Source organism: Hemitrygon akajei, chromosome 2 (assembly GCF_048418815.1).
Source record: "Hemitrygon akajei chromosome 2, sHemAka1.3, whole genome shotgun sequence".
In the NCBI taxonomy this organism is placed as follows: domain Eukaryota; kingdom Metazoa; phylum Chordata; class Chondrichthyes; order Myliobatiformes; family Dasyatidae; genus Hemitrygon; species Hemitrygon akajei.
In genome coordinates this window covers 197,419,612-197,478,058 of record NC_133125.1, presented here as the reverse complement: position 1 = coordinate 197,478,058, position 58,447 = coordinate 197,419,612, and the positions used below count along the sequence as shown (strand labels likewise).

Sequence of the window (58,447 nt, the reverse complement as noted above, 5' to 3'; positions counted from 1 at the left end):
ACCAGAATAGGGAACAGAAAAAGCAAGGAAACGGATGAGAAACTAATGGAGGTTAGAGAAATGTATGTTTTGCTGTCAGACAGAACACGAGGTGTCGCTGCAGCTCCCCGAGTTTTCATGGAAACGAGACACAGCTAGGGGTTCACCGACACCACTCCAGTGTAGAGGAAACCACATCCTTGCAACCAGCAGCAAATCTGCACCATGAGGAAATAAAACGTGGCCAAGTCTCAACATTCAGGAATTTATTAAATGTTTAAAAGAAACCTTGCACAGTTGGAACAAGACAATTTGCCGGCAGTACCAGAGCTACATGGAGTGGAGTTTGCAGTGCGTCCCCTCCCTCGCAGGCGGTTCAGGCAGGAGTAGCAGGCTCCCAGCCCACTGGGAGAGCTGGTAAACGTGGGGAGTGTTGTGTTACCTGCTAGAGAATCATTCATGGGGAGGGGGCAGAGGAACAAGACAGGAGCTGTAAGTGAAAGGGAGGTGATCGAGTACGAGGCTCCGGAGGCCAGTCCGGGATCCACACACTCCGGAGCGCCGTGGGTAAAAGTGGAGTCTGTGGTTAGTGGTTGGCTCTGTTGTCTGGCCTCTCCTTTCTGCGGCGCAGCGAAGATTAATCTCCCTCTTCAAGCTAACAAGTGCAATGTCTTCCCAGTTTTTAGATGTCATGCTGTATTTCTTCAGGCTGATTTTGATGTTAAAATAAATAAGGTGAGTCTCTGACACCCACAAGTTAAAGGCACGTTGGCTGGAGAAGGCTGCCAGTCTGGGCCAGGCAGTGGCCGTCTCACCTGCGCTCGCTGCCCAGGGCGGATTTCTTCCTGGCTGACCACAGGTGGCCGTGAATGGTCAGCGCATCGACGTTGGGCGAGATGATCCTGGAAGGGATGGGGCGGAACTGCTTCCGATCCGAGTTGTACTTGTAGAGCCTGTCGATCATGTCAGCGTGGATGTGCCGGGGTCCGATGCCCCACAGCCGCTGGATGTGCAGGGAGTCGCTGCTCAGCGAGTAGAGGGCGCGGAACTGACAGTGCTGGTCCCGGAACAGAATCAAGCATTGGGCGTGCTCGCAGCTCGCCAGCTCCTGTGGGAGGGGAGGCAGTGAGGCGGTGATCAGAGACTGCAGTGCCCAGGACCCGAAATCCGTCAGGCAGAGACAGTGACAACTCCCCAAAACCCACCCCGGCCCCCCGACACTGCGGGGGGTGGAGTCTGCAATGCCCACCACCCGAAATCTGTGTCTCACTCTCAACATGCACAGAGTCAACACGGGGAGAGGCTGCAGACAGTGACAACTCCCCAAAACCCACCCCGGACCCCCGACACTGCGGGGGGGGCCCACAATCAGAGGTATGTGACCCACCAAACCCACCCCGGACCCCCGACACTGCGGGGGGTGGAGTCTGCAATGCCCACCACCCGAAATCTGTGTCTCACTCTCAACATGCACAGAGTCAACACGGGGAGAGGCTGCAGACAGTGACAACTCCCCAAAACCCACCCCGGACCCCCGACACTGCGGGGGGGGCACACAATCAGAGGTATGTGACCCACCAAACCCACCCCGGACCCCCGACACTGCGGGGGGGCACACAATCAGAGGTATGTGACCCACCAAACCCACCCCGGACCCCCGACACTGCGGGGGGGCCCACAATCAGAGGTATGTGACCCACCAAACCCACCCCGGACCCCCGACACTGCGGGGGGGCCCACAATCAGAGGTATGTGACCCACCAAACCCACCCCGGACCCCCGACACTGCGGGGGGGGGCTACAATCAGAGGTATGTGACCCACCAAACCCTCCCCGGACCCCCGACACTGCGGGGGGGCCTACAATCAGAGGTATGTGACCCACCAAACCCACCCCGGACCCCCGACACTGCGGGGGGGGCCCACAATCAGAGGTATGTGACCCACCAAACCCACCCCGGACCCCCGACACTGCGGGGGGGGCCTACAATCAGAGGTCTGTGACCCACCAAACCCACCCCGGACCCCCGACACTGCGGGGGGGCCCACAATCAGAGGTATGTGACCCACCAAACCCACCCCGGACCCCCGACACTGCGGGGGGGCCCACAATCAGAGGTATGTGACCCACCAAACCCACCCCGGACCCCCGACACTGCGGGGGGGCCCACAATCAGAGGTATGTGACCCACCAAACCCACCCCGGACCCCCGACACTGCGGGGGGGGGCCTACAATCAGAGGTATGTGACCCACCAAACCCACCCCGGACCCCCGATACTGCGGGGGGGCCTACAATCAGAGGTATGTGACCCACCAAACCCACCCCGGACCCCCGACACTGCGGGGGGGGGCTACAATCAGAGGTATGTGACCCACCAAACCCACCCCGGACCCCCGACACTGCGGGGGGGGGGCACACAATCAGAGGTATGTGACCCACCAAACCCACCCCGGACCCCCGACACTGCGGGGGGGGGGCTACAATCAGAGGTATGTGACCCACCCCGGACCCCCGACACTGCGGGGGGGCCCACAATCAGAGGTATGTGACCCACCAAACCCACCCCGGACCCCCGACACTGCAGGGGGGGCCCACAACCAGAGGTATGTGACCCACCAAACCCACCCCGGACCCCCGACACTGCAGGGGGGGCCCACAACCAGAGGTATGTGACCCACCAAACCCACCCCGGACCCCCGACACTGCAGGGGGGGCCCACAACCAGAGGTATGTGACCCACCAAACCCACCCCAGACCCCCGACACTGCGGGGGGGCCCACAATCAGAGGTATGTGACCCACCAAACCCACCCCAGACCCCCGACACTGCGGGGGGGCCCACAATCAGAGGTATGTGACCCACCAAACCCACCCCGGACCCCCGATACTGCGGGGGGGCCTACAATCAGAGGTATGTGACCCACCAAACCCACCCCGGACCCCCGACACTGCGGTGGGGCCCACAATCAGAGGTATGTGACCCACCAAACCCACCCCGGACCCCCGACACTGCGGGGGGGCCCACAATCAGAGGTATGTGACCCACCAAACCCACCCCAGACCCCCGACACTGCGGGGGGGCCCACAATCAGAGGTATGTGACCCACCAAACCCACCCCGGACCCCCGATACTGCGGGGGGGCCCACAATCAGAGGTATGTGACCCACCAAACCCACCCCGGACCCCCGACACTGCGGTGGGGCCCACAATCAGAGGTATGTGACCCACCAAACCCACCCCGGACCCCCGACACTGCGGTGGGGCCCACAATCAGAGGTATGTGACCCACCAAACCCACCCCGGACCCCCGATACTGCGGGGGGGCCTACAATCAGAGGTATGTGACCCACCAAACCCACCCCGGACCCCCGACACTGCGGGGGGGCCCACAATCAGAGGTATGTGACCCACCAAACCCACCCCGGACCCCCGACACTGCGGGGGGGGCCTACAATCAGAGGTCTGTGACCCACCAAACCCACCCCGGACCCCCGACACTGCGGTGGGGCCCACAATCAGAGGTATGTGACCCACCAAACCCACCCCGGACCCCCGACACTGCGGTGGGGCCTACAATCAGAGGTATGTGACCCACCAAACCCACCCCGGACCCCCGATACTGCGGGGGGGCCTACAATCAGAGGTATGTGACCCACCAAACCCACCCCGGACCCCCGACACTGCGGGGGGGGGGCTACAATCAGAGGTATGTGACCCACCAAACCCACCCCGGACCCCCGACACTGCGGGGGGGGGGCTACAATCAGAGGTATGTGACCCACCAAACCCACCCCGGACCCCCGACACTGCGGGGGGGCCCACAATCAGAGGTATGTGACCCACCAAACCCACCCCGGACCCCCGACACTGCGGTGGGGCCCACAATCAGAGGTATGTGACCCACCAAACCCACCCCGGACCCCCGACACTGCGGGGGGGGGGCTACAATCAGAGGTATGTGACCCACCAAACCCACCCCGGACCCCCGATACTGCGGGGGGGCCCACAATCAGAGGTATGTGACCCACCAAACCCACCCCAGACCCCCGACACTGCGGGGGGGCCTACAATCAGAGGTATGTGACCCACCAAACCCACCCCGGACCCCCGACACTGCGGGGGGGCCCACAATCAGAGGTATGTGACCCACCAAAACCACCCGGACCCCCGACACTCAGAAAGACCTGTTGGTGAGGAATGAGATTCAGTCCTTTGCAAGGGGGGACATAGGATCAGGAGAAGTAGAGTCTGTGTGGATAGAACTGAGGAACAGTAAGGGCAAAAGGACCCAAATGGGTGTTGTCTACAGGCCACCAAACAGTAGCATGGATATTGGGTGCAAGTTGAATAGGGAGTTAACATTGGCATGTGGCAAAGGTAATGTCGCAGTAGTTATGGGGGATTTCAACATGCAGGTTAACTGGGAGAATCAGGTTGGTGCTGGACCCCAGGATAGGGAGTTTGTAGAGTGCCTACGGGATGCATTCTTGGAACAGCTTGTACGAGAGCCGACCAGGGACAAGGCTATTCTGGATTTAGTGTTATGTAATGAACAGGATTTGATAAGCGATCTTGCAGTAAAGGAGCCATTAGGAGGTAGTGATCATAATATGATAAGTTTTTATCTGCAATTTGAGAAGGATAAGGGCAGCTCAGAGGTGTCAGTGTTGCAGTTGAACAGGGGAAACTATGGAGCCATGAGGGAGGAGCTGGCCAAAGTTGACTGGACGGATATCCTAGCAGAAAAGACAGTGGAACAGCAATGGCAGATATTCTTGGGAATAATGCACAAGGTGCAAAATCAGTTCATCCCCCGGAGCAGGAAGGATTCAAGGGGGGGAAAGGGGCCACAGTGGTTGACAAAGGAAGTCAGAGATTGCATAGCATTAAAAAAAAGTAAGTATGACAGAGCTAAGGTGAGTGGGACGACAGATGATTGGGAAGTTTTTAAGGAACAACAGAACTTAACTAAAAAGACATTACGGGGAGAAAAAATGAGGTACGAACGCAAGCTAGCCAGGAATATAAAGGAAGATAGCAAAAGCTTTTTTAGGTATGTGAAGAGAAAGAAGATAGTTAAGAACAATGTTGGGCCCTTGAAGAATGAATTGGGTGAAATTGTTATGGGAAACAGAGAAATGGCAGAAGAATTTAATGAGTACTTTAGATCTGTTTTCACTAAGGAAGATACAAGCAATCTCCCAGATGTATGGATGGGCCAAGGACATAGGGTAACAGAGGAAATGAAACAGATTGACATTAGGAAGGAAACGGTGATGAGAAGACTGATGGGACTGAAGGCTGACAAATCCCCAGGTCCAGATGGTCTGTATCCTGGGGTACTAAAGGAGGTGGCCCTGGAAATTGCAGATGCATTGGTAACCATTTTCCAATGTTCCTTAGATTCAGGATCAGTTCCTGAGGATTGGAGAATGGCTAATGTTATCCCACTTTTTAAGAAAGGAGGGAGGGAGAAAACAGAGAACTATCGACTTGTCAGCCTGACATCGGTGGTGGGAAAGATGCTAGAGTCCATTATTAAGGATGAAATAGTGGCATATCTAGATAGCAGTGATAGGATTGGGCCGAACCAGCATGGATTTACCAAGGGTAAATCATGCTTGACTAATCTGTTGGAGTTTTTCGAGGATGTAACCAGGAAGTTAGACAAGGGAGATCCAGTGGATGTAGTGTACCTCGATTTTCAGAAGGCATTTGATAAGTTCCCACATAGGAGATTGGTGGGTAAAATCAAAGCTCAGGGCATCGGTGGGAAGACATTGACATGGATAGAAAACTGGTTTGCAGATAGAAAGCAAAGGGTAGCGGTGAATGGGTGTTTCTCGGAATGGCAGGTGGTGACTAGTGGGGGTGCCACAGGGCTCGGTATTGGGACCACAGCTGTTTACAATTTACGTCAACGATTTGGATGAAGGCATTGAGAATAACATCAGCAAATTTGCTGATGATACTAAGCTGGGTGGCAGTGTGACATGTGATGAGGATGTTAGGAGAATTCAGGGTGACTTGGATAGGCTGGGTGAGTGGGCAGATACTTGGCAGATGGCGTTTAATGTGAATAAGTGTGAGGTTATCCACTTTGGGAGTAAGAACAGGAAGGCAGATTATTATCTGAACGGTGTGGAGTTAGGTAAGGGAGAAATACAAAGAGATCTAGGAGTCCTTGTTCATCAGTCACTGAAGGTGAATGAGCAAGTGCAGCAGGCAGTGAAGTAGGTTAATGGAATGTTGGCCTTTATTACAAAGGGAATTGAGTACAAGAGCAAGGAAATCCTCTTGCATTTGTACAGGGCCCTGCTGAGACCACACCTGGAGTATTGTGTACAGTTTTGGTCTCCAGGGTTAAGGAAGGACATCCTGGCTGTAGAGGAAGTGCAGCGTAGATTCACGAGGTTAATTCCTGGGATGTCTGGACTGTCTTACGCAGAGAGGTTAGAGAGACTGGGCTTGTACACGCTGGAATTAAGGAGATTGAGAGGGGATCTGATCGAAACATTTAAGATTATTAAGGTATTGGACAAGATAGAGGCAGGAAATATGTTCCAGATGCTGGGAGAGTCCAGTACCAGAGGGCATGGTTTGAGAATAAGGGGTAGGTCATTTAGGACAGTTAAGGAAAAACTTCTTCCAGAGAGTTGTGGGGGTCTGGAATGCACTGCCTTGGAAGGTGGAGGCCAGTTCTCTGGATGCTTTCAAGAAGGAGCTAGATAGGTATCTTATGGATAGGGGAATCAAGGGATATGGGGACAAGGCAGGAACCGGGTATTGATAGTAGTTGATCAGCCATGATCTCAAAATGGCGGTGCAGGCTCGAAGGGCTGAATGGTCTACTTCTGCACCTATTGTCTATTGTCTATTGGCCCGAACGGGGTTTGTTTCAGAAGCCCCTCAGCTGGATGGTGCGGGTCCAAGGAGGGAGTTTGGGAGAGAGGGGATTCGGGATTGGTTTGAGGGAGTGGGTGCTGGGTTGGAGCAAAAGGGGAGGGGTATCTATCTCTGCTTGCCCCTCACCTGGATTACGAGGGTCCGCTGCACCTCGTTGACCCTTCCAGCCAGGCAACAGTGGGTCAACGCATTGTGTAGGATCAGTCGGTTCGACTTGGAGCTTGGCTCCTTGTACAGTCGCAGACCTGGGGGGAGTGAGAACAGAGATCAAATCCACCATCCACCGGCACTCACAGACCCCCCCCCCCCCCCAGGACACAGTGTCCTGACATGCCTCACCCCGAGACAAAGACCAACCCCTCAACCTGAACATACCCTCTTCTCAACGCCACCAAGGCACTCTCAACAATTCAGGAACAGCTTCTTCCCCTCTGCCGCCAGGTAGCTGAATGGACACTGAACCCGTAAACACTCTTTTTATATTAGCAATTGTTTTTACACATACTTATTGTAATATCGGCTGTGCTGCTCCACAACCACAGACTTCACTGGCGACTCTGATTCCGAGTGTGGAACATGGTGCCAGCTCTTCAGCACGCGATATTGCTGAACTTTTAACCATCGAACCCTTTCTCCCTCCATTTCTCCATCATCCACACGCCAAGAGTCTCTGAGACACCCTTGGCCATGAGTCAACCCGTAGCTGGGGAAGTGATCGTCTAATATTAGTATCTCTGCACTTGTAATGCTACTGTGACACTGTAACTCTCTTTGGGATCAATAAGTATCTATCTTAAACGACTTGGCCTCCACAACCATCTGCGGCAATAAATTCCATAGATAAATTCCACCCTCTGGCTAAAGAAATTCCTCATCATCTGCAAACTCTCCCCGAAAACCAGGATTATCCGTTACCCCTGTTGAACAGCAGGGCACCACACAACCAGTCTCACGCCAATCGTCGGGACTCTGTCTGCAGTCATGGCCCCCAAAATCAGGCCCTCCACACCCGTGGGTGAGGGTGCCCACACTCACCTCCACGGTGCTCAGGGCAGTGGGGTTCACTTGGGGGCAGGAATCCGGTGAACGAGGTGTGGGGGCCTCTTACCTGTCGGCTCAGCAGGGAGCAGCACCGAGCCACCGCTGCGATCACCATCCCCGTCCGCTCTGGGCCGAGTCAGCAGACGCTCCCGTCTAGACAGCAGGGGGAAGACGTCTATCAGAGAGGGACACCAGACCGTGGTCCACCACACTGGCCATCACCGCCCCACCTCCCTCTCCCACCCTATCACCCTCCCCTCTCTTCCACGCCCACCTTTCCCCACCCAACATGAACCCTCCCCTTCCTCTCTTCACCCCCTTTAATTCCATCCCAACCTTCTCCACTCCTCACCATCCTGTCCCCCACCCTCTGCCCTCCAATATCCCATCTCCTCCACTTTTTGTCCCCAACACCTACCCTCCCCTCTGCCTCCATGTCCTCTAATTCCACCCTCCCCCCACCTTGCCACCAGCTGGAGAGGGGACAGAAGACCCACCGGCTCTCCCCGCATCTCTGCCTCGGCGTTGCCTCCTGCTGGCCAGTCGAGAGACTACGGTCACCGCTGGGGTCAAGGGACGAGGGTCGCAGCCGGTCCGGAGGATCCACCTGGAGAGGGAGCCAGTGGAGGGTAAGTCACACCCTCCAACCTAGAGACGCCACCCCTCCCATATCGATGACTCCCTACCCAGCCACGAGGATAACACACGGGGACAGCCCGAGAAAGGCAGAAGTATTGAAGGGTTTGTTTTTCTGGCAGGCATGGGTTAGACCGGCAGTTCCTGGCCCCTTATCTCAACGGAAAGGTGTGCTGGCATTGGGGAGGCTGCACGAGAATGATTCCAGTAATGAGAGGGTTAATGTACAAGGAGTGTTTGAGGACTCTGGGCCTGTACTCACTGGGGCTCAGAAGAGTGAGGGGGATCGCGTTGAACATGGATAGAGTGGATGTGGAGAGGATATTTCCTATAGTGTGGGAGTCTAGGACCAGAGGGCACAGATAGAGTGGATGTGGAGAGGATGTTTCCTGTAGTGGGGGAGTCTAGGACCAGAGGACACAGATAGAGTGGATGTGGAGAGGATGTTTCCTGTAGTGGGGGAGTCTAGGAGCAGAGGACACAGATAGAGTGGATATGGAGAGGATGTTTCCTATAGTAGGGGAGTCTAGGACCAGAGGACACAGATAGAGTGGATGTGGAGAGGATGTTTCCTGTAGTGGGGGAGTCTAGGACCAGAGGACACAGATAGAGGGGATGTGGAGAGGATGTTTCCTGTAGTGGGGGAGTCTAGGACCAGAGGACACAGATAGAGGGGATGTGGAGAGGATGTTTCCAGTAGTGGGGGAGTCTAGGACCAGAGGACACAGATAGAGGGGATGTGGAGAGGATGTTTCCAGTAGTGGGGGAGTCTAGGACCAGAGGACACAGATAGAGTGGATGTGGAGAGGATGTTTCCTATAGTGGGGGAGTCTAGGACCAGAGGATACAGATAGAGTGGATGTGGAGAGGATGTTTCCTGTAGTGGGGGAGTCTAGTACCAGAGGACACAAATAGGGTGGATGTGGAGAGGATGTTTCCTATAGTGGGGGGGAGTCACCAGAGGGCACAGATAGAGTGGATGTGGAGAGGATGTTTCCTTTAGTGGGGGAGTCTAGGACCAGAGGACACAGATAGAGGGGATGTGGAGAGGATGTTTCCTGTAGTGGGGGAGTCTAGGACCAGAGGACACAGATAGAGGGGATGTGGAGAGGATGTTTCCAGTAGTGGGGGAGTCTAGGACCAGAGGACACAGATAGAGGGGATGTGGAGAGGATGTTTCCAGTAGTGGGGGAGTCTAGGACCAGAGGACACAGATAGAGTGGATGTGGAGAGGATGTTTCCTATAGTGGGGGAGTCTAGGACCAGAGGATACAGATAGAGTGGATGTGGAGAGGATGTTTCCTGTAGTGGGGGAGTCTAGTACCAGAGGACACAAATAGAGTGGATGTGGAGAGGATGTTTCCTATAGTGGGGGGAGTCACCAGAGGGCACAGATAGAGTGGATGTGGAGAGGATGTTTCCTATAGTGGGGGAGTCTAGGACCAGAGGACACAGATAGAGTGGATGTGGAGAGGATGTTTCCTATAGTGGGTGAGTCTAGGACCAGAGGACACAGATAGAGTGGATGTGGAGAGGATGTTTCCTGTAGTGGGGGAGTCTAGTACCAGAGGACACAAATAGAGTGGATGTGGAGAGGATGTTTCCTATAGTGGGGGGAGTCACCAGAGGGCACAGATAGAGTGGATGTGGAGAGGATGTTTCCTATAGTGGGGGAGTCTAGGACCAGAGGACACAGATAGAGTGGATGTGGAGAGGATGTTTCCTATAGTGGGGGAGTCTAGGACCAGAGGACACAGATAGAGTGGATGTGGAGAGGATGTTTCCTATAGTGGGGGAGTCTAGGACCAGAGGACACAGATAGAGTGGATGTGGAGAGGATATTTCCTACAGTGGGTGAGTCTGGGACCAGAGGACACAGATAGAGTGGATAGGGAGAGGATGTTTCCTATAATGTGGGAGTTCAGGACCGGAGGACACAGCCTCAGAATAGAGGGGCGTCCACTTAGAACAGAGATGAGGAGGAATTTCGTTAGCCAGAGGGTGGTGAATCTGTGGAATTCATTGCCTCAGACGGCTGTGGAGGCCGAGTTATTGTTGTTCTTGTCCGCGCCGTGTGACACATCGGGCTACAGCTTTGCCAATTCTTTAGCATTCGTCAGTCTTTCTGAGGCTGAGTGGTCAGTGCAACCCAGCATGGGTGGGAAGTGTGTAAGGAGCCAGCGGGATTCGAACCCAGAACCACCCGGTACCGTCATACCGGCGGCTGGTAAGGTCACGTCACTGGGTCTATTTAACGCAGAGGTTGATAGGTTCTTGATTAGTCAGGGCATCAAAGGTTACAGGGAGAAGACCGGAGAATGGGGTTGAGAGGGATAATGAATCAGACATAATGGTGGGACGGGGCAGATTTAATGGCTGAATGGCCTAATTAAGCTCTTATGTCTTATTATTTTGTGCAGGGGACGTCCCATCTACTGAATATTTTCAGCAGGCAACTAAGTAAGTTGCAAATGCAAAGAGGGAGATAGGAACAGCAGATGATGTGGGAAATTCAGAGCAACACACAGAAAATGCAGGTCGGGCAGCGTCTATAAACCATCAACGTTTCATATAACATAGTCCATCACACCACAATCGCTAACGGATACCACAAACATCGGAGTTCGTAGTTCAATTCTGGTGTCCTTGGTCTGGTCAATTCACTGTCATTTAACTCTATACATGTATATAACGTATAGAAACACATCATGTACACAGAAACGAGACGATGTTTCTCCAAACCAGGGTACACATAACAGACGATAACTTGTGAAGGTACGGATAAAATCTACACACAAACTAAAGGGCATTAATATTAATTACTATCAGGTACGGAACAGATTACCCAGTGACACGATGCACAGAAACCTAACGGCCTGAGAGAAGAAACCGTTTCCCATCCTGACCGTTCTTGTTTTTCTGCGTCGGAGTCTCCTGCCTGATGGTAGAAAGTCAAAGAGGATGCTGGATGGATGAGCGGGTTCATTAATCTGTGTACGCAGTGCTCCTGATAAATGTCCCCAAGGGAGACCCCCTACGATCCTCTCACAGTCCTTCCCGTGCAATTCCTCAATCTTCTCAGGAGCTGGAGGCACCTCTGTGTCTTCTCGTTCAGGGAGGTGATGCTGAGGGACCAGGTGAGGTCACCGGTCATGTGAACTCCCAGGAACTTGGTGCACTTAACTCTCTCCACGGAGGAGCCAAGTACTCGCAGAGGGGGACGGTGCATCTGCACCTTTCGGATTTCCCGTGTCTTCTCCACGTTCAGGCTTCTCACACCGATCTCCAGCCACTCCGCTTCCTCTCCATACTCCGCCTTGTCGTCGTGCTTGATAAGGCCAGCCACTGCTGTGTCAGCCGTAAACCTGATGACACGGTTTGAGCTGGATCCTGTGACGTGGTCCTGGGGAATGGGACCAGAGACATTGACTGACTGTGAGACCCAGCGAGGACACTCCCCCCACCAGGTTCTGGGGTATGATCCTGTTGAATGCCAAACTGAAAGCGATAAACAGCAGCCTGGCATAAGAGACCCCGTATTCCATGTGGGACAGGGCAGAGGCTCTGCATCATCCCAGGATCGATTTGAGTGATAAGTCCGGTGTAACCGGGAGAAAGTCTTAACGTGCTCCATGACAGGCTGTCAAAGCATCTCATAATGGCTGACCAGCGGACGAGAGTCACCTCTGGCAGTGGAATGATGGTCGCCGCCTGAAAACCGAGGGGGCACGGACAGTTCCGGAGAGATGTTGAATCAGCTGGGCTGTGCAGACTTTCAGAACCTGGCATGGTATATCATTGAGCCCCTGAGAATGCTCCCATTTCGCCTTCCTGGGGAGTGGGGAAACACAGCTCTTGCTTTCCTGACAACTATCTCATCTCCCGATCTGAAAGCAGCATCACAATCCCGCAGCCTGGCACAAACATGGCTTCTGATTTGTCCTCAGTTCCCATCACCATCCCGCAGCCTGGCACGAACATGGCTTCTGATTTGCCCTCAGTTCCCATCACAATCCCGCAGCCTGGCACGAACATGGCTTCTGATTTGCCCTCAGTTCCCTTCTCTGTGCACCCGGTCACCGAATCCACGTATCCCTCGATGTTGACGCGGTTCCCGTGGGGAGCAGCCTGCTGGACAGTTCGTACGATGAAAGCCGTCCTGTTCATCCTCAGACCAGGTTTTCACCTCCTTTACCACTGGTTTGCATGCTGGAATTAACAGTACAGATGAGTGGTCTGAGGTCGAGGGACTGCTTATTGTGTCAGTGTAAACCAGGTCTCCTCTAGAAGCTGGCGGAATCAAGTCTTTAGGTAGTGTGGTTAAATCACCTGCAGTAAAGAAGATAGCATCGGGCTGTTTTGTTTCAAAGTCACAGATGGCGCTGTGGAGTATTAGCAGAGGGGTAGGGGGCACGTACAGCCACCAGTAAACTCCCTCGGTAGATAAAACGGTCCGCACTTTGCCAAACATAAACTCAGTGAACGACGGGACACTGCTAAAGCTCTCAATGATGTAGATAGATACGGCCATTGCCTGAGATGGCCGACTCCTGTCAGCCCGAAATGTGCTGGGTGGCCGTGTCCTGAAGCCTCGATGCCGAGAGTGAGTGCACAGACGGTTTCTCTCACCGGCTCAGGCGCAGAGTACAGCTCATCTTCATGCCAGCGGACATTTGTCAGCAAGAGCGAGGGGACAGCCGAGCTAAGTCGTCCCACATTCCCTGCATTTTCCCCTTTCTCGTCTCCTGCTCACGGAGGACTGAAGCGGGCAGTGGCGTACGCGACAAGCCCTGGCTGCAGGGTTACTTCACTGACATGGCGGAATCACCACGCACACTGTATGTAACAGCCGGCAGCGTTTTCCGGTGACGGACGGACGGACGGACTATTACACGCAGAGAGAGAGTGCCACCATTGTGGTAGGAAGTTACACGTTCTCCCAGGTGCTCTGGTTTCCCCCCAAGACGGACCGGTTAGTAGAGAGGCGTGTTGCTGGCCAGGGCAGCTCTTCGGGCCAGAAGGGCGAGTTCCACACTATCTGTACATAAATGCGGAATACCCTGGGGGTAGGGTGAGGTGGGGACTTTGAAAGGAGGGTCAGCTGGTTACCTGGAACAGGCTGCCAGAGGTGGTGGTAGACACTGGTACGATAACAACCTCGAACAGGTACACAGATGGGGACAGTTTGGAGGGAGATGGGCGCTGAATCGCTGGGAGGAAAGGCAAATGCAATATTAGCATTCACTTCGAGAGGACTGGCATAAGCAGGATGTAATACAGAATGGAAGACCTCACTGGCAGGACTGTGTGCAGCTTTGTGTCGTAAAAAGAGAGATGGCACTCGAGAGGGTCAGAGGAGATTCACAAGAATGATTCAGGAATGAAACGGTTAATGCTCTGTACTCACTGGAATGAAGGCGGTGATCTCACTGGAACCTGTTGAATATTGAAAGATCTGGATAGAGTGGATGTGGAGAGGATATTTCCTATAGTGGGGAGTCTCGGACCAGAGGACACAGATAGAGTGGATGTGGAGAGGATGTTTCCTATAGTGGGGGAGTCTAGGACCAGAGGACACAGATAGAGTGGATGTGGAGAGGATGTTTCCTATAGTGGGGGAGTCTAGGACCAGAGGACACAGATAGAGTGGATGTGGAGAGGATGTTTCCTATAGTGGGGGAGTCTAGGACCAGAGGACACAGATAGAGTGGATGTGGAGAGGATCTTTCCTATAGTGGGGGAGTCTAGGACCAGCGGACACAGATAGAGTGTATGTGGAGAGGATCTTTCCTATAGTGGGGGAGTCTCGGACCAGAGGACACAGATAGAGTGGATGTGGAGAGGATATTTCCTATAGTGGGGAGTCTCGGACCAGAGGACACAGATAAGAGTGGATGTGGAGAGGATATTTCCTATAGTGGGGGAGTCTCGGACCAGAGGACACAGATAGAGTGGATGTGGAGAGGATGTTTCCTTTAGTGGGGGAGTCTAGGACCAGAGGACACATGTGGAGAGGATGTTTCCAGTAGTGCGGGGAGTCTAGGACCAGAGGACACAGATAGAGTGGATGTGGAGAGGATGTTTCCAGTAGTGGGGGAGTCTAGGACCAGAGGACACAGATAGAGTGGATGTGGAGAGGATGTTTCCTATAGTGGGGGAGTCTCGGACCAGAGGACACAGATAGAGTGGATGTGGAGAGGATGTTTCCAGTAGTGGGGAAGTCTAGGACCAGAGGACACAGATAGAGTGGATGTGGAGAGGATGTTTCCAGTAGTGGGGGAGTCTAGGACCAGAGGACACAGATAGAGTGGATGTGGAGAGGGTGTTTCCTTTAGTGGGTGAGTCTAGGACCAGAGGACACGTGTGGAGAGGATGTTTCCAGTAGTGGGGGAGTCTAGGACCAGAGGACACAGATAGAGTGGATGTGGAGAGGATCTTTCCTATAGTGGGGGAGTCTGGGACCAGCGGACACAGATAGAGTGGATGTGGAGAGGATGTTTCCTATAGTGGGGGAGTCTCGGACCAGAGGACACAGATAGAGTGGATGTGGAGAGGATATTTCCTATAGTGGGGGAGTCTCGGACCAGAGGACACAGATAGAGTGGATGTGGAGAGGATATTTCCTATAGTGGGGAGTCTCGGACCAGAGGACTCAGATAGAGTGGATGTGGAGAGGATCTTTCCTATAGTGGGGAGTCTCGGACCAGAGGACACAGATAGAGTGGATGTGGAGAGGATATTTCCTATAGTGGGGGAGTCTCGGACCAGAGGACACAGATAGAGTGGATGTGGAGAGGATGTTTCCTTTAGTGGGGGAGTCTAGGATCAGAGGACACATGTGGAGAGGATGTTTCCAGTAGTGGGGGGAGTCTAGGACCAGAGGACACAGATAGAGTGGATGTGGAGAGGATGTTTCCAGTAGTGAAAGAGTCTAGGACCAGAGGACACAGATAGAGTGGATGTGGAGAGGATGTTTCCTATAGTGGGGGAGTCTCGGACCAGAGGACACAGATAGAGTGGATGTGGAGAGGATGTTTCCAGTAGTGGGGGAGTCTAGGACCAGAGGACACAGATAGAGTGGATGTGGAGAGGATGTTTCCAGTAGTGGGGGAGTCTAGGACCAGAGGACACAGATAGAGTGGATGTGGAGAGGGTGTTTCCTTTAGTGGGTGAGTCTAGGACCAGAGGACACGTGTGGAGAGGATGTTTCCAGTAGTGGGGGAGTCTCGGACCAGAGGACACAGATAGAGTGGATGTGGAGAGGATGTTTCCAGTAGTGGGGGAGTCTAGGACCAGAGGACACAGATAGAGTGGATGTGGAGAGGATGTTTCCTATAGTGGGGGAATCTAGGACCAGAGGACACAGATAGAGTGGACGTGGAGAGGATGTTTCCTATAGTGGGGGAGTCTCGGACCAGAGGACACAGATAGAGTGGATGTGGAGAGGATGTTTCCTTTAGTGGGGGAGTCTAGGACCAGAGGACACAGATAGAGTGGATGTGGAGAGGATGTTTCCAGTAGTGGGGGAGTCTAGGACCAGAGGACACGTGTGGAGAGGATGTTTCCAGTAGTGGGGGAGTCTAGGACAGAGGACACAGATAGAGTGGATGTGGAGAGGATGTTTCCAGTAGTGGGGGAGTCTAGGACCAGAGGACACAGATAGAGTGGATGTGGAGAGGATGTTTCCTATAGTGGGGGAGTCTCGGACCAGAGGACACAAATAGAGTGGATGTGGAGAGGATGTTTCCTTTAGTGGGGGAGTCTAGGACCAGAGGACACATGTGGAGAGGATGTTTCCAGTAGTGGGGGAGTCTAGGACCAGAAGACACAGATAGAGTGGATGTGGAGAGGATGTTTCCAGTAGTGAAAGAGTCTAGGACCAGAGGACACAGATAGAGTGGATGTGGAGAGGATGTTTCCTATAGTGGGGGAGTCTAGGACCAGAGGACACAGATAGAGTGGATGTGGAGAGGATGTTTCCAGTAGTGGGAGAGTCTAGGACCAGAGGACACAGATAGAGTGGATGTGGAGAGGATGTTTCCTATAGTAGGGGAGTCTCGGACCAGAGGACACAGATAGAGTGGATGTGGAGAGGGTGTTTCCTTTAGTGGGTGAGTCTAGGACCAGAGGACACGTGTGGAGAGGATGTTTCCAGTAGTGGGGGAGTCTAGGACCAGAGGACACAGATAGAGTGGATGTGGAGAGGATGTTTCCAGTAGTGGGGGAGTCTAGGACCAGAGGACACAGATAGAGTGGATGTGGAGAGGATGTTTCCTATAGTGGGGGAGTCTAGGACCAGAGGACACAGATAGAGTGGATGTGGAGAGGATGTTTCCTTTAGTGGGGGAGTCTAGGACCAGAGGGCACAGATAGAGTGGACGTGGAGAGGATGTTTCCTATAGTGGGGGAGTCTAGGACCAGAGGGCACAGATAGAGTGGATGTTGAGAGGATGTTTCCTATAGTGGGGGAGTCTAGGACCAGAGGACACAGATAGAGTGGATGTGGAGAGCATGTTTCCTATAGTGGGGGAGTCTAGAACCAGGGGCCACAGCTTGAGAATAGAGGAACGTCCCTTTAGAACAGAGATGAGGAGGAATTTCTTTAGCCAGAGGGTGGTGAATCTGTGGAATTCATTGCCACAGATGGCTGTCGAGGCCGAGGCATTGGGGATAATTAAAGTGGAGGTTGGTAGGTTCTTGATTAGTCAGGTTGTCACAGGTTACGAGGAGCAGGCAGGAGACAGGGGTTGAGAGGGACAATAAACCAGCCATGATGGCGTGAGAGAGCAGACTCGATGGGCAGAATGGCCTCATTCAGCTCCTTTGTTTTATGGACTAGCACGGGTAAATGAGAGGACTTTAGGTGGGCACCAGGGTTAGCAATGTTAAGGTGGTTTGAAGGGCCTCTTTGTGCTCCACTCCAAGGGCACAGAGCCAGAACAGGTGTCCCCGACTTTAACTGGTGTCCACAGACCCCTCAGCTGATCTAGAACAAACCGCTCTCCGAGATAAACCTCTCAGGGATAGGCCAACCCACTCCCCACCAGGAGGGTCTCTACCTGGAACAGACAAATCCACCCTCAGCCCACTCCCCACCCACCAGGAATACCTCACCTGTCTACCTCTGGAATACCACCAGCCCACCCCCAACCAATTCAAAGACAGCAGCCCTATTCCCCACCCTCCCGCCACCCCTCACCTTTGGCCTCCCGCTCTCCTGTCCACTGCTCCGCAGAAGTTTCCATGCTGCAGTGCTGAGATTCCTCTGCGCCCTGGAGTGGCTTGCTGTTGCTGCTTCCTGTGGGGCCCAGTCCCCGCTCACCCTCCCTGCCTCTGGGGCTGGTTCCACCCCCAGGATCCTCCCCGTCCCTGCCCACTCACTGCGGCCGTCCTGCAGCCCCAGTTCCTGGAGCTGGGCCTGGGCGGCTGCCAGGGAATTATCCCATGATTCGGGCCTGGCCTGGGCCTCGGCCTCAGTACCGCGTCCCGCCAGCTTCAGCAGGCGGCAGTAGGCCCTGCGGCCCAGGCTTTGCCAGCGACGGCCCAGCCGGGCCTCACGGGCCTCCAGTCGGGCCCGGATCTCCTCCTGCTTCAGCTCCAGCCCCCGCCGCACCTGGGCCCATTCTGGGCACGGCCGGGAGCCTGCTGACCGCCGCGGAACCGCCTGCGGCCCCCACCTCGGCCTCCGTTCCCTCAGCTGCTTCTGCTCTGCAAAGCTGGTCAACTTGGGACTGTCAGCCTGGGGAGAGGCCTCTGCTTCCCCCTCCCCTCGAGGCACCACCTCCTCAGCTTTGGCCTCTGCCTCCTCCAGGGGCCAGGGCTGCTTCTCCTCACCCTGGGACTCTCCCTCCCTCAGGGACTGGCTCTCTTTCTCTTCCCCACGTGACTTTATAACGTACGTCAGTCGCCGGCAGACCGGCCTCCCCTGACCAGAATCACTGCCGCTGCAGGGATCTTCCTGTGCATCTGTGGGGTCTCCCTCGGGCTCCCAACCAGCTTGTGACTCCGTGAGATCTCCTTCAGCCTCCCGGCCAGCCTCTGCTCCATTAGTGGGATGTTGACATGCCTCTTGGTCGGGCGCTGCTCCCGGCCCCTCCTCACCAGACTCACCCCCAAGGATGGGATCCCCCTGTGCTCCCTGACCAGGCCCTACCCAGTCAGAGGGATCCCCACCCCAGTTGATGACGGGCAGGCCCCTGCTCTCTGAGCAGGCCAAAGCCTGCGACCTCTCAAGAATGGTGAAGCTGTTGCGCAGGCCCCTTCCCCTCCTACGGGGGCCCATGATCTGCGGAGCCGGAATACCGGGACCCCCATCAAAGAGGCCGAAGCCAGGGGGAGGCGGGTGGGCAACCTCCACCAGGATCAGCTGTGTGGGGCCTAGCCCAGGTCCAGACCCAGCCAGGATTCCTAATGTGGAACTGGAGCCAGTCGCAACGCCAGGCCCATTAACAGGCCTGACCCCATCCTCAGCTGGGGGGCCGACCCCAGACTCAGGCTTAGGCTCGACGCCCTCCTCCACTGTGCGTCTGATCACAGGACTAGCTGGGGTCCCTGGTGTGGGGCCAGAAGCAACCCTAGCCCCTTGCCCCAGAAGAGACCCAGGAGTGGGCCTGATCCCAGGAGCAGCAGCAGCTTCGACTCCATCTCTCAGCAACGGACAGGACGTGTGAAGCCGTTCCGGACAGTCCGTCCCCCCACTGTACGGTCCGTCTGCCTCGGCCGGGCTGCAGGCGAGAGAGAGAGAGACAGAGAGACTCACTCAGCCTGGTCACCTATCACCCAGCCTCAGATTTCCAGCATGGCCGCACCCCCCCCCCCCCCAACACCATTCCAGCAGGCCCCACACCCCTTTCCAGTAACAGGCCCTAGGGCAGAAAGGAGAGAGCGAGTGGTGGTGAGTGATAGGAATCAGACCCTCAGGGGAGGAGTGAGGAATGTGGGCATCGGAGGGGTTACGGGGAGGGGCGTAAGGGCCAGAGGGGGTCACAGACAGAGCCCCTCCCTCGCACACCAACCTGTCTAACAGTCAGAAGCACAAAAACAAGACCCTTGTCCCATCTATTCCAAGCCGAACCATTTAATCTGCCAGCCCCTATTGATCTGCACTGATACCACAACGCTCCATGCCCCTCCCGTCCTTGTACTTACCCAAATTTCTCTTCAGTGTTGAAATCAAGCTCGCATGCACCATGTTCCATGACCCTCTGAGTGAAGCTTCCCCTCGTGGTCCCTTTCACCCGCACCCCATGACCCTCAGACAGCCCAGCCTGCTGGCAGTTAACCTGTTTTTGAGAAGCAGAGAGGCTGCAGAAAGTCTTAGACAGACTTGTAGAACGGGCAAAGAAACGGCAGATGGAATACAGTGTTGGGAAATTTATGGTCGTGCACTTGGGTAGAAGAAATAAAATGGCTGATTATTAAGTGAAGGAACCCTTAGGAGGCAGTGATCACAACATGATTGAGTTCACTGTGAAATTTGAGAAAGAGAAGCCGAAATCCGATGTGTTGGTATTTCAGTGGAGTAAAGGAAATTACAGTGGCATGAGAGAGGAACTGGCCAAGGTTGACTGGAAAGGGACACTAGCGGGAAGGACGGCAGAGCTGCAGTGTCTGGAGTTTATGTGAGAAGTGAGGAAAGTGCAAGACAGATATATTCCAAAAAAGAAGAAATTTTCGAATGGAGAAAGGATGCAACCGTGGCTGACAAGAGAAGTCAAAGCCAAAGTAAAAGCAAAGCAGGGGGCATACAAGGAAGCAAAAATTAGTGGGAAGACAGAGGATTGGGAAGTTTTTAAAAGCTTACAAAAGGAAACTAAGAAGGTCATTAAGAGGGAAAAGATGAACTATGAAAGGAAGCTAGCAAATAATATCAAAGAGGATACTAAAAGCTTTTTCAAGTATATAAAAAGTAAAAGACAGGTGAGAGTGGATATAGGACCGAGAGAAAATGATGCTGGAGAAATTGTGATGGGAGATGAGGAGATGGCAGAGGAACTGAATGAGTATTTTGCATCAGTCTTCGCTGAGGATGACTTCAGTAATATACCGGACACTCAAGGGTGTCAGGGAAGAGAAGTGTGCGCAGTCACAATTACGACAGAGAAAGTACTCAGAAAGCTGAATAGTCTAAGGGTAGATAAATCTCCTGGACCAGATGAAATGCACCCTCGTGTTCTGAAGGAAATAGCAGTGGAGATTGCGGAGGCATTAGCAATGATCTTTCAAAAGTTGATAGATTCTGGCCTGGTTCCGGAGGACTGGAAGATTGCAAATGTCACTCCGCTATTTAAGAAAGGGGCAAGGAAGCAAAAAGGAAACTATAGACCTGTTAGCTTGACATCGGTGGTTGGGAAGTTGTTGGAGTCGATTGTCAAGGATGAGGTTATGGAGTACCTGAAGGCATGACAGGGTAGGCAGAACTCAGCATGGTTTCCTTAAAGGAAAATCCTGCCTGACAAACCTAGTGCAATTTTTTGAGGAAATTACAAGTAGGCTAGACAAGGGAGATGCAGTGGATGTTGTGTATTTGGATTTTCAGAAGGCCTTTGACAAGGTGCCGCACATGAGGCTGCTAAACAAGATAAGAGCCCATGCAATTACCGTAAAGTTGCATACGTGGATAGAGCGTTGGTTGATTGGCAGGAAACAGAGAGTGGGAATAAAGGGATCCCATTCTGGTTGGCTGCCGGTTACCAGTGGTGTTCCACAGGGGTCCGTGTTGGGGCCGCTTCTTTTTACGTTGTATATCAGCGATTTGGATTATGGAATAGATGGCTTTGTGGCTAAGTTTGCTGATGATACAAAGATAGGTGGAGGGGCCGGTAGTGCTGAGGAAACAGAGAGTCTGCAGAGAGACTTGGATAGATTGGGGGAATGGGCAAAGAAGTGGCAAATGAAATACAATGTTGGAAAGTGTACGGTCATGCACTTTGGTAGAAGAAATAAACGGGCAGACTATTATTTAAATGGGGAGAGAATTCAAAGTTCTGAGATGCAACGGGACTTGGGAGTCCTCGTGCAGAATACCCTTAAGGTTAAACTCCAGGTTATAGACAATAGACAGTAGGTGCAGGAGTAGGCCATTCGGCCCTTCTAGCCAGCACCGCCATTCACTGTGATCATGGCTGATCATCCACAATCAGTACCCCGTTCCTGCCCTCTCCCCATATCCCTTGACCCCGCTATCTATAAGAGCTCTATCTAACTCTCTCTTGAATGCATCCAGAGACTTGGCCTCCACTGCCTTCTGGGGCAGAACATTCCACATATCCACCACTCTCTGAGTGAAAAAGTTTTTCCGCATCTCTGATCTAAATGGCCTACCCCTTATTCTCAAACTGTGGCCTCTAGTTCTGGACTCACCCAGCAGTGGGAACATGCTTCCTGCCTCCAGCGTGTCCAATCCCTTAATAATCTTATATGTCTCAATCAGATCCCCTCTTATCCTTCGAAATTCTAGTGTACACAAGCCCAGTCGCTCCAATCTTTCAACATATGACAGTTCCGCTATTCCAGGAATTAACCTTGTGAACCTACGCTGCACTCCCTCAATAACAAGAATGTCCTTCCTCAAATTTGGAGACCAAAACTGCACACAATACTCCAGGTGGGGTCTCACCAGGGCCCTGTACAGCTGCAGAAGGACCTCTTTACTCCTAAACTCAATTCCTCGTTATAAAGGCCAGCATGCCATTAGCTTTCTTCACTGCCTGCTGTACCTGCATGCTTGCTTTCATTGACTGATGTACAAGAACACCTAGATCTCATTGTACTTCCCCTTTTCCTAACTTGACTCCATTTAGATAGTAATCTGCCTTCCTGTTCTTGCCACCAAAGTGGATAACCTTACATTTATCCACATTAAACTGCATCTACCATACATTTGCCCACTCACCCAACCTGTCCAAGTCACCCTGCATTCTCATAACATCCTCCTGACATTTCACATTGCCAGTGTCATTGGCAAATTTGCTAGTGTTGCTTTTAATCCCTTCATCTAAATCATTAATGTATATTGTAAACAGCTGCGGTCCCAGCACCGAATCTTGCGGTACCCCACTGGTCACAGCCTGCCATTCCGAAAGGGACCCGTTAATCACTACTCTTTGTTTCCTGTCAGCCAGCCAATTTTCAATCCATGTCAGTACTCTGCCCCCAATACCATGAGCCCTAATTTTGCCCACTAATCTCCTATGTGGGACTTTATCAAAAGCTTTCTGGAAGTCCAGGTACACTACATCCACTGGCTCTCCCTTATCCATTTTCATAGTTACATCCTCAAAAAACTCCAGAAAATTAGTCAAGCACGATTTTCCCTTCATAAATCCATGCTGACTCGAACTGATCCTTCTACTGCTATCCAAATCTGTCATAATTTCCTCTTTTATAATTGACTCCAGCATCTTTCCCACCACTGACGTCAGGCTAACCGGTCTATAATTCCCCGTTTTCTCTCTCCCTCCTTTCTTGAAAAGTGGGACAACATTAGCCACCCTCCAGTCAGCAGGAACTGTTCCTGAATCTATAGAACATTGGAAAATGATTACCAATGCGTCCACGATTTCTAGAGCCACCTCTTTAAGTACCCTGGGATGCAGACCATCAAGTCCCGGGAACTTATCAGCCTTCAGACTCAACAGTCTATCCAACACCGTTTCTTGCCTAATATAAATTTCCTTCAGTTCATCCTTTACCCTAGTTCCTTTGACCACTATTACATCTGGGAGATTGTTTGTGTCTTCCCTAGTGAAGACAGATCCAAAGTACTTGTTCAACTCATCTGCCATTTCCTTGTTCCCCATAATAAATTCACCCATTTCTGTCTTCAATGGTCCAGTTTTGGTCTTAACTATTTTTTTGCTATTTGCATACCTAAAGAAGCTTTTACTATCCTCCTTTATATTCTTGGCTAGTTTACCAAGATTGAGTCTGGGTTGAGTCGGTGGTGAAGAAGGCGAATGCAATGTTGGCATTCATTTCCAGAGGAATAGAGTATAGGAGCAGGGATGTGATGTTGAGGCTCTATAAGGCACTGGTAAGACCTCACTTGGAGTACTGTGTGCAGTTCTGGACTCCTTATTTATGAAAGGATGTGCTGACATTGGAGAGGGTTCAGAGAAGATTCACTCGAATGATTCTGGGAATGAGAGGGTTAACATATGTGCAACGTGTGACAGCTTTTGGACTGTACTTCTTGGTGTTTAGAAGAATGAGGGGGGATCTCATAGAAACATTTCGAATGTTGAAAGGCATGGGCAGAGTGGATGTGGCAAAGTTGTTTCCCATGGTGGGGGAGTCTAGTGCGAGAGGACATGACTTGAGGATTGCAGGGCACCCATTCAGAACAGAGATGCTGTTACGAAGGTGAAGCAACTCTGAGGGGCCAAAGGGTACAAAGTTGCCCCCTCCTTTTTGAGAATTGCAAGATCGCTATTATTTTGGGTCTGAGACCCAGGAAATGAGAGGGATACACATCATGAGGGAGAGAGACGCAGAATACACAAGGTTTGGAATGTCTCCTGACATAAGCGGAACAGAACCACTGACTACTGCCATTGTCTCTTGGAGACGGAATTGTGTATTGAGTACTGTACTATTCACTGAAACCCTCAGGGGACAACCAGAGTGGGCTGGTTGAGGAATTGCATCATCCCAACCTGATTGACATCTGAGACCCCGTGAGTAAGGATAAAAGAGGGTCTGGGGAACAACTCCTTCAGACACACCAGGAGAAACGCTAGAAATCCCGTGACAGCGTTTGATAGCGACAGCTGGTGGGGGCTCGTGTGCGTCCTCCCTTGCCTGGGTGGCGGGCTCACCACGGAAGAACAGTTTAGCTAAAGGAGAGGCCACACTTGAACGGCCACGACAACGAGACACCTGACGGATCGAAATCATGAAGGAAAGCTGGCAAGTTTTTCTCTTTCTCTCTCTCTCTCTCTCCAACAATTGCAACACAGCGACAACCAAGAGACGGCAGCCTATGGAACTGCAGTGAACTGTACATTTCCATCGAACAATTCATTATCCCCTAGACAACGATAGAGCTTATTTCTTATTGATTATTATTATACCCGCACTTTTAGGTTTAGTATTGATGACGTATATTATCTGTATATTTGCATTGATATTATTTTTGTGTATTTTTACTAATAAATACTGTTAAAAATAGTATCATCAGACTTCAACGGATGTCTCTATCTTTGCTGGTAAGTCACCCAGTTACGGGGTTCGTAACAACGTGGGGCCTCGTCTCGGGATTTGATACCAAATTGGAGGGCCAGTAAATCAGGCTTTTAAGTCCAAACTTGGATCTGGTTGCACGGGTAACCAGACGGGAAACCAGCAAAGATGGACATGGGTGAATTTATAGAAAACCCGACTCTGGAGGCGCTAGAGGCGGCCACAAAGACGGACTTGATAAATATTGCGAAAGGACTAAACCTCGCAGAGGTGAGGTTGTCAATGAAAAAGCGGGAGGTGCGGAGGGCCATAACTCAGTTTTATATTGTGAAGAATGTGTTTTCTGCTGAGGTATTGGAAAATATCCCTGAAAAGGTACCAACTAGTGGGACGGCTCAGTTAGAGTTGGAAAAATTAAGGTTGGAACATGAAATTAAGTTAAAACAGCTGGAAGCAGCTGAAAAGCAGAAGGAAAGAGCTGAAAAGGAGAAGGAAAGAGCCAAAAAGCAGAGAGAGTATGAGGAGAAGGAGAAGCAGAGGCAACATGAGCTGGACCTGGAGAAGTTAAGGCAAGAGCGAAGAGTTCAAGGGTCAGACCGAGAGGAGAGGTTTAATGTTAGTAGGGAGTTTAGGTTAGTACCTCCGTTCGAGGACACGGATGTTGATAGTTATTTCTTGCATTTTGAAAAGGTGGCAGTGAATCAGAAGTGGCCCAGAAATCAGTGGGTGGCGCTGTTACAAAGTGTGTTAAAAGGGAAGGCACAACAGGTATATGCGGCGTTGTCTGTGGAGGAGGAGGAGTTAGAGAATTATGAGAAAGTAAAGGAGGCCATTCTTCGGGCCTACGAATTGGTACCTGAGGCCTATAGACAAAAGTTCAGAGATTTAAAGAAAGTGTGGAATCAGACATATACCGAGTTTGCCTATGAGAAGGGTGTGCTCTTGGATCGCTGGTGTGCGGCAGAAAGGGTGGAAGAGAATTTTCGGCGTTTAAGGGAGTTAATTCTGACTGAGGAATTTAAAGGTTGTGTTTCGGATGATATCCGGATGTATTTGAACGAGAAGCCGAATAAGTCCATATCAGAATTTGCCAGGTTCGCAGATGAATATGCCCTAACCCACAAGACAAAGTTTTCCTCGAATAAGAGTTACCAGAAAGACCGTAGGAACGGTAGAGAAAGCCCGCCGGCTGAGGTAGAAATTCAGCCGGGAGCTAGTGGTAAAAGTAAGGACAAAGAAAGGCAGGCTGGCAGGAGGGTTCCTGGCTTGACCTGTTCTAGTTGTGGAAAGGTGGGTCATATTGCATCTAAGTGCTTTGCTCCGAGGAAGGAGACAGGAAAAGAGAAAGCAGCAGTCCCTACAGGGTGTATTGTGTAGATCAGCAAATCGACGAGAGAGCCCCAAGTAGATAGAATACAAGAGGGGCGTGAGAAATTTATTTCAGAAGGGACCGTGTCTGTGAAAGAGGGAGAAACACCAGTTCCAGTGCGGATCTGGAGAGACACTGGAGCTGAGCAGTCATTGATTCTCAGTAAGGTACTAGATTTTGGTCCTGAGACGGGAGAGGTAGCTTTGAGAGGCATAGGAAAAGGGACAGAAGTGGTGCCTTTGCATTGGATCATTATGAATTGTGATCTGGTATCTGGAACCGTTGAAATAGGGGTGCGATCAGAATTTCCAAGAGCTGACGTAGACGTCCTTCTTGGTAACGATTTAGCCGGTGGTGAGGTTTGGTCGGCCATGGAGCTGACAAACCAGCCTGTAAGTGTTGAGGACCTGCCCCCTAGATTCCAAGATCTATCCCGCATGCGCGATCACTCGCAGCATGTCGAGAAAGGCAGCTGAGACAGAGAGCAGTTTAAATCCGGCCAGTATCGATTTGGCTGAGACGTTTTTACCGACCCTGTACCAAGAGGGGTTAGAGGGTGGTAAAACGGAGAATAAGGAGGTGAAAGAGAGTAAGGGAGAGGAGGTAGACCTACCCTTAGCCAGGAGGAAATTTATAGAGGCACAGAGTAAAAATGAGAAACAGATAAGGCTGTTAGAAGGTCCAGGGTTGGACATGGATGATCTGTCTGGCTTGACAGAACTGTTTGAAGAAGTTGAAAATTTTAAAGGTGTTCCCGATAATGAAGTGAGGGCAGTCCTAGATGAAAAGGATGCCATTACCTTGAAGGAGTCTGCTGGGCTGGCAGATGAGGTTGTTTTAACCCGCAGGGTTGAGTTTACTCCGGAAGGAAGTTGCCCAGAGAGTAACTGGGAGGATCAGGGGAATTTAGAATTTGAAAAGGGGATGGGTATTGAAAGCCTGGAAGAGGCAGATGTCCCGTTTGAGTGTGTTCAAGATGTGGATGCACGTGGTACTGAACCTAGTAATGAAACTCAGGAAAAGTCTGAGGTATTTGATTCAGTTAAAAAGGAATGCAGTCCTTTTGGGTCAGATGGAATTGGTTCAGTGAAGAAAGGGTTAACCTGGTACTAGTGGGAAGTGAGAATTCCCAGTTGTTTGTGTTCGAAGGTGTGTTAAAAGTTAGTGAGGAGATGAAAGCTGGTGAGGTGAATATTATTATTGAAGGAGAAGGGAAAAGTGTAGTTCCTAAATTGAATGAAGAAAATTTAAAGCCTGGATTGGTGTCAGAAGCAGCAACCAGGCTGAAGGAACAATGGCTTGGTAACACGGTGCCTGTGAATCAATTACAGTTTGATTGGGAATGTAAAGGTACCCCACTCGCTAATGTTATTCAAGGGTGTGCTGTGAAGAGGCAGAATTTGAAATGTTGTTTGGACAAAGAGGGATTGCTTGCAGATATTAAACTGAAAACTAATAGAATGAAGGGTCCTGAAGATGAAACTAACGACTTGCTTAAAAATAAAGAATTGTGTGGAAGTTCAGCCAATGGGCTAAGTTTGGAAAACATTGTTGATAAAATAACTCCTATGAAAGGAGCATGCAACAGCCTATTCCACACTGGTACGCAAGCTAACCACCTGGGAGTTAACTGGAAAAGGGGCGAGGGTTGACGAGATGCCACTTTAAATAACAGGATCCAGTTTTAAGGGATTTCGACAAAGCATGTAAATAATAAAGACAACCCCGTGGAAGATTGACTGTTAAGTTTGAAAGTAAAATAAAGATTAGTATTTGCATGAACTTTTGTAATATACACATAAGCTAAGATCACAACTCTTTAGTTTTGTTTGCTGAAGAAAAGGAATAAAAATAGGTGGTTATTAAATTGGAGTCTGATGCTACAAGAACTTATTAAGGTACAAGATGTTAAGATATTAAAGGAAGTGACAATGTAATCGCTAACTGTTTAGATGCTGAATTGAATGTATAACTGTATTACTCTGTAGTGAAAAAAAAACTCTTTTGTATTGTGTTAGATTCTGAAATCCTGTAAGACTCTGTATTAATTAATTTTTACCTGTGGCAAAAATCCTTAGAAGGAAGGGGGTGTTACGAAGGTGAAGCAACTCTGAGGGGCCGAAGGGTACAAAGTTGCCCCCTCCTTTTTGAGAATCGCAAGATCGCTATTATTTCGGGTCTGAGACCCAGGAAATGAGAGGGATACACATCATGAGGGAGAGAGACGCAGAATACACAGGTTTGGAATGTCTCCTGACATCAGCGGAACGGAACCACTGATAACGGCCATTGTCTCTTGGAGACGGAATTGTGTATTGAGCACTGTACTATTCATTGAAGCCCTCAGGGGACGACCAGAGTGGGCTGGTTGAGGGATTGCATCATCCCAACCTGATTGACATCTGAGACCCCGTGAGTGAGGATAAAAGAGGGTCTGGGGAACAACCCCTTCAGACGCACCAGGAGAAACGCTAGAAATCCCGTGACAGCGTTTGATAGCAAAAGCCGGTGAGAGCTCGTGTGCGTCCTCCCTTGCCTGGGTGGCGGGCTCATCACGGAAGAACAGTTTAGCTAAAGGAGAGGCCACACTTGAACGGCCACGACAACGAGACACCTGACGGATCAAAATCATGAAGGAAAGCCGGCAAGTTTTTCTCTTTCTCTCTCTCTCTCTCTCCCCCCAACAATTGCAACTCAGCGACAACCAAGAGACGGCAGCCTGTGGAACTGCAGTGAACTGTACATTTCCATCGGACAATTCATTATCCCCTAGACAATGATAAAGCTTATTTCTTATTGATTATTATTATACCCGCACTTTTAGGTTTAGTATTGATGACGTATATTATCTGCATATTTGCATTGATATTATTTTTGTGTATTTTTACTAATAAATACTGTTAAAAATAGTATCATCAGACTTCAACGGACTTCTCTATCTTTGCTGGTAAGTCACCCAGTTACGGGGTTCGTAACAATGCGGAAAAAAATTTTTAGTCAGAAGGTGGTGAATCTGTGGAATTTGTTGCCACAGGCGGCAGTGGAGGCCAAGTCATTGGGTGTATTTAAGGCAGAGATTGATGGGTATCTGAGTAGTCAGGGCATCAAAGGTTACGGTGAGAAGGCGGGGGAATGGGACTAAAGGGGAGATTGGATCAGCTCACGATGAAATGGCAGAGCAGACTCGATGGGCCGAATGGCCGACTTCTGCTCCTTTGTCTTATGGTCTTACAGTCTTATTATTTTCTAAATGGAGAGAAAATACAAAAAACTGAGGTGCAAAGGGAATTGGAAGCCCTTGTGCAGGATTCTCTGAAGGTTAATTTGCAGGTTGAGTCGGTGGTGAGGAAGGCAAATGCAATGTTAGCATTCATTTCAATAGGACTGGAATATAAAAACTTATAAAGAACTGGTGAGGCCTCACTTGGAGTATTCTGAGCAGTTGTACGCCCCTCATCTTAGAAAGGATGTGCTGAAACTGGAGAGGGGTCAAAGGAGGCTCACAGAGGTATTCCCAGGACTTAACGGTTTGTCGTATGAAGAGCGTTTGATGACTCTAGGCCTTTACTCACTGGAATTCAGAAGAATGAGAGGTGACCTCATTAAATACTGAAAGGCCTTGATCGAGTGGATGTGGAGAGGATGTTTCCTATAGTGGGGGAGTCTAGGACCAGAGGGCACAGATAGAGTGGATGTGGAGAGGATGTTTCCTGTAGTGGGGGAATCTAGGACCAGAGGACACAGATAGAGTGGATGTGGAGAGGATGTTTCCAGTAGTGGGGGAGTCTAGGACCAGAGGGCACAGATAGAGTGGATGTGGAGAGGATGTTTCCTGTAGTGGGGGAGTCTAGGACCAGAGGACACAGATAGAGTGGATGTGGAGAGGATGTTTCCTATAGTGGGGGAGTCTAGGACCAGAGGGCACAGATAGAGTGGATGTGGAGAGGATGTTTCCTGTAGTGGGGGAGTCTAGGACCAGAGGACACAGATAGAGTGGATGTGGAGAGGATGTTTCCTATAGTGGGGGAGTCTAGGACCAGAGGGGACAGATAGAGTGGATGTGGAGAGGATGTTTCCTGTAGTGGGGGAGTCTAAACCAGAGGACACAGATAGAGTGGATGTGGAGAGGATGTTTCCTGTAGTGGGGGAGTCTAGGACCAGAGGACACAGATAGAGTGGATGTGGAGAGGATGTTTCCTGTAGTGGGGGAGTCTAGGACCAGAGGACACAGATAGAGTGGATGTGGAGAGGATGTTTCCTGTAGTGGGGGAGTCTAGGACCAGAGGACACAGATAGAGTGGATGTGGAGAGGATGTTTCCTATCGTTGGGGAGTCTGGGACCAGAGGACACAGATAGAGTGGATGTGGAGAGGATGTTTCCTATCGTTGGGGAGTCTGGGACCAGAGGACACAGATAGAGTGGATGTGGAGAGGATGTTTCCTATAGTGGGGGAATCTAGGACCAGAGGACACGGATAGAGTGGATGTGGAGAGGATGTTTCCTATAGTGGGGGAGTCTAGGACCAGAGGACACAGATAGAGTGGATGTGGAGAGGATGTTTCCTATCGTTGGGGAGTCTAGGACCAGAGGACGCAGATAGTGTGGATGTGGAGAGGATGTTTCCAGTAGTGGGGGAGTCTAGGACCAGAGGACACAGACAGAGTGGATGTGGAGAGGATGTTTCCTATAGTGGGGGAGTCTAGGACCAGAGGGCACAGATAGAGTGGATGTGGAGAGGATGTTTCCTGTAGTGGGGGAGTCTAGGACCAGAGAACACAGATAGAGTGGATGTGGAGAGGATGTTTCCTATAGTGGGGGAGTCTGGGACCAGAGGACACAGATAGAGTGGATGTGGAGAGGATGTTTCCTATCGTTGGGGAGTCTGAGACCAGAGGACACAGACAGATTCGATGTGGAGAGGATGTTTCCTATAGTGGGGGAGTCTAGGACCAGAGGACACAGATACAGTGGATGTGGAGAGGATGTTTCCTATAGTGGGGGAGTCTGCGACCAGAGGACACAGATAGAGTGGATGTGGAGAGGATGTTTCCTATAGTGGGGGAATCTAGGACCAGAGGACACAGATAGAGTGGATGTGGAGAGGATGTTTCCTATAGTGGGGAAGTCTAGGACCAGAGGACACAGATACAGTGGATGTGGAGAGGATGTTTCCTATAGTGGGGAAGTCTAGGACCAGAGGACACAGATAGAGTGGATGTGGAAAGGATGTTTCCTATAGTGGGGGAGTCTAGGACCAGAGGACACAGATAGAGTGGATGTGGAGAGGATGTTTCCTATAGTGGGAGAGTCTAGGACCAGAGGACACGGATAGAGTGGATGTGGAGAGGATGTTTCCTATAGTGGGGGAGTCTAGGACCAGAGGACACAGCCTCAGAATAGAGGGGCATCCATTTAGAACCGAGATCAGGAGGAATTTCTTTAACCAGAATGGTGAAACTGGAATTCTTTGCCACAGGCAGCTGTGGAGGCCATTTTTAAATGTATATTTAAGGCAGAGGTTGACAGATTCCTGATTGGTCAGGGAATGAAGGGATATGGGGAGGGGAGAAGGCAGGAGACTGGGGCTGAGAGGAAAATTGGATCAGCCATGATGAAATGGTGGAGCAGACTCGATGGGCCAAATGGCCAAATTCTGCTCCTATACCTTATGATTATTATAGTCTTATGATTCTCCTTCACCTTGTCTGCTAGAGTAATTTCACGCCTTTTAGCCCTCCTGATTTCTTTCCTAACTGTCCTCCTCCTTTCTCGTACTCACTTGTCCCTAACTGCCTGTACCTGCTACGCACCTCCTCTTTTTTTCCTGACCAGGGTCTCAATGTCTCTTGAAAGCCCGAGGTTCCCTACACTCATTATATTCTGACAGGCACATACAAACTTTGTTCTTTGAAATGTTGTTTCTGAAGGCCCTTTGCCAGAAAACAGCCCGTCCCAGGCCACACCTGCCAGATCCTTTCTGATCCCATCAAAACTGGCCTCTCGCCAGTTTAGAATCTCTACTGATGCACCAGACCTAACATTTTGCATATTTACGGTACTTTGAAAGTAATGGCATTGTGATTGCCAGATACCAAGTCTTTCCTGTGCAGCCTCATTCCCAAATAGCAGAACACGGGAGGAGAATTAGGCCATTCGGCCCATTGAGTCTGCTCCGCCATTTGACCATCTCTGATTTATTATCCCTCTCAACCATTCTCTCTTCTCTCCATAACCTCTGACTGATCAGCCACCGCTTTAACTGTACCTAATAACTTGGCCTCACAACCATCTGTGACAACAGATTCACCACATTCTACCCAAAGAACTTCCTCTGGTCTTAAAGGATGTCCCTCTATTCTGAGGCTGTTCCCCACTCTCCACATCCACTCTATTACGGCCTTTCAATATTTGATAGGTCTCAATGAGATAACTCCCCCATTCTTCTAAACTCCCGTGAGTACAGGCCCCGAGTCAAACACTCCTCAAACATTAACCCTTTCGATCCTGGGATCATTCTTGTAAACCTCCACAGTACTCTCCCCAATGCCCTATAAAGCCTCAGTCAGCATCACATTTTAGTCTTTTCAAAATGAATGCTAACATTAGACATCCCCCCCCTCCCCCACCACTCCCCAGGGCAGATGGGGATTAAGTGAGGGGCTACTGGAATCACCTTCCCTCCCCTGGGACGGAGATGTCAATGGTTAAATTTGGTAAACTTCTCCCCCTCCCCTAAGCACGGGCATTCTCCCGCACGAGTCCCAGCTCGTAACCTGATCAGAGCAACAGGACTCTCCCCACAGAGTAAAACCCTCCCCATCAGCGAATTCTCCCACACGAGTCCCGGCTTGTAACCTGATCAGAGCAACGGGACTCTCCCCACAGAGTAAACCCTCCCCATCAGCGAATTCAGAGCAATGGGACTCTCAGCATTGCAGAGTAAAACCCTCCCCATCAGCGAATTCAGAGCAATGGGACTCTCAGCATTGCAGAGTAAACCCTCCCCATCAGCGAATTCAGAGCAATGGGACTCTCAGCATTGCAGAGTAAACCCTCCCCATCAGCGAATTCAGAGCAATGGGACTCTCCCCACAGAGTAAAACCCTCCCCATCAGCGAATTCAGAGCAATGGGACTCTCAGCATTGCAGAGTAAAACCCTCCCCATCAGCGAATTCAGAGCAATGGGACTCTCCCCACAGAGTAAAACCCTCCCCATCAGCGAATTCAGAGCAATGGGACTCTCAGCATTGCAGAGTAAAACCCTCCCCATCAGCAAATTCAGAGCAATGGGACTCTCAGCATTGCAGAGTAAACCCTCCCCATCAGCGAATTCAGAGCAATGGGACTCTCCCCACAGAGTAAACCCTCCCCATCAGCGAATTCAGAGCAATGGGACTCTCAGCATTGCAGAGTAAAACCCTCCCCATCAGCGAATTCAGAGCAATGGGACTCTCCCCACAGAGTAAAACCCTCCCCATCAGCGAATTCAGAGCAATGGGACTCTCAGCATTGCAGAGTAAAACCCTCCCCATCAGCGAATTCAGAGCAATGGGACTCTCAGCATTGCAGAGTAAAACCCTCCCCATCAGCGAATTCAGAGCAATGGGACTCTCAGCATTGCAGAGTAACACAGTAAATGCAATCGGGTGCCAGTGGCTGCTGCCCCAGTGAATAGGGTGGGTGAGGCAGTGTACGGTGTGCTGGCCTCATTAATCGGGGAAGAGGTGAAGAGCCGTGAGGGAATGCTGATAACATTAAGGACATTTAAGAAACAGGCACATGGATTTTAGAAAAATGAAGGCTATGTGGGAGGGAAGGACTAGATTGATGTTAGAGTAGGTGAAAAGGTTGGCAGATCATGGTGGGCCAAAGAGTCTGTTTCACACTCTATACCTCAAAAACCATGGTTCCCTAACTCTGTTATCTTTACCTTTAATTCTGACAGGCATTTTGTACTCTCACAATTTCACTTTTGAAGGCCTCCCACTTCCCAACTACACCTTTGCCAGAAAACAGCCTCCGCTCTTACCAGATCCTTAGAATCCATCAAAATTGCCATTCCTCCAATTGAGAATCTCAACCCGAGGACCAGATGGCTGTCTGTGATGTAGTTGACTGGGGAGACTCGCGTCTGTCTGTGATGCAGTTGACTGGGGAGACTCGTGGCTGTCTGTGACGGAGTTGACTGGGGAGACTCGCGTCTGTCTGTGATGCAGTTGACTGGGGAGACTCGTGTCTGTCTGTGATGCAGTTGACTGGGGAGACTCGTGTCTGTCTGTGACGGAGTTGACTGGGGAGACTCGTGGCTGTCTGTGACGGAGTTGACTGGGGAGACTCGCGTCTGTCTGTGACGGAGTTGACTGGGGAGACTCGCGTCTGTCTGTGACGGAGTTGACTGGGGAGACTCGTGGCTGTCTGTGATGCAGTTGACTGGGGAGACTCGTGGCTGTCTGTGACGGAGTTGACTGGGGAGAGTCGCGGCTGTCTGTGATGCAGTTGACTGGGGAGAGTCGCGGCTGTCTGTGATGCAGTTGACTGGGGAGACTCGTGTCTGTCTGAGATGGAGTTGACTGGGGAGAGTCGCGGCTGTCTGTGACGGAGTTGACTGGGGAGACTCGTGGCTGTCTGTGACGGAGTTGACTGGGGAGACTCGTGTCTGTCTGTGACGGAGTTGACTGGGGAGACTCGTGTCTGTCTGTGACGGAGTTGACTGGGGAGACTCGTGGCTGTCTGTGACGGAGTTGACTGGGGAGACTCGTGGCTGTCTGTGACGGAGTTGACTGGGGAGACTCGTGGCTGTCTGTGACGGAGTTGACTGGGGAGACTCGTGGCTGTCTGTGATGCAGTTGACTGGGGAGACTCGTGGCTGTCTGTGATGGAGTTGACTGGGGAGACTCGCGGCTGTCTGTGACGGAGTTGACTGGGGAGACTCGCGGCTGTCTGTGATGCAGTTGACTGGGGAGACTCGTGGCTGTCTGTGACGGAGTTGACTGGGGAGACTCGTGGCTGTCTGTGACGGAGTTGACTGGGGAGACTCGTGGCTGTCTGTGACGGAGTTGACTGGGGAGACTCGTGGCTGTCTGTGACGGAGTTGACTGGGGAGACTCGTGGCTGTCTGTGACGGAGTTGACTGGGGAGACTCGTGGCTGTCTGTGACGGAGTTGACCGGGGAGACTCGTGGCTGTCTGTGACGGAGTTGACCGGGGAGACTCGCGTCTGTCTGTGACGGAGTTGACTGGGGAGAGTCGCGGCTGTCTGTGACGGAGTTGACTGGGGAGACTCGTGTCTGTCTGTGATGCAGTTGACTGGGGAGACTCGTGGCTGTCTGTGATGCAGTTGACTGGGGAGACTCGTGTCTGTCTGTGACGGAGTTGACTGGGGAGACTCGTGGCTGTCTGTGACGGAGTTGATTGGGGAGACTCGTGTCTGTCTGAGATGGAGTTGACTGGGGAGACTCGTGTCTGTCTGTGACGGAGTTGACTGGGGAGACTCGTGTCTGTGACAGAGCGGAGTTCAGGTTTTGAGTTTATGAATTTATTGAGGTCCAGGCCCTTCCGACCCCTGAGCAGTTCCACCCAGCATTCCCCCAATTTTATTCTAGCCTAATCACGGGATAATTCACAATGACCAATTAACTTTGCAGACGGTACAACTTTGGAATGCGGGAGGACACCATGGCAACCGGAGGAATCCCGTGCGTCGCACGCACTCTTTACCGGCAGCGGTGAAATTGAACCCGCTCCCTGGTGCCGTGCTATCTGCAGCTTTATCCAGTCCTGTGCAAGAACCCCTCCACACCAGACAGTGATGAACACTCTCCACGGCACATCTGTAGAAATTTGTGAGCGTCTTTGGTGACGTACCATATCTCAAACTCCCACGGTAATTCGTAATTGCCCAGGACGGACCTTCACGCCCGAGAACGATCTGCAATCTCCCTCTTCAGCTCACAGCTGGAACTCCCCGTCACGATCTTCAGTGCTCCGAGGCAGAATTCCAGGAATCCGATTGATGTGAGAGATCGGAAGGAGGAGCAGGCAGGGACAGGTCCTGCTATCTCCCTGACTCAAGATTCAAGTTAAATGTTATTTCCAGTACACACACGCCAGGAACTCTGGACCTGATGCAGCACAAAATGCTATAATATAAAATGCAATAAATACTCATAGAAAAGGCAGCTCATGGATTGACTGCGTGTCCTTGAAGTGACGCTAGGCACAGGAGTGTCTGTACGCGAGGTGACTCTGACAGGAAAGTAGTGTGGAGGAGTGGGTTAGTGGCAGGAGGTTTTGATCTGCTTGGGTCTGGTGGTCCTGGTGGGAATGCTACGTAGCCTCCTCGCCACTGGGAGCGGGACTCTGCTGACAGCAAGCAAAGACACAGCTTGAACATTCCAGTCACAACCCCTCGCACACTCCACAGAGAGAGCGAGAGTCCCGCAAACAAGGCACAGTGAAGACAGACAGACTGCCGGCTAATCGCACCACTTCACTACCTGCACAGATCACAAATAGGGCAAAGCGCATCGCAGTCTGAGTACGTATGTATGTCACCAAATACATCTGGGATTCACTGCGGCGCACATTCACAATTACTGAGCACCTCTCACGCAAATGATGCTCAAAGTGCTTTGGGATCAAAGAAAAAATGTTCGTTAAAGGAGGAATAAATAAACAGGTCTAGAGCTGATAACGGAGCCTGCTAGCTTTAGGTACTGAGTTACAGTTTTAGCGCATAGTTCAATAAAGCTGAATTATCTTTTGAGGGAGATAGTTTAAATTTAGAGACCGGTGGAAGATGACCTGAGAGATCAAACAAGACTATTAAACGAAAATGACTCTGTGATGTACTCAGTCCCAGATTGTCGAGAACTTTAAAATCAATTTTGAAAGATACAGAAAGCCAAAGCGGATGGCTTATTGATGGGAGTGGGAGTATGGAGGGGAGACACCTGTTCCCTCATCATAATTTTGTTTGCATGTCTAGCAATGAGTTGAAGTTTGTCAACAGATTGCTTTGCCAAGTGCATTGCAGTAATCTCGACTGCTTGATGTAAAGGCGTTTCTCAGCACGATGACATGAGAGAAACAAACGTACTCTCCCTTCGCAATGCACTGGATTCCAGTTAACTTTGCCTTCAGTTCATCAGGGCACTTGTTTATTTGGGACGACTCTTTAAAATGAAAACTAATAATGAGAATGGCCAGGATTCCTTTTCTTTATTTAGGAGCTGTGCTGCTTAACTGGGGAAACAGCAGTCACGTGCGCTTGTGTGGGCATTAGTCAGAACTCCGTGCTCAGAGCAAACAGCTTTTCAAACACGTCAGCTGTGTGTGTTTGTGTTCAAAAAGCAGAAATGTTTGTCACTGCTAGTCAGTCAGAAGTAAGCGGCAACCAAGACACCTCAGAACTGTTTTGCTCACCACGGTTTCAGGCTTCAGAACACCAGGAACAGCCGGGAGTGAAAATGAAACAATTTCAACGCTTCAGCAAGTTAGGAGCTATGAAGAATTAGAAGGCATTGACAATGAAAATGAAGATTTGGAGGTTGAAAGCATTGTATGAAGGCAGTGCATTGTCTGAGCTGATTGTGTTCATTTACAGTCGAACACGGCAGCATACGCTGGATGAATTCCTCTGTCGGTAGCTATCAGGAACTAATTCACAGTTTTATAGTTCTGAAAGTATCGGTAGTGTTCAACGTATTTCATTTAAATATACAAACTGTTACTCCACAAGACCATAAGAGACAGGAGAAGAGTTAGGCCAATTGGTCCATTAAATGTGCCCTGAGCCATCTCCCTCTCAACCCTACCCACCTGCGTTCTCTCTGTAACCATTCACACCCTGGCTAATCAAGAACCTATCAAACTCCACTTTAAATATACTCAACTGCTTGTCCTCCACAGCTCGCTGTGGCAACAAATTCCACAGATTCACCACCACTCTCTGGCTAGTGGATTTCCTCCGCATCTCTGTTCTAAAAGGGGTGACCTTCTATTCTGAGGCCACGTCCTCTCCACATCCACTTTGGTAGATTTCAGTTAGGTCACCCCGATTCTTCTAAATTCCAGGAATTTACAGCCCAGAGCCCTGGAATGCTCTTCATACGGTAACCCTTTCATTCCTGAAATCATTCCGGTGAACACCCTCTGGACCCTCTCCAAAGTCAGCCGTCGGTCCTTAGACAAGGGACTACGTCAGGCCTCGCCAGTGCTTTACCAAGTCTCAGTATCACTGTGTTGCCCTTAAGGCATTCCTTTGGTTTATTACGTTTTTGCTTCAGTAATTCGTTTGTAATTATTTTCTAGTTAAGGTTGTTGAAAATAAATTCTTTGTCTGTGATGTATCGCGGCATGTGATGACGTCACACCCGGTTTCGCCGCGTCCTGTGGGAAAATACCGGTTTGGAGAAACGGGAAGGAAGGGGCTTGTGTGTGCAGGATCAGCGCGAGGAAAGTTTTCTTTCGACGCACTAAGAAACATCACAGAAGCAACGCCGTCAGTTCATGAGATAATCGATATGTTGAAGTAAAAATGTTAACGCTGATTCTGTTAAAAGTAATGACGGTTGATAAAGTTTATTTTCTTTGCTATTGAAAGCGTTGCTGGACAGTTTGTGTTGAAGTGTATTTAAAGCCAGTCGATGGCGTAGGTAGATTCTGACTGTATGTTGTACTTTAATGTAATATAGTTGTTGTAGTTTTACTTTTGCAAGTACTTATGATGTAAATGTGATGTCAAGAAGGAAACAAATACTGTATATATTTTGTATTGTTTTATCAACAGGTTTTCACCATACGTTAATGTGGAAGAGTGAAGAGTATACGGTTAATCTTACTGAGACCCTGCCCTCATTGACTACGGTTTACCTCGGTGTTTAGTTCAGAGTTCTTGCACCTGTACGAGAACACTACAATCACACCCTTGCTTTTATATTCTCATCCTCTCGAAATGAATCCTATCATCCTATTTGCCTTCCTCATCACAGACTCAACCTGCACGTTAAACGATAGGGAATCCTGCACAATCCTCTGAGTTTTGAGTTTTCTCCCCGTTTAGAAAACAGTTTATGCTTTGGTTCCTTCTATCAAAGTCCATGACCATACACTTCCCGACACTGCATTCCATCTACCAGTTCTTTGCCCATTATCTTAATCTGTTTTAGTCCTTCTGCAGCCTCCCTGCTTTCTCAAAACTACCTAACGCTCCAACCTATCTTCGTATTCTCTGCAGACTTAACCATAAACCCATCAAAGCATCACCCAAAATCATTGGCAAACAAGGGAAAAAGAATTGGTCCCGCCCCAGACAACACTAGTCACTGGCAGACAACCAGAAACGGGTTGACCGGACGACCGGAGAACGGGATCGGGCGGGCGGGCGGGACGACCGGAGAACGGGATCGGGCGGGCGGGCGGGACGACCGGAGAACGGGATCGGGCGGACGGGACGACGAGATAACGAGATCCAGTAGACAGCCAGAGACTTTTCCCGGAGCTGACATGGTCAAAACGAGGGGCGATATGAGGAAGGTATAGGGGGTGCTGTCGTAGTGCTACCTCTGGCAGTGGTAGAGGCAGATGCATTATGGACATTTAACTCTTCTACAGATGGAGGTTCATATAGGAGGGCAGGGTTAGATCGATATTGGAGTAGATTAACACAATACCGTGGGCCAAACATTATTGTGCTGCAATGTTCCGTGTCATCATAGGCACTGATTTTCCCACCATCAAGGTCACCTTCAAAAGGCAATGCCTCAGGGAGCCAACATCGAGGTCCCCATCGCCCCGGACACGCCCTCTTCTCACCCTGTTTTAGGAACAGCTTCTCCCCCTCTGCCATCACATTTCTGAGCCTGTCTGCTACTACACATTTCAATTGTTCTCTAACTTGTAGGAACGATTCTTTAAACAGACAAACCATTTCTCAGTGATAGCCAAAGCAGATTCGAGGCTTACCATCAGCCAGAGGAGGAACGTCTGCCTGAAACGGTGACCAGCGCCTTTGGGTGGGGGTTAAAGGCCAACAGAAGGAAAAGGGGGAGGGGGCTACTTCCCGACTTTTGTTCTCCACACTGGGCCCCCACCCAAGGTAGTGCGTTTTCCCCAAAAGGCCAACAGGAACACAGCCGTCATTTGCCCCATTCCCTCCTCACGGGACCCCTCCTCCTTATACTTACAAACTCTGCCGCAAAGAGAGGGTAGTGTGTCCCATCTTCCCCTTTAGCCAGGCAGTGGGGGGGGGGGGGCTTGAGGGTCCACACTCCCAAACCCTTCAAGAGGGCAGCTCACCCACAATATACTGTTGGCCTCACTCCTGCCTCCCCCCATTCACTACCCCTCGCTCAATCTCAATCTGTAGTGCAGTGGTTCGTACAATACCAGCAAACTGGGTCAAATTCCCACTGCGAGGAGTTTGCACATTCTCCCCGTGACCGCGTGGGTTCCCTCCCACAGACCAAAGTGTTCTTTGTAAATTGTCCTGTGATTAGGCTCGGGCAAACTGAAAGACCGCCAGAACGGTTTATTCGACACTCTATCTCAGAACTCAACAAATACCCCCTCCCCGGTTTTCCCCATTCATGGAACAGAGGCCAGTACAGCACCGGAACAGGCCCTTCGGCCCACAACGCTTTGCTTCAACAATTAAATTAGTAATTAAATAGCTAACTATTCTCTGCTGCCTACACAATGTCCATATCCCTACATCTTCCTCACATTCATCCGTCTATCTAAACGTCTCGATAGTCTCTGATGTACCTCCACCCCAGACAGTGCATCCCAGGCCCCCTCCACTCTCCATGTTAAAAAAAACTTGCCCCTTCTTTGAAATTCCCCCCTCACTTCAAATACATGCCCTCTGGTATTAGACATTTCAACCCCTGGAAAAGGATACTCCCTGTCTCTGCCTCTCATAATCTTTAAAAACCTCTCTCACATCTCCCCTCAGCCTCCACCACTCTCGTGACAACAACCCGAGTTTGCCCAAACTCTCGTTCACTGCCCTCTCACTCTCCCCCACATTCACTCCCCCTCCGACCCACCGCCCCTCTTCTTTTCTCCCTCCCACTCTCCCCATTCCACATCTACATACCAGATTGCGGGCCGACCCTCCGTACCGGCGGTCGCCCCAGGACGACCCTTCATCGCCCGCCGCCCCTCCCTACGACACAACAAAAAAAACTTCTGTCCGGCTCTCGGCAAACTTTAGCCACACCCCCGCGCCGGAGGTCCCGCCCTGCGCTTCTCCCATTAGTCCATCCTCAGCCGCGGTTCGTTCATTGGTCCAGCCTTCCGTCCATCAGGTCAAAATCGCATCCAAATCGGGAAAGACAGGGCATTTCTTCACCAATCGGCGGGACGTGGTCAGCTCTCCCTGCGAGAAACTTCCTCCGGCGCATTTCACACTTGGAACATTATAATTGTTTTATGATTATAATTAAACAGATTTAATTTGTAAATTTCAGTTCCCAAAAAGACAAAAAGAAAACGGCAAACACGAGGAAATCTGCAGATGCTGGAAATTCAAACAACAACACACACAAAATGCTGGTGGAGCACAGCAGGCCAGGCAGCATCTATAGGGAGAAGCGCTGTCGACGTTTCCGGCCGAGACTCTTCGTCAGGACCCGACAGGGGAAGAATTAGGCGGTGGGGTGGGGTGTGGGAAGGGAAAGGAGGAGGGGGTTGGCAGGTGAGAGGTGAGACAGTACGGGGAATGTGGGGGGAGAGGGTTGAAGTGAGAATCTGGGAGGTGAGAGGTGAGACAGTACGGGGAATGTGGGGGGAGGGGGAGAGGGTTGAAGTGAGAAGCTGGGAGGTGAGAGGTGAGACGGTACGGGGAATGTGGGGGGAGGGGGAGAGGGTTGAAGTGAGAAGCTGGGAGGTGAGAGGTGAGACAGTACGGGGAATGTGGGGGGAGGGGGAGAGGGTTGAAGTGAGAGGTGAGACGGTACGGGGAATGTGGGGGGAGAGGGTTGAAGTGAGAATCTGGGAGGTGAGAGGTGAGACAGTACGGGGAATGTGGGGGGAGAGGGAGAGGGTTGAAGTGAGAAGCTGGGAGGTGAGAGGTGAGACGGTACGGGGAATGTGGGGGGAGGGAGAGGGTTGAAGTGAGAAGCTGGGAGGTGAGAGGTGAGACAGTACGGGGAATGTGGGGGGAGGGGGAGAGGGTTGAAGTGAGAAGCTGGGAGGTGAGAGGTGAGACGGTACGGGGAATGTGGGGGGAGAGGGTTGAAGTGAGAATCTGGGAGGTGAGAGGTGAGACAGTACGGGGAATGTGGGGGGAGGGGGAGAGGGTTGAAGTGAGAAGCTGGGAGGTGAGAGGTGAGACGGTACGGGGAATGTGGGGGGAGAGGGTTGAAGTGAGAATCTGGGAGGTGAGAGGTGAGACAGTACGGGGAATGTGGGGGGAGAGGGAGAGGGTTGAAGTGGGAAGCTGGGAGGTGAGAGGTGAGACAGTACGGGGAATGTGGGGGGAGGGGGAGAGGGTTGATGTGAGAAGCTGGGAGGTGAGAGGTGAGACGGTACGGGGAATGTGGGGGGAGGGGGAGAGGGTTGAAGTGAGAAGCTGGGAGGTGAGAGGTGAGACGGTACGGGGAATGTGGAGGGAGAGGGTTGAAGTGAGAAGCTGGGAGGTGAGAGGTGAGACGGTACGGGGAATGTGGAGGGAGAGGGTTGAAGTGAGAAGCTGGGAGGTGAGACAGTACGGGGAATGTGGGGGGAGGGGGAGAGGGTTGATGTGAGAAGCTGGGAGGTGAGAGGTGAGACGGTACGAGGAATGTGGGGGGAGGGGGAGAGGGTTGAAGTGAGAAGCTGGGAGGTGAGAGGTGAGACGGTACGGGGAATGTGGAGGGAGAGGGTTGAAGTGAGAAGCTGGGAGGTGAGAGGTGAGACAGTACGGGGAATGTGGGGGGAGAGGGAGAGGGTTGAAGTGAGAAGCTGGGAGGTGAGAGGTGAGACGGTACGGGGAATGTGGAGGGAGAGGGTTGAAGTGAGAAGCTGGGAGGTGAGACAGTACGGGGAATGTGGGGGGAGGGGGAGAGGGTTGATGTGAGAAGCTGGGAGGTGAGAGGTGAGACGGTACGAGGAATGTGGGGGGAGGGGGAGAGGGTTGAAGTGAGAAGCTGGGAGGTGAGAGGTGAGACGGTACGGGGAATGTGGAGGGAGAGGGTTGAAGTGAGAAGCTGGGAGGTGAGAGGTGAGACAGTACGGGGAATGTGGGGGGAGGGGGAGAGGGTTGAAGTGAGAGGTGAGACGGTACGGGGAATGTGGGGGGAGAGGGTTGAAGTGAGAATCTGGGAGGTGAGAGGTGAGACAGTACGGGGAATGTGGGGGGAGAGGGAGAGGGTTGAAGTGAGAAGCTGGGAGGTGAGAGGTGAGACGGTACGGGGAATGTGGGGGGAGGGAGAGGGTTGAAGTGAGAAGCTGGGAGGTGAGAGGTGAGACAGTACGGGGAATGTGGGGGGAGGGGGAGAGGGTTGAAGTGAGAAGCTGGGAGGTGAGAGGTGAGACGGTACGGGGAATGTGGGGGGAGAGGGTTGAAGTGAGAATCTGGGAGGTGAGAGGTGAGACAGTACGGGGAATGTGGGGGGAGGGGGAGAGGGTTGAAGTGAGAAGCTGGGAGGTGAGAGGTGAGACGGTACGGGGAATGTGGGGGGAGAGGGTTGAAGTGAGAATCTGGGAGGTGAGAGGTGAGACAGTACGGGGAATGTGGGGGGAGAGGGAGAGGGTTGAAGTGGGAAGCTGGGAGGTGAGAGGTGAGACAGTACGGGGAATGTGGGGGGAGGGGGAGAGGGTTGATGTGAGAAGCTGGGAGGTGAGAGGTGAGACGGTACGGGGAATGTGGGGGGAGGGGGAGAGGGTTGAAGTGAGAAGCTGGGAGGTGAGAGGTGAGACGGTACGGGGAATGTGGAGGGAGAGGGTTGAAGTGAGAAGCTGGGAGGTGAGAGGTGAGACGGTACGGGGAATGTGGAGGGAGAGGGTTGAAGTGAGAAGCTGGGAGGTGAGACAGTACGGGGAATGTGGGGGGAGGGGGAGAGGGTTGATGTGAGAAGCTGGGAGGTGAGAGGTGAGACGGTACGAGGAATGTGGGGGGAGGGGGAGAGGGTTGAAGTGAGAAGCTGGGAGGTGAGAGGTGAGACGGTACGGGGAATGTGGAGGGAGAGGGTTGAAGTGAGAAGCTGGGAGGTGAGAGGTGAGACAGTACGGGGAATGTGGGGGGAGAGGGAGAGGGTTGAAGTGAGAAGCTGGGAGGTGAGAGGTGAGACGGTACGGGGAATGTGGAGGGAGAGGGTTGAAGTGAGAAGCTGGGAGGTGAGACAGTACGGGGAATGTGGGGGGAGGGGGGAGAGGGTTGATGTGAGAAGCTGGGAGGTGAGAGGTGAGACGGTACGAGGAATGTGGGGGGAGGGGGAGAGGGTTGAAGTGAGAAGCTGGGAGGTGAGAGGTGAGACGGTACGGGGAATGTGGAGGGAGAGGGTTGAAGTGAGAAGCTGGGAGGTGAGAGGTGAGACAGTACGGGGAATGTGGGGGGAGAGGGAGAGGGTTGAAGTGAGAAGCTGGGAGGTGAGAGGTGAGACGGTACGGGGAATGTGGGGGGAGAGGGAGAGGGTTGAAGTGAGAAGCTGGGAGGTGAGAGGTGAGACGGTACGGGGAATGTGGGGGGAGAGGGAGAGGGTTGAAGTGAGAAGCTGGGAGGTGAGAGGTGAGACGGTACGGGGAATGTGGGGGGAGAGGGAGAGGGTTGAAGTGAGAAGCTGGGAGGTGAGAGGTGAGACAGTACGGGGAATGTGGGGGGAGAGGGAGAGGGTTGAAGTGAGAAGCTGGGAGGTGAGAGGTGAGACGGTACGGGGAATGTGGGGGGAGAGGGTTGAAGTGAGAAGCTGGGAGGTGAGAGGTGAGACGGTACGGGGAATGTGGGGGGAGAGGGTTGAAGTGATAAGCTGGGAGGTGAGAGGTGAGACAGTACGGGGAATGTGGGGGGAGAGGGAGAGGGTTGAAGTGAGAAGCTGGGAGGTGAGAGGTGAGACAGAACGGGGAATGTGGGGGGAGAGGGAGAGGGTTGAAGTGAGAAGCTGGGAGGTGAGAGGTGAGACAGTACGGGGAATGTGGGGGGAGGGGGAGAGGGTTGAAGTGAGAAGCTGGGAGGTGAGAGGTGAGACAGTACGGGGAATGTGGGGGGAGGGGGAGAGGGTTGAAGTGAGAAGCTGGGAGGTGAGAGGTGAGACGGTACGGGGAATGTGGGGGGAGAGGGTTGAAGTGAGAAGCTGGGAGGTGAGAGGTGAGACAGTACGGGGAATGTGGGGGGAGCGGGTTGAAGTGAGAAGCTGGGAGGTGAGAGGTGAGACAGTACGGGGAATGTGGGGGGAGAGGGTTGAAGTGAGAAGCTGGGAGGTGAGAGGTGAGACGGTACGGGGAATGTGGGGGGGAGAGGGAGAGGGTTTGAAGTGAGAAGCTGGGAGGTGAGAGGTGAGACGGTACGGGGAATGTGGGGGGAGAGGGTTGAAGTGAGAACCTGGGAGGTGAGAGGTGAGACAGTACGGGGAATGTGGGGGGAGAGGGAGAGGGTTGAAGTGAGAAGCTGGGAGGTGAGAGGTGAGACGGTACGGGGAATGTGGGGGGAGGGGGAGAGGGTTGAAGTGAGAAGCTGGGAGGTGAGAGGTGAGACAGTACGGGGAATGTGGGGGGAGAGGGAGAGGGTTGAAGTGAGAAGCTGGGAGGTGAGAGGTGAGACGGTACGGGGAATGTGGGGGGAGAGGGTTGAAGTGAGAAGATGGGAGGTGAGAGATGAGACGGTACGGGGAATGTGGGGGGAGGGGGAGAGGGTTGATGTGAGAAGCTGGGAGGTGAGAGGTGAGACGGTACGGGGAATGTGGGGGGAGGGGGAGAGGGTTGAAGTGAGAAGCTGGGAGGTGAGAGGTGAGACGGTACGGGGAATGTGGAGGGAGAGGGTTGAAGTGAGAAGCTGGGAGGTGAGAGGTGAGACGGTGCGGGGAATGTGGAGGGAGAGGGTTGAAGTGAGAAGCTGGGAGGTGAGACGGTACGGGGAATGTGGGGGGAGGGTTGAAGTGAGAAGCTGGGAGGTGAGAGGTGAGACGGTGCGGGGAATGTGGAGGGAGAGGGTTGAAGTGAGAAGCTGGGAGGTGAGACGGTACGGGGAATGTGGGGGGAGGGTTGAAGTGAGAAGCTGGGAGGTGAGAGGTGAGACGGTACGGGGAATGTGTGGGGAGGGGGGAGAGGGTTGAAATGAGAAGCTGGGAGGTGAGAGGTGAGACGGTACGGGGAATGTGGGGGGAGAGGGAGAGGGTTGAAGTGAGAAGCTGGGAGGTGAGAGGTGAGACGGTACGGGGAATGTGGGGGGGAGAGGGTTGAAGTGAGAAGCTGGGAGGTGAGAGGTGAGACGGTACGGGGAATGTGGGGGGAGAGGGAGAGGGTTGAAGTGAGAAGCTGGGAGGTGAGAGGTGAGACAGTACGGGGAATGTGGGGGGAGGGGGAGAGGGTTGAAATGAGAAGCTGGGAGGTGAGAGGTGAGACAGTACGGGGAATGTGGGGGGAGAGGGTTGAAGTGAGAAGCTGGGAGGTGAGAGGTGAGACGGTACGGGGAATGTGGGGGGGAGAGGGGAGAGGGTTGAAGTGAGAAGCTGGGAGGTGAGAGGTGAGACGGTACGGGGAATGTGGGGGGAGGGGGAGAGGGTTGAAGTGAGAAGCTGGGAGGTGAGAGGTGAGACAGTACGGGGAATGTGGGGGGAGAGGGTTGAAGTGAGAAGCTGGGAGGTGAGAGGTGAGACGGTACGGGGAATGTGGGGGGAGAGGGAGAGGGTTGAAGTGAGAAGCTGGGAGGTGAGAGGTGAGACGGTACGGGGAATGTGGGGGGAGGGGGAGAGGGTTGAAGTGAGAAGCTGGGAGGTGAGAGGTGAGACGGTACGGGGAATGTGGGGGGGAGAGGGAGAGGGTTGAAGTGAGAAGCTGGGAGGTGAGAGGTGAGACGGTACGGGGAATGTGGGGGGAGAGGGAGAGGGTTGAAGTGAGAAGCTGGGAGGTGAGAGGTGAGACAGTACGGGGAATGTGGGGGGAGGGGGAGAGGGTTGAAGTGAGAAGCTGGGAGGTGAGAGGTGAGACGGTACGGGGAATGTGGGGGGAGGGGGGAGAGGGTTGAAGTGAGAAGCTGGGAGGTGAGAGGTGAGACGGTACGGGGAATGTGGGGGGAGGGGAGAGGGTTGAAGTGAGAAGCTGGGAGGTGAGAGGGTGAGACGGTACGGGGAATGTGGGGGGAGAGGTTGAAGTGAGAAGCTGGAGGTGAGAGGTGAGACAGTACGGGGAATGTGGGGGGAGAGGGAGAGGGTTGAAGTGAGAAGCTGGGAGGTGAGAGGTGAGACGGTACGGGGAATGTGGGGGGGAGAGGGGTTGAAGTGAGAAGATGGGAGGTGAGAGATGAGACGGTACGGGGAATGTGGGGGGAGGGGGAGAGGGTTGATTGTGAGAAGCTGGGAGGTGAGAGGTGAGACGGTACGGGGAATGTGGGGGGAGAGGGGGGAGAGGGTTGAAGTGAGAAGCTGGGAGGTGAGAGGTGAGACGGTGACGGGGAATGTGGGGGGAGGGGAGAGGGTTGAAGTGAGAAGCTGGGAGGTGAGAGGTGAGACGGTACGGGGAATGTGGGGGGGAGGGGGAGAGGGTTGAAGTGAGAAGCTGGGAGGTGAGAGGTGAGACGGTACGGGGAATGTGGGGGGGAGAGGGAGAGGGTTGAAGTGAGAAGCTGGGAGGTGAGAGGTGAGACAGTACGGGGAATGTGGGGGGGAGAGGGAGAGGGTTGAAGTGAGAAGCTGGGAGGTGAGAGGTGAGACAGTACGGGGAATGTGGGGGGAGAGGGAGAGGGTTGAAGTGAGAAGCTGGGAGGTGAGACGGTACGGGGAATGTGGAGGGAGAGGGTTGAAGTGAGAAGCTGGGAGGTGAGAGGTGAGACGGTACGGGGAATGTGGGGGGAGAGGGTTGAAGTGAGAAGCTGGGAGGTGAGAGGTGAGACGGTACGGGGAATGTGGGGGGAGAGGGTTGAAGTGATAAGCTGGGAGGTGAGAGGTGAGACAGTACGGGGAATGTGGGGGGAGAGGGAGAGGGTTGAAGTGAGAAGCTGGGAGGTGAGAGGTGAGACAGAACGGGGAATGTGGGGGGAGAGGGAGAGGGTTGAAGTGAGAAGCTGGGAGGTGAGAGGTGAGACAGTACGGGGAATGTGGGGGGAGGGGGAGAGGGTTGAAGTGAGAAGCTGGGAGGTGAGAGGTGAGACAGAACGGGGAATGTGGGGGGAGAGGGAGAGGGTTGAAGTGAGAAGCTGGGAGGTGAGAGGTGAGACGGTACGGGGAATGTGGAGGGAGAGGGTTGAAGTGAGAAGCTGGGAGGTGAGAGGTGAGACGGTACGGGGAATGTGGAGGGAGAGGGTTGAAGTGAGAAGCTGGGAGGTGAGAGGTGAGACAGTACGGGGAATGTGGGGGGAGAGGGAGAGGGTTGAAGTGAGAAGCTGGGAGGTGAGAGGTGAGACAGTACGGGGAATGTGGGGGGAGAGGGGAGAGGGTTGAAGTGAGAAGCTGGGAGGTGAGACGGTACGGGGAATGTGGAGGGAGAGGGTTGAAGTGAGAAGCTGGGAGGTGAGAGGTGAGACGGTACGGGGAATGTGGGGGGGAGAGGGTTGAAGTGAGAAGCTGGGAGGTGAGAGGTGAGACGGTACGGGGAATGTGGGGGGAGAGGGTTGAAGTGATAAGCTGGGAGGTGAGAGGTGAGACAGTACGGGGGAATGTGGGGGGAGAGGGAGAGGGTTGAAGTGAGAAGCTGGGAGGTGAGAGGTGAGACAGAACGGGGAATGTGGGGGGAGAGGGAGAGGGTTGAAGTGAGAAGCTGGGAGGTGAGAGGTGAGACAGTACGGGGAATGTGGGGGGAGGGGGGAGAGGGTTGAAGTGAGAAGCTGGGAGGTGAGAGGTGAGACAGAACGGGAATGTGGGGGGAGAGGGAGAGGGTTGAAGTGAGAAGCTGGGAGGTGAGAGGTGAGACAGTACGGGGAATGTGGGGGAGGGGGGAGAGGGTTGAAGTGAGAAGCTGGGAGGTGAGAGGTGAGACAGTACGGGGAATGTGGGGGGAGAGGGGAGAGGGTTGAAGTGAGAAGCTGGGAGGTGAGAGGTGAGACAGTACGGGGAATGTGGGGGGAGGGGGAGAGGGTTGAAGTGAGAAGCTGGGAGGTGAGAGGTGAGACGGTACGGGGAATGTGGGGGGAGAGGGAGAGGGTTGAAGTGAGAAGCTGGGAGGTGAGAGGTGAGACGGTACGGGGAATGTGGGGGAGGGGGAGAGGGTTGAAGTGAGAAGCTGGGAGGTGAGAGGTGAGACGGTACGGGGGAATGTGGGGGGAGAGGGTTGAAGTGAGAAGCTGGGAGGTGAGAGGTGAGACGGTACGGGGAATGTGGGGGGAGAGGGTTGAAGTGAGAAGATGGGAGCTGAGAGATGAGACGGTACGGGGAATGTGGGGGGAGGGGGAGAGGGTTGATGTGAGAAGCTGGGAGGTGAGAGGTGAGACGGTACGGGGAATGTGGGGGGAGGGGGAGAGGGTTGAAGTGAGAAGCTGGGAGGTGAGAGGTGAGACGGTACGGGGAATGTGGAGGGAGAGGGTTGAAGTGAGAAGCTGGGAGGTGAGAGGTGAGACGGTGCGGGGAATGTGGAGGGAGAGGGTTGAAGTGAGAAGCTGGGAGGTGAGAGGTGAGACAGTACGGGGAATGTGAGGGGGAGAGGGTTGAAGTGAGAAGCTGGGAGGTGAGAGGTGAGACGGTGCGGGGAATGTGGAGGGAGAGGGTTGAAGTGAGAAGCTGGGAGGTGAGAGGTGAGACAGTACGGGGAATGTGGGGGGAGAGGGTTGAAGTGAGAAGCTGGGAGGTGAGAGGTGAGACGGTACGGGGAATGTGAGGGGGAGAGGGTTGAAGTGAGAAGCTGGGAGGTGAGAGGTGAGACGGTACGGGGAATGTGGGGGGGAGAGGGAGAGGGTTGAAGTGAGAAGCTGGGAGGTGAGAGGTGAGACAGTACGGGGAATGTGGGGGGAGGGAGAGGGTTGAAGTGAGAAGCTGGGAGGTGAGAGGTGAGACGGTACGGGGAATGTGGGGGGAGGGGGAGAGGGTTGAAGTGAGAAGCTGGGAGGTGAGAGGTGAGACGGTACGGGGAATGTGGGGGGAGAGGGGAGAGGGTTGAAGTGAGAAGCTGGGAGGTGAGAGGTGAGACAGTACGGGGAATGTGGGGGGAGGGGGAGAGGGTTGAAGTGAGAAGCTGGGAGGTGAGAGGTGAGACGGTACGGGGAATGTGGGGGGGAGAGGGGTTGAAGTGAGAAGCTGGGAGGTGAGAGGTGAGACGGTACGGGGAATGTGGGGGGGAGAGGGGTTGAAGTGAGAAGCTGGGAGGTGAGAGGTGAGACAGTACGGGGAATGTGGGGGAGAGGGGAGAGGGTTGAAGTGAGAAGCTGGGAGGTGAGAGGGTGAGACGGTACGGGGAATGTGGGGGGGGAGAGGGTTGAAGTGAGAAGATGGGAGGTGAGAGATGAGACGGTACGGGGAATGTGGGGGGAGGGGGAGAGGGTTGATGTGAGAAGCTGGGAGGTGAGAGGTGAGACGGTACGGGGAATGTGGGGGGAGAGGGGGAGAGGGTTGAAGTGAGAAGCTGGGAGGTGAGAGGTGAGACGGTACGGGAATGTGGGGGGAGGGGGAGAGGGTTGAAGTGAGAAGCTGGGAGGTGAGAGGTGAGACGGTACGGGGAATGTGGGGGGAGGGGGAGAGGGTTGAAGTGAGAAGCTCGGAGGTGAGAGGTGAGACAGTACGGGGAATGTGGGGGGAGAGGGAGAGGGTTGAAGTGAGAAGCTGGGAGGTGAGAGGTGAGACGGTACGGGGAATGTGGGGGGGAGAGGGGAGAGGGTTGAAGTGAGAAGCTGGGAGGTGAGAGGTGAGACAGTACGGGGAATGTGGGGGGGAGAGGGGAGAGGGTTGAAGTGAGAAGCTGGGAGGTGAGAGGTGAGACAGTACGGGGAATGTGGGGGGAGAGGGAGAGGGTTGAAGTGAGAAGCTGGGGGAGGTGAGACGGTACGGGGAATGTGGGAGGGGAGAGGGGTTGAAGTGAGAAGCTGGGAGGTGAGAGGTGAGACGGTACGGGGAATGTGGGGGAGGGGAGAGGGTTGAAGTGAGAAGCTGGGAGGTGAGAGGTGAGACAGTACGGGGAATGTGGGGGGAGGGGGAGAGGGTTGAAGTGAGAAGCTGGGAGGTGAGAGGTGAGACGGTACGGGGAATGTGGGGGGAGAGTGTTGAAGTGAGAAGCTGGGAGGTGAGAGGTGAGACAGTACGGGGAATGTGGGGGGAGAGGGAGAGGGTTGAAGTGAGAAGCTGGGAGGTGAGAGGTGAGACGGTACGGGGAATGTGGGGGGAGAGGGGGGAGAGGGTTGAAGTGAGAAGCTGGGAGGTGAGAGGTGAGACGGTACGGGAATGTGGGGGGAGGGGGAGAGGGTTGAAGTGAGAAGCTGGGAGGTGAGAGGTGAGACGGTACGGGGGAATGTGGGGGGAGAGGGTTCAAGTGAGAAGCTGGGAGGTGAGAGGTGAGACAGTACGGGGAATGTGGGGGGAGAGGGAGAGGGTTTGAAGTGAGAAGCTGGGAGGTGAGAGGTGAGACGGTACGGGGAATGTGGGGGGAGAGGGAGAGGGTTGATGTGAGAAGCTGGGAGGTGAGAGGTGAGACAGTACGGGGAATGTGGGGGGAGAGGGAGAGGGTTGAAGTGAGAAGCTGGGAGGTGAGAGGTGAGACAGTACGGGGAATGTGGGGGGGAGGGGGGGAGAGGGTTGAAGTGAAAAGCTGGGAGGTGAGAGGTGAGACGGTACGGGGAATGTGGGGGGAGGGTGGGTTGAAGTGAGAAGCTGGGAGGTGAGAGGTGAGACAGTACGGGGAATGTGGGGGGAGGGGGGGTTGAAGTGAGAAGCTGGGAGGTGAGAGGTGAGACAGTACGGGGAATGTGGGGGGAGGGGAGAGGGTTGAAGTGAGAAGCTGGGAGGTGAGAGGTGAGACAGTACGGGGAATGTGGGGGGAGGGGGAGAGGGTTTGAAGTGAAAGCTGGGAGGTGAGAGGTGAGACAGTACGGGAATGTGGGGGGAGGGGAGAGGGTTGAAGTGAGAAGCTGGGAGGTGAGAGGTGAGACAGTACGGGGAATGTGGGGGAGAGGGAGAGGGTTGAAGTGAGAAGCTGGGAGGTGAGAGGTGAGACAGTACGGGGAATGTGGGGGGAGGGGGAGAGGGTTGAAGTGAGAAGCTGGGAGGTGAGAGGTGAGACGGTACGGGGAATGTGGGGGAGGGGAGAGGGTTGAAGTGAGAAGCTGGGAGGTGAGAGGTGAGACGGTACGGGGAATGTGGGGGGAGGGGGAGAGGGTTGAAGTGAGAAGCTGGGAGGTGAGAGGTGAGACAGGTACGGGGAATGTGGGGGGAGGGGGAGAGGGTTGAAGTGAAAAGCTGGGGAGGTGAGAGGTGAGACGGTACGGGGAATGTGAGGGGGAGAGGGTTGAAGTGAGAAGCTGGGAGGTGAGAGGTGAGACGGTACGGGGAATGTGGGGGAGAGGGAGAGGGTTGAAGTGAGAAGCTGGGAGGTGAGAGGTGAGACAGTACGGGAATGTGGGGGGAGGGGGAGAGGGTTGAAGTGAGAAGCTGGGAGGTGAGAGGTGAGACGGTACGGGGAATGTGGGGGGAGGGAGGGTTGAAGTGAGAAGCTGGGAGGTGAGAGGTGAGACGGTACGGGGAATGTGGGGGGGAGAGGGTTGAAGTGATAAGCTGGGAGGTGAGAGGTGAGACAGTACGGGGAATGTGGGGGGAGAGGGAGAGGGTTGAAGTGAGAAGCTGGGAGGTGAGAGGTGAGACAGTACGGGGAATGTGGGGGGAGGGGAGAGGGTTGAAGTGAGAAGCTGGGAGGTGAGAGGTGAGACAGTACGGGGAATGTGGGGGGGAGAGGGTTGAAGTGAGAAGCTGGGAGGTGAGAGGTGAGACAGTACGGGGAATGTGGGGGGAGAGGGAGAGGAGTTGAAGTGAGAAGCTGGGAGGTGAGGACAGTACGGGAATGTGGGGGGAGAGGGGAGAGGGTTGAAGTGAGAAGCTGGGAGGTGAGAGGTGAGACAGTACGGGGAATGTGGGGGGAGGGGGGAGAGGTGAGGAAGCTGGGAGGTGAGAGGTGAGTACGGGGAATGTGGGAGGGGGAGAGGGTTGAAGTGAGAAGCTGGGAGCTGAGAGGTGAGAGACGTACGGGGATGTGGGGGGAGAGGGTTGAAGTGAGAAGCTGGGAGGTGAGAGGTGAGACAGTACGGGGAATGTGGGGGAGAGGGAGAGGGTTGAAGTGAGAAGCTGGGAGGTGAGAGGTGAGACAGTACGGGGAATGTGGGGGGAGAGGGAGAGGGTTGAAGTGAGAAGCTGGGGAGGTGAGAGGTGAGACAGTACGGGGAATGTGGGGGAGGGGAGAGGGTTGAAGTGAGAAGCTGGGAGGTGAGAGGTGAGACGGTACGGGGAATGTGGGGGGGAGAGGGTTGAAGTGAGAAGCTGGGAGGTGAGAGGTGAGACGTACGGGGAATGTGGGGGGAGGGGGAGAGGGTTGAAGTGAGAAGCTGGGAGGTGAGAGGTGAGACGGTACGGGGAATGTGGGGGGAGAGGGAGAGGGTTGAAGTGAGAAGCTGGGAGGCTGAGAGGTGAGACAGTACGGGGAATGTGGGGGGGAGGAGGAGAGGGTTGAAGTGAGAAGCTGGGAGTGAGAGGTGAGACGGTACGGGGAATGTGGGGGGGAGAGGGTTGAAGTGAGAAGCTGGGAGGTGAGAGGTGAGACGGTACGGGGAATGTGGGGGAGGGAGAGGGTTGAAGTGAGAAGCTGGGAGGTGAGAGGTGAGACGGTACGGGGAATGTGGGGGGAGGGGGAGAGGGTTGAAGTGAGAAGCTGGGAGGTGAGAGGTGAGACAGTACGGGGAATGTGGGGGGAGGGAGAGGGTTGAAGTGAGAAGCTGGGAGGTGAGAGGTGAGACGGTACGGGGAATGTGGGGGAGGGGGAGAGGGTTGAAGTGAGAAGCTGGGAGGTGAGAGGTGAGACAGTACGGGGAATGTGGGGGGAGGGGGAGAGGGTTGAAGTGAGAAGCTGGGAAGGTGAGAGGTGAGACGGTACGAGGAATGTGGGGGGGAGGGGGAGAGGGTTGAAGTGAGAAGCTGGGAGGTGAGAGGTGAGACGGTACGGGGAATGTGGGGGGAGAGGGAGAGGGTTGAAGTGAGAAGCTGGGAGGTGAGAGGTGAGACGGTACGGGGGAATGTGGGGGGAGGGGGAGGGTTGAAGTGAGAAGCTGGAGGGTGAGAGGTGAGACGGTACGGGGAATGTGGGGGGGAGAGGGAGAGGGTTGAAGTGAGAAGCTGGGAGGTGAGAGGTGAGACAGTACGGGGAATGTGGGGGGAGGAGGGAGAGGGTTGAAGTGAGAAGCTGGGAGGTGAGAGGTGAGACAGTACGGGGAATGTGGGGGGAGGAGGGAGAGGGTTGAAGTGAGAAGCTGGGAGGTGAGACGGTACGGGGAATGTGGAGGGAGAGGGTTGAAGTGAGAAGCTGGGAGGTGAGAGGTGAGACGGTACGGGGAATGTGGGGGGAGAGGGTTGAAGTGAGAAGGGTGAGAGGTGAGACGGTACGGGAATGTGGGGGAGAGGGTTGAAGTGAGAAGCTGGGAGGTGAGAGGTGAGGACGCGTACGGGGAATGTGGGGGGAGAGGGAGAGGGTTTGAAGTGAGAAGCTCGGAGGTGAGAGGTGAGACAGTACGGGGAATGTGGGAAGAGAGAGGGTTGAAGTGAGAAGCTGGGAGGTGAGAGGTGAGACGGTACGGGGAATGTGGGGGGGAGAGGGTTGAAGTGAGAAGCTGGGAGGTGAGAGGTGAGACGGTACGGGGAATGTTGGGGGAGGGGGAGAGGGTTGAAGTGAGAAGCTGGGAGGTGAGAGGTGAGACAGTACGGGGAATGTGGGGGAGAGGGTTGAAGTGAGAAGCTGGGAGGTGAGAGGTGAGACAGTACGGGGAATGTGGGGGGAGAGGGAGAGGGTTGAAGTGAGAAGCTGGGAGGTGAGAGGTGAGACGGTACGGGGAATGTGGGGGGAGGGGGAGAGGGTTGAAGTGAGAAGCTGGGAGGTGAGAGGTGAGACGGTACGGGGAATGTGGGGGGAGGGGAGAGGGTTGAAGTGAGAAGCTGGGAGGTGAGAGGGTGAGACAGGTACGGGGAATGTGGGGGGAGGGGGGAGAGGGTTGAAGTGAGAAGCTGGGAGGTGAGAGGTGAGACAGTACGGGGAATGTGGGGGGAGAGGGAGAGGGTTGAAGTGAGAAGCTGGGAGGTGAGAGTTGAGACAGTACGGGAATGTTGGGGGGAGGGGGAGAGGGGTTGAAGTGAGAAGCTGGGAGGTGAGAGGTGAGACGGTACGGGGGAATGTGGGGGGAGAGGGTTGAAGTGAGAAGCTGGGAGGTGAGAGGTGAGACGGTACGGGGAATGTGGGGGGAGAGGGAGAGGGTTGAAGTGAGAAGCTGGGAGGTGAGAGGTGAGACGGTACGGGGAATGTGGGGGGGAGAGGGTTGAAGTGAGAAGCTGGGAGGTGAGAGGTGAGACGGTACGGGGGAATGTGGGGGGAGAGGGTTGAAGTGACAAGCTGGGAGGTGAGAGGTGTGACGGTACGGGGAATGTGGGGGGAGGGGGAGAGGGTTGAAGTGAGAAGCTGGGAGGTGAGAGGTGAGACAGTACGGGGAATGTGGGGGGAGAGGGAGAGGGTTGAAGTGAGAAGCTGGAAGGTGAGAGGTGAGACGGTACGAGGAATGTGGGGGGAGGGGAGAGGGTTGAAGTGAGAAGCTGGGAGGTGAGAGGTGAGACGGTACGGGGAATGTGGGGGGGAGAGGGTTGAAGTGAGAAGCTGGGAGGTGAGAGGTGAGACAGTACGGGGAATGTGGGGGGAGGGGGAGAGGGTTGATGTGAGAAGCTGGGAGGTGAGAGGTGAGACGGTACGGGGAATGTGGGGGGAGAGGGGAGAGGGTTGAAGTGAGAAGCTGGGAGGTGAGAGGTGAGACGGTACGGGGGAATGTGGGGGGGGAGGAGAGGGTTGAAGTGAGAAGCTGGGAGGTGAGAGGTGAGACGGTACGGGGAATGTGGGGGGGAGAGGGTTGAAGTGAGAAGCTGGGAGGTGAGAGGTGAGACGGTACGGGGGAATGTGGGGGGGAGGGGGAGAGGGTTGAAGTGAGAAGCTGGGAGGTGAGAGGTGAGACGGTACGGGGAATGTGGGGGGAGGGGGAGAGGGTTGAAGTGAGAAGCTGGGAGGTGAGAGGTGAGACAGTACGGGGAATGTGGGGGAGAGGGAGAGGGTTGAAGTGAGAAGCTGGGAGGTGAGAGGTGAGACGGTACGGGGAATGTGGGGGGAGGGGGAGAGGGTTGAAGTGAGAAGCTGGGAGGTGAGAGGTGAGACAGTACGGGGAATGTGGGGGGAGAGGGTTGAAGTGAGAAGCTGGGAGGTGAGAGGTGAGACAGTACGGGGAATGTGCGGGGAGAGGGTTGAAGTGAGAAGCTGGGAGGTGAGAGGTGAGACCGTACGGGGAATGTGGGGGGAGGGGGAGGGGGTTGAAGTGAGAAGCTGGGAGGTGAGAGGTGAGACAGTACGGGGAATGTGGGGGGAGGGGGAGAGGGTTGAAGTGAGAAGCTGGGAGGTGAGAGGTGAGACGGTACGGGGAATGTGGGGGGGAGAGGGGAGAGGGTTGAAGTGAGAAGCTGGGAGGTGAGAGGTGAGACGGTACGGGGAATGTGGGGGGAGGGGGAGAGGGTTGAAGTGAGAAGCTGGGAGGTGAGAGGGTGGAGACGGTACGGGGAATGTGAGGGGAGAGGGTTGAAGTGAGAAGCTGGGAGGTGAGAGGTGAGACGGTACGGGGAATGTGGGGGGAGAGGGAGAGGGTTGAAGTGAGAAGCTGGGAGGTGAGAGGTGAGACGGTACGGGGAATGTGGGGGGAGAGGGAGAGGGTTGAAGTGAGAAGCTGGGAGGTGAGAGGTGAGACAGTACGGGGAATGTGGGGGAGGGGGAGAGGGTTGAAGTGAGAAGCTGGGAGGTGAGAGGTGAGACGGTACGGGGAATGTGGGGGGAGAGGGAGAGGGTTGAAGTGAGAAGCTGGGAGGTGAGAGGTGAGACGGTACGGGGAATGTGGGGGGAGAGGGAGAGGGGTTGATGTGAGAAGCTGGGAGTGAGAGGTGAGACGGTACGGGGGAATGTGGGGGGAGAGGGAGAGGGTTGATGTGAGAAGCTGGGAGGTGAGAGGTGAGACGGTACGGGAATGTGGGGGGAGAGGGAGAGGTTGAAGTGAGAAGCTGGGAGGTGAGAGGTGAGACGGTACGGGGAATGTGGGGGGAGGGGGAGAGGGTTGAAGTGAGAAGCTGGGAGGTGAGAGGTGAGACAGTACGGGGAATGTGGGGGAGAGGGAGAGGGTTGAAGTGAGAAGCTGGGAGGTGAGAGGTGAGACGGTACGGGGAATGTGGGGGGGAGAGGGTTGAAGTGAGAAGCTGGGAGGTGAGAGGTGAGACGGTACGGGGAATGTGGGGGAGAGGGTTGAAGTGAGAAGCTGGGAGGTGAGAGGTGAGACAGTACGGGGAATGTGGGGGGAGAGGGAGAGGGTTTGAAGTGAGAAGCTGGGAGTGAGAGGTGAGACGGTACGGGGAATGTGGGGGAGAGGAGAGGGTTGATGTGAGAAGCTGGGAGGTGAGAGGTGAGACAGTACGGGGAATGTGGGGGGAGAGGGAGAGGTTGAAGTGAGAAGCTGGGAGGTGAGAGGTGAGACGGTACGGGGAATGTGGGGGGGAGGGGGAGAGGGTTGAAGTGAGAAGCTGGGAGGTGAGAGGTGAGACAGGTACGGGGAATGTGGGGGGAGAGGGAGAGGGTTGATGTGAGAAGCTGGGAAGGTGAGAGGTGAGACGGTACGAGGGAATGTGGGGGGAGGGGAGAGGGTTGAAGTGAGAAGCTGGGAGGTGAGAGGTGAGACAGTACGGGGAATGTGGGGGGAGAGGGAGAGGGTTGAAGTGAGAAGCTGGGAGGTGAGAGGTGAGACGGTACGGGGAATGTGGGGGGAGAGGGTTGAAAGTGAGAAGCTGGGAGGTGAGAGGTGAGACAGTACGGGGAATGTGGGGGGAGGGGGGAGAGGGTTGATGTGAGAAGCTGGGAGGTGAGAGGTGAGACGTACGGGGAATGTGGGGGGAGAGGGAGAGGGTTGAAGTGAGAAGCTGGGAGGTGAGAGGTGAGACGGTACGGGGGAATGTGGGGGGG

At 53.5% G+C, this 58,447-nt stretch overlaps 1 protein-coding gene across 2 annotated transcripts; it reads right to left on the bottom strand.

Annotated features, from left to right (window-relative positions):
- Positions 1 to 230: 230 nt before the first annotated feature.
- On the bottom strand, positions 231 to 41,329 carry LOC140719922 (uncharacterized). 2 transcript variants are annotated; one of them, XM_073034850.1, is made up of 7 exons: positions 41,217 to 41,322; positions 19,713 to 19,846; positions 17,764 to 19,288; positions 8,426 to 8,535; positions 7,996 to 8,081; positions 7,014 to 7,132; positions 231 to 1,087 (listed from the first exon to the last, which is right to left on the bottom strand). In XM_073034850.1, exons 2-7 carry the CDS (start codon positions 19,760 to 19,762, stop codon positions 791 to 793), a joined length of 2,187 nt encoding a protein of 728 aa, XP_072890951.1. In that variant the 5' UTR covers positions 19,763 to 19,846; positions 41,217 to 41,322; the 3' UTR covers positions 231 to 790. The 2 variants fall into 2 exon arrangements, with proteins under 2 accessions (XP_072890951.1, XP_072890948.1); XM_073034847.1 differs by lacking the exon at positions 19,713 to 19,846 and having other exon boundaries at positions 41,217 to 41,329.
- Positions 41,330 to 58,447: the final 17,118 nt, after the last annotated feature.

Excerpts from the sequence above, each read along its gene's own strand:
- LOC140719922 (XM_073034847.1), bottom strand. The coding sequence starts at position 41,269 with ATGAAGGGTCGTCCTGGGGCGACCGCCGGTACGGAGGGTCGGCCCGCA. Across the intron at positions 7,133-7,995 it reads GCTCCCTGCTGAGCCGACAG|GTCTGCGACTGTACAAGGAG; the intron begins GTAAGAGGCCCC and ends CACTCCCCCCAG. Across the intron at positions 1,088-7,013 it reads AGCGGACCCTCGTAATCCAG|GAGCTGGCGAGCTGCGAGCA; the intron begins GTGAGGGGCAAG and ends CCCCTCCCACAG.